The 56,287-nt window shown below is 38.1% G+C and overlaps 1 protein-coding gene and 1 pseudogene across 2 annotated transcripts; both read left to right on the top strand.

Moving 5' to 3' along the window:
• The first annotated feature begins 360 nt into the window (after positions 1 to 360).
• Positions 361 to 50,968, top strand: GDPD1 (glycerophosphodiester phosphodiesterase domain containing 1). Of its 2 annotated transcripts, XM_045985149.1 has the most exons (10): positions 376 to 902; positions 10,858 to 10,900; positions 25,858 to 25,993; positions 29,089 to 29,134; positions 35,161 to 35,279; positions 35,817 to 35,906; positions 42,357 to 42,490; positions 47,691 to 47,750; positions 49,127 to 49,178; positions 49,581 to 50,968. In XM_045985149.1, the coding sequence occupies exons 1-10, from the start codon at positions 503 to 505 to the stop codon at positions 49,701 to 49,703; spliced, it is 1,203 nt and encodes a 400-aa protein (XP_045841105.1). In that variant the 5' UTR covers positions 376 to 502; the 3' UTR covers positions 49,704 to 50,968. The 2 variants fall into 2 exon arrangements, with proteins under 2 accessions (XP_045841106.1, XP_045841105.1); XM_045985150.1 differs by lacking the exon at positions 47,691 to 47,750 and having other exon boundaries at positions 361 to 902.
• Positions 45,382 to 46,183, top strand: LOC123929467 (annotated as a pseudogene).
• Positions 50,969 to 56,287: the final 5,319 nt, after the last annotated feature.

Genomic DNA, 56,287 nt, shown 5'->3' with positions numbered 1-56,287 from the left:
AGTTTCCCATCTAAGACCTCTAGACTTGTCAACGTTTTCTTAATGTAAGTAGACTTGCAAGTCAACAAATATTTCTTGACTTCCTATCCGAGGCTGGGGTTGGGGTGGGGTGGGGTGGGGTGGTGGATTACATTTTCACAGTGAAACGAGGGAGGAGTCTGCCCCTCGAATATTTGATTGATAAGCAAACTAGTACGTCTTATGTATAATAGGGGAAATTCTTAGCTAGACAAACGGATGGGTTCATTATTTGTTTTAGCAAGCCTTAACTCCTCCATTGGTAACAGTTCTTTGCACTTCCTAGAGTAGGGGTTAAGATGTGCCCTGGAATCTTTTTTTGATGCGGATTTTCTAATTATGTCAGGCCTTCCTGAATTCAGGCTATCTTTGAAAAGCCCTTTCTGCCTGAGGGATGGCGAAGGCACTGGCAGGATTCCAAGCTTTCGCCTCCTTTGGAGCTTTTCTAAAGCGTTGCGGGTTCTACCACAGAGCTGAGTGACAAATGCTCACTATCCGACCTCTGCAGGTTCCTACCCAGCAGCCAGAGCGCGCCTGCGCACCGCAGCCCCTTTGTTGCTCAGACGCCTGGGGTCTGGCTGCGCCTGCGTGGACGGCTGGCGCCGACAAGTGCGCTGCACCGCGGGCACCGGCTGGGGGCGAGCAGATCTCGAGCAGCTGCCTCCGCCGCCGCAGCCGTTGCGACCGCCGCAGCGGAGTTCAGAGGGCCCGGGGGTGGGAGACTTCCCACAAGGAGGCTGAGATGTCGTCCACCGCGGCTTTTTACCTTCTCTCCACCCTGGGAGGGTACTTGGTGACCTCATTCTTGTTGCTCAAATACCCGACCTTGCTGCACCCGAGAAAGAAGCAGCGATTCCTCAGTAAACACATCTCTCACCGCGGAGGTGAGAGGGGGTCCCCAGATCGATGGCGGAGGTGGGGGAGGCTTTTCCCCCCACTAGAGCTGAGGGTCCTTCAGAGCTCTGCAAAAGGCTGGCGGGTGGAAATGCGTGAGAGTTTGAGGAAGAATGGGTGTGCGAAAGAGGACTCCCTGGAGGTGAAGGCGATGTGAAGGGGAGCTCTCCTGAAGGAAGATAAGGGATCTTGAGACAGAGCCATGGTGGGGCTCTGTCGAGTGCAGCGGTGTCAGGTGTTCTCTGAAGGAGGACGGACGAGGGTGAGAATTAAGAGTGGACCGAGCGTTTCTCAGCAGATGGAAGGATGATCGCAAGGTCCCTTTCTAGCAGCGAGGCTGAAGACAGTGGGGGGAGCGCGTAGCAGAACCCGGGTACTCCGCGGGGGAACCGGAACCGACTGCTCTGAGCGGAGCCAGTGGCTGAGCTTGTAGGGAGATCCGGGGCGACGAGCTTCGAGGGTTGAGGAACTGCGTGAACCTGGACCGTGCTGTATCTTGGTTGTCTGCAGTCCCTGGGGACTGGATCCTACCCCCCCCCCCCGCTCCCCATCCCCGTCCCCCTCTCTGAATACTGATAATTAAGAAGAGAGGGAAACCTAGTCACTGACCTGGGGACACGTCCCAAGGTCACAGAGCTTGGACTGGACTGGGACAGAAATTGGAGCGTCCTGGTTCCCAAGGCAGCAAACCTTTCACCTGCCCCCCCTTTATTTAAAATTTATTTATTTATTTATTTATTTTAAGCCCTACGCTGCACCTCAGGAATAACACCTGGGTTTTCTAAAGACAAAAAGACGATGTAATTTATGACAGGACTGTATCGCTTAACGAAAACAAAGAAGTTGTTTCTTGGAAAAGTATCTTGCTAAAAGGAACCTAGATAGTTCACCCTGTAATTTCCCAAACAGCAGGCCAAATTTTTGCCTCTTCATTATCTCAGAATGAGTCTTTATTTCATTTCAAGCATGATGTATAAAATGCTGTGAAATTGGATGAAGTCAATCAATTCTAACTGTTCTTTACAGATGAACGTTTAACTAGGTTAAAACTGCTTGGAATTCACAGTCTAATACTTGAAATGGCAAATTCTAGGAGTTTACAGTCTAAAACTTAATTTAGTACCGTAACACCTTTTCTAACAAGAATTGGCCATGAATACAGTTTTAAATATGACAGAAATACATTAGTATTCTTCTGTAAAATCTAAACAGTTCTATGTTAAACATAGTTCTAAAGAGTGACTTCAATAGTTGTGCTCGTCTCCTTACTTATGAAAAGCATCAAAGGACTTAAGGGCTCACCAGCTAAATGCCATGTAAATGCTTATTTGGTTTAATTAAATATAGTCACTTTTTTTTTAAAGTTTATTTACTTAAGTAATTGAGACACCCAACATGGGGCCTGAACTCATCACCCTGAGATCAAGAGTTGCACACTCTTCTGACTGAGCCAGCTAGGTGCCCTCTGTTTACTGATTAAAAAAAAAGAAGAAAGAAAAATGTACTTGCTAAAAACCCAAACCAAAACTAAGATCCTCTAAAAAGCTATCAAAACTCATTGTGGGTGACCTAAATTTTATTTTTAGAAGAAATAAGTGTTAATTTTTGAATTTTTGTGACGCTCTGCAGGTGAGAAAAACAGTACTCTGTTGAGGTTAAAAAATCTGTGCTAGATCAACGTAGCCAGTATCAAAACCAGGATAAGCTGGATCTCCTATTCTCACTTACTGTCAGAAATACTTTAAAAATATTTCCCCCTAGATATAAAGTCATTTTCAATTGTTTCAGTTTCACCCCTTATATAAAAATTTCCATTCATTATTTGCAAACATGGGATCAGTATTTGTGTATTCAAAGATATATACCTGAAACTGTCATAAGAATCTCATTAAGTATCTGCAGACTTGAATCTATTTACTTGTATTGATGGTCCTAATGCACTGTAGTTAGTTCCTATGTTGTTAGTGCTTAATATGCTTTTGTTGAGTACGTGCACCAAATAATATAATTAAATCCAGAATGATAGGGAGATATTTATTAAAAAATACTTTGTAAATCAAGATACTAAGTTCTTGGGGCGCCTGGGTGGCTCAGTGGGTTAAAGCCTCTGCCTTCAGCTCAGGTCATGATATCGGGGTCCTGTGATCGAGCCCCGCATCGGGTTCTCTGCTCAGCAGGGAGCCTGCTTCCCCCTTTCTCTCTCTGCCTGCCTGTCTGCCCACTTGTGATCTCTGTCTGTCAAATAAATAAATAAAATCTTTAAGAAAAAAAATGAAAGAAATGAAGAAGGAACTTACTCTGTTGCTTGATTTACTGAAAAATTTCGTTTTGAGATCGGATCATATCTCAAACATTAGGATATGTTTTATTTGAACTAAGCTTTCTTATCCAATATCAGAAAATTCTTAATTTTGAAAGTTTCTTTGTGTGCATGTGGCTAATGCTTGGTCATATTTGTCACTGGTTTTCTAAACATCACACACACATTGATTGTGTAGACAAAGATGTTAATAATGGTGGTTAGAGCATATCTATAAAACAACTCTACAGTGTTTATTGGTATATAAAGCATTTGGGAGACAAAAAGAAAACTAAACAGACATTTCTTTCCTTCACAGCATCTAAATCTAATTAAAGATCCAAAAGAGAATGTTTCCTTTACTTTTCCTGTCCTATCAGAAATTAACTGATCACAGAGCATATGGGTGGCAGAGTTGATTATGTGTCTGACTCTTGGTTTTGGGTCAGGTCGTGATCTCAGGATCATGAGACTGAGCCCCTTTTCAGGCTCTGCACTCAGCACAGAGTCTGCTTGAAATTCTTTCTCCCTCTGCCCCTCCCCGGCTCTCTCTGAAGGAAGAAACTGATTACAAAGTAATTATGAAACACTATATAAGAGAGAAAAAGTTAATATAGAATGAAAACTTGGGAAGTATATAGTGAAGCTGTAAATAAAGAGAAATGGGACTTTTCAGAGAAGATTTTTCTCAAAGAAGTGAAAAATGTGAACTGGAAGAGGGAGGCAGTATGATGTAAGCAGAGGAATTATAAACATATTAAGACAGCATGTAAAATCTGTGACACTCATTCTCTTTCCCATTTCATAATTTAATAACTAATTAAAAATTAAATGTTTGTTTATATGTCAGATGGTGATTTGCAAAACCAGGCATTGTTTAAACTGATTATTGAAGGAAAAGGAAAATTAGTGGCAAGTGTGCTTCTATAAATGATATAACTAGTAACAAAAGGAATTCAAATAATTTCATGAGACAAGAGCTACCACCAAATAATTCCTTGGAGAGGAATGGCATACTCTTTAATTAGTCCCTTGGTTACTCTCCAGGCTTTCACCATATGAATCTAACAGGTAATTTGTAGGTGTTATTATTGTGGAATTTATCTCCAAGCTTTATAAACAAGTAGGATATGGGAATAAGGACCAATATGAATCATGTATATAGTTTATACTTGAATTGTAGTTCCCCTCGTTGGCTATGTGACTACCCAACTTTTTTCTGGTTGTGTGGGTTTTAATGAAATAATATATAAGGTGCTAAGTACAGTGTATAGCTTTTGTTTAATACTGGGTATTAATTTCATAAACTTACAAAATCAAAGATCTTAATGTTTTCATGCTTAAGCTGTTAGGTTTAAATGAATAACAAAATTAATATGGAAAGCAGACATAAAAGACAAACATGCAGACTCTGCATGTAAATATTAGTAAAAATTATATTATCTGTGGGAAAATTTATTTCAGAGTACTGAACCTCTATCCTATTTTTTCTAACTTGTTTTTCCCAAACCAAAACATCATTTCAATTCAGATATATGCAAAAGTATTAAGACTCCATAAACTTATCACCCAGATACAAATAATAACTATCATGTACTCACAGTTTTTTTTTAAAAAGGCAGTTTCAGGATGCCTGGGTGGATCAGTTGTTAAGTGTGTGCCTTCGGCTGAGGTCATGATCCCAGGGTCCTGGGATCGAGTCCCACACTGGGCTCCTTGCTCATCAAGGAGCCTGCTTCTCCCTCTGTCTGCTGCTCCCCCTGCTTGTACTCACTCACTCTCTCTCTCTCTAACAAATAAATAATAAAATATTTTAAAAAATTTAAAAAGGCAGTTTCACTTAAGGATATATTTGATGTATTAATAAAAATTATTTTATTAAATTTCAGCCCTATATATGTAACTTCTAAAAAAAATTTTTATTTATTTATTTGACAGAGAGAGATACAGAGAGAAAGGGAACACAAGCAAGGGGAGTGGGAGAGGGAGAAGCAGGCTTCCTGCAGAGCAGGAAGCCCAATGTGGGGCTCCATCCCAGGAACCTGGGATCATGACCTGAGCCGAAGGCAGACACTTAACTGACGGAGCCACCAGATACCCCACACAAAACTTCTCATATTTTGAGTGACAAAATTGGAAGTACATACAGAATACTTTTGTCACGTATCAAGTATGATGGTGATTGTTTTGAGGAAAAGCACTTATGCAATCATTTGAATTGTGAGCTGAATGAGCCCTTATTTTCTTCCCACAGAACACCATTTTTACTTTAAAAAACTGAAACCAGTTATTCAGACTTGAGTATTCAGCAGATGTGGTCCTGAAAATTATAAAATAAGTCTGCCATTAGAAGAAAAATAAGCTATATTTTAAGGCAGTGCCAATGATTACATTTGAGGTTTCAAGCAAAAATTAGAAATTTGGAAAACTTGTATACTCCACTGTGAGCTTGATAGCTTTCTTACGGATTTTCCTGATGAGATGAGGAATTAACAAATGTGACTTTAAAAAATATTGTATAATGAAATGTCAATATTTAGAAAATCAGCATGATTCGGTGAATTAGTATTTTCCAAAGACCAATGCATGATATAAAACCATGCATGGGTGAAAGATTTATTCAAAGTTCAAGATGGACTTATGGGTGCCAATTCTTTTTTTTTTTTTTTAAGATTTTTTATTTATTTATTTGACAGACAGAGATCACAAGTAGACAGAGAGGCAGACAGAGAGAGAAGGGGAAACAGGCTCCCCGCTAAGCAGAGAGCCTGATGTGGGGCTCGATCCCAGGACCCCTGGATCATGACCTGAGTCAAAGGCAGCGGCTTAACCGACTGAGCCACCCAGGCGCCCCAGCGGGTGTCAATTCTTGATCTCAGCTCGGGTTTTGATCTCAGGGTTGTGAGTTTAAGCCCTGCGGGGCTTGGAGCCTACTTAAAAAAACAAAGTTCAAAATGAAGCAGTAGATTTTCATATAATAGAGCATGAAAAAATCATTCATATGGTTCAGATTTCACATTGCAAGTAACTTTTGAGAAACTACCACTTTTGGGTGCCTGGGTGGCTCAGTGGGTTAGGCCGCCCTGGGTGGCTCAGTGGGTCAGGCCGCTGCCTTCTGCCAGGGTCATGATCTCAGGGTCCTGGGATCGAGGCCCGAATGGGGCTCTCTGCTCAGTGGGGAGCCTTCTTCCCACTCTCTCTTTGCCTGCCTCTTTGCCTACTTGTGATCTCTGCCTGTCAAATAAATAAATAAAATCTTCAAAAAACAAAAAACAAAAAGAAACTACCACTTGTTAAATTTTGGTGCAGTATCAAAAAAGAGTCTTTTCCAACTGGCTATCTGTGTGAAGCAGATATGAGAATGCAGCTGCCTTCTATAAAGCATTAAAGAGATTTGCAAAAATGTAAAATAATGCCACTCTTCATTAAATATGGAAGATAGTTAATTTTCATAAAATGTTAACAAAAAAAGTAGCACTCTTTGTCTTTTTTGGTCATATTATAGAGTGTTTTGTTCTTGAATATTGATTACTTGAATATAACATATTTCCATAATTTTTGACTAAAACAAATACCAACTAGATTTTTTTTTTTTTTTTTAAGAGAGAGAGAGAGAAAGAGAGGAGGGGCAGAGTGAGGGAGAGAGAATCCTAAGAAGACTCCACGCCAGTGCAGAGCCCAACATGGAGCTTGATCTCAACCACCCTGAGCTTGATCTCATGATTTCATGACCTGAGCTGAAATCAAGAGTCAGAGGCTTAACTGACTGAGTGACCCAAGTACCCCAACACCAACTAGATTTTTAGAAGTCACTTAACCGGACACTTCGGTGGCTCAGTTAGTTAAACATCACATTTGGCTCAGGTTGTGATCCCGGGATCCTGGGATCAAGCCCCAAGCTGGGCTCCCCACTCTGCAGGGAGCCTGCTTCTCCCTCTCTTTCTGCCTGTTGCCTTCCCCCACCCCCGCCCCGTTTGCACTCTCTCTCTCTCTGTCAAGTAAATAAATAAAGTTAAGAAAATCTTTAAGAAGAAGTGGAGCACTTGGGTGGCTGAGTGGATTAAGCCTCTGCCTTCAGTTCAGGTCATACTCTCAGGGTCCTGGGATCCAGCCCTACATCGAGCCCCGCTTCGGGCTCTCTGCTCAGCAGGGAGCCTGCTTCCCCCTCTCTCTCTGCCTGCCTCTCTGCCTACTTGTGATTTCTCTCTGTCAAATAAATAAAATCTTAAAAAAAAAAAAAAGAAACAGAAAACCTCATTTAACCTTGAAAGAGCACTTACTTTTTTTTTAAAGAGCACTAATTTTTACAAAAGCTATAATCTTCAGATTTACTTCATCTGTTTTCTATTGTGCATCAACTGTAGTGACTAAAGTAAACTTAAAATCAAAGTAGCTTTTTTTACATGGGTATTCCTTTCTCTCTACTGAACTATGGAACTCTAGAACATTGAGCTAATATATTCATTTCTTCATACTTTGTGTTTCTATTGATTATTAATTAGGTTGCCATAGAAGCACAATCTAACAATATAAGAGAAGAAAATTTTAGGGCACCCGGGTGGCTCAGTGGGTTAAAGCCTCTGCCTTCAGCTCAGGTCATGATCCCAAGATTCTGGGATCAAGTCCCACAAAGGCCTCTCTGCTCAGCAGGGAGCCTGCTTCCTCCTCTCTCTCTGCCTGCCTCTCTGCCTACTTGTGATCTCTGTCTGTCAAATAAATAAAATCTTTAAAAAAAAAAAAAAGAAAATTTTAATACTCTCACAAATATATCCAGGTGGTATTGTATGTGAAACATTTTAATGCTAATACTTTAACAGTACCATAAACTTGAAGTGTTTCTTTTTGCTAAAAAGAAATTGGCTGTTTTTCTTAAGTATTTGGAAAAGTATTTCCCAAGTGTTTTTCCTGTACATTCCATTAATTATTTAATAATACTGAAATCTTTTAGTTTTAAAATATTTTAAATCTTATGGCTAGCGTGTTATGTTAATTGATTCTACCTAGTGTATATATAATATTCGATAATTAGATACTTTGTATCTGTGTCCTTTTTGTCATTGCAATATTTGTCACTCATCAGTCAGTGGACATCCACCAAGTACCAGTTACTATAACAGTGGTAATAGCAATAATAATAGCAGTAATCCTTTACTTTCACTGAATATTAACTATTTCATTAACTTTAATGCTATTAATTACAAAATGCACCTTTTCTTTTCTTTTTGAGGTAGGAGGGGGGTAGAGGGAGAGAGAGAGAGAAAGAATCTTTTTTTTTTTTAGATTTTTTAAAAATGTATTTATTTGACAAACAGAGATCCCAAGTAGGCAGAGAGACAGGCAGAGAGGAGGGGGAAACAGGCTCTCCACTGAGCAGAGAGCCGGATGCAGGGCTTGATTCCAGGACCCTGAGATCATGACCTGAGCTGAAGGCAGAGGCTTAACCCACTGAGCCATCCAGGTGCCTCAAGAGAGAGAAAGAATCTTTTTTTTTTTTAATATTTTATTTATTTATTTGACAGAGATCACAAGTAGGCAGAGAGGCAGGCAGAGAGAGAGGGAGAAACGGACTCCCCACTGAGCAGAGAGCCCAATGCGGGGCTCGATCCCAGGACCCTGAGATCATGACCTGAGCCGAAGGCAGAGGCTTAAACCACTGAGCCACCCAGGCGCCCCGAGAGAGAAAGAATCTTAAGAAGACCCCAACCCCAGCGCAGAGCCCATGGCTCTGCGCAGAGACATGGCTCAGTCTTGGACTCATGAGCAAGAGCTGGACACTTAACTGACTGAGCCACCCAGGCACCCCTAAAATGCACACATTTAACATACTGCTAAGAGAGAGAAAATCTTGCCAAGTAAACTACTGCACACCCATCTGGGGCACCTGGGTGGCTCAGCTGTTAAGCGTCTGCCTTTGGCTCAGGTCATAATCCCAGGGTCCTGGGATTGAGCCCCGCATCTGGGTCCCTGCTCAGTGGGAGGTCTGCTTCTCCCTCTCCTAATATCCCTGCTTGTGTTCCCTCTCTCACTGTGTCTATCTCTGTCAAATAAATAAATAAAAATCTTAAAAAAAAAAAAAGACCCTCTTTTTTTTTTTTTTTAAAGATTTTATTTATTTATTTGACAGAGAGAGAGATCACAAGTAGGCAGAGAGGCAGGCAGAGAGAGAGGAGGAAGCGGACTCCCCGCGGAGCAGAGAGCCCGATGCGGGGCTCGATCCCAGGACCCTGAGATCATGACCTGAGCCGAAGGCAGCGGCTTAATCCACTGAGCCACCCAGGCGCCCAAAAAAGACCCTCTTTTTTTTTTTTTTTAAAGATTTTATTTACTTATTTGACAGAGAGAGATCACAAGTAGGCAGAGAGGCAGGCAGAGAGAGAGAGGGAAGCAGGCTCCCTGCTGAGCAGAGAGCCCGATGCGGGACTCGATCCCAGGACCCTGAGATCATGACCTGAGCCGAAGGCAGCGGCTTAACCCACTGAGCCACCCAGGCGCCCCTTAATTCTAATTTTTTAAAGGTAATCTCTACCCCCAGTGTGGGGCTCAAACACACAACCCTGAGATCAAGAATCTTAACACTCCACTAAGATAGCTAGTCATCCCTCATTCTTACAGATAAGTAAGCTCAGCCGTAGGGAGGTTTTGTAACTTTCCCAAGGTCATGCAAATATCAAGTAGATTTGTGAGCAAAGATACTAACTCCACCTTCACTGCACTACATTGTCTTCAGCCAAGGCAATTAAAACAGGAACTTATTTTCAGTAATTCATAGGAAAAGGAGGAGTCAGTTTAATAATTTATCCTATAATGTGATAAATTCTTTTTTTTTTAAGATTTTATTTATTTATTTGACAGAGAGAGATCACAAGTAGGCAGAGAGGCAGGCAGAGAGAGAGAGGGAAGCAGGCTCCCTGCTGAGCAGAGAGCCGGATGCCGGGCTTGATCCTAGGACCCTGAGATCATGACCTGAGCCGAAGGCAGAGGCTTTAACCCACTGAGCCACCCAGGCGCCCCTATAATGTGATGAATTCTTACTAGAGAGATGCATAAGAGAGTTTGGGGATGCAGAGGAGACAGATTAACTGTTTCTGAGGAGGTGTATATATATATATATATATATATATATATATATATATATATACCAGGTCCTCTTCTGTCTTTCCTATGACGAGCAGATATTGTAGCTTAAAAAACATGTTTAGGTTCTAACCTTTCTGTGTTGCTGTGGCTTTGTTTTAATCTTTGATTCTTCCTGGTGCAGCCAAAAAGAATTCAAAATACCATTACATTCTTTTAAAAACTTGTAATGTCTACACAGTCTGTAAACATCGAGATTCACTAGATGTAGCTTATTAAAATTAATTTCTGGAAAAATTTAAAAGTTCAAATTAGGGGAGCCTGGGTGGTTCAGTTGGTTAAGCATCTGCCTTCATTTAGATCATGGTCCCAGGGTCCTGGGATTGGGCCCTGAGCCCTGCTCAGAGGGGAGTCTGCTTCTTCCTCTCCCTCTGCCTTCCCTTTCTCCCTCCTACTCCTGTGCATGTGTGTGCTCTCTCAAATAAATTATTAAAACCTTTTAAAAATTAAAAAAAAAAATTTTTAAGTTGAAATTAGCTAGTAAATGAAATTTAAATTTAATGTTTTCACAGGTGCTGGAGAAAATTTGGAGAATACAATGGCAGCCTTTCAGCAGTAAGTATATAAAAAAGTATTCTTTTTAAATGTGTTCTTTTATAGTTTATCTTTTATAGTTTATCTTTGAAGTGATGATGAGTCACAAAGTGAAGACAGTATACATGTCACATATATAGAAACATAGTTGTTTCTATCTTATTAAAATCATTTTTTTTTTTTTTTTAAGTTTAGCTAGTCTGAAGTGTTACAAAGAGTGTTTGGCTTTTGCATAACTGAAAAACTAGATCAGAGTTGTGGGTAATCAAAAGATACTATAGTTCTAACACTGAAAGAAGGCATTTGTAACAAGGAACACACTGTGTGTAATGCTAATTAGTTTTGGAGAGAAAAGAAGAAAATGAAACAACTGTTAACACTGGTTGCTGTTTATGAATAGGATTATGTGTCTGCCCTGTAATTCTTCTACAGACCTGAAGCTGTGATCTGGTCTTGTTTGAAGCCTTATGAGTGTTGGTCTTATTTTTTTGAAAAAGGTAAATTAGATTTTCCCCAATGTTTCAGGTCTCTTTTAGAGCACCACACAGAGAAGGAGCAGGAGAGACAGGAATGAAAGCTGATTGATACCTTGTTCTCTGTCTCAGAGTAAATGATCATCATTGGTCTGTAGTAACGGTGAAAACGTTTTCATTTCCCTGAAAAATAAGGCAGAGGATATAAAAAGTTAAACTCCATGGAAGACATTACCTTTCCATATTTAGTAAGAGACGTATTTTCTTATATATTTTTATGCATACATTGGGACGGAGAAATTGGACTTTGGCTTTTTAAAAAAAATTACTATCTTTTTTTTTGTTTAAAGATTTTATTTATTTATTTGACGGACAGAGATCACAAGTAGGCAGAGAGAGGTAGAAGCAGGCTCCCTGCTGAACAGAGAGCCTGGTGCGGGGCTCGATTCCAGGACTTTGGTATCACGACCTGAACCAAAGGCCAAGGCTTTAACCCACTGAGCCACCCAGGTGCCCCTGGCTTAAGTTTTTATTTTGTTTCTCATCATTTAAAGGTACCTTAGAATTTAAGGGTGCGATGGGGCGCCTGGATGGCTCAGTGGGGTAAAGCCTCTGCCTTCAGCTCAGGTCATGATCCCAGCGTCCTGGGATCGAGCCCTGCATCGGGCACTCTGCTCAGCAGGGAGCCTGCTTCCCTTCCTCTCTCTCTGCCTGACTCTGCCTACTTGTGATCTCTCTGTCAAATAAATAAATAAAATCTTTAAAAAAAATATTAAAAAAAAAAAAGGAATTTAGAGGCTCCTGGATGGCTGTTGGTAGAGCATGTGATCCTTAATCTTGGGGTTGTAAGATCAAGCCCCACATTGGGCATAGAGATTACTTAAAAATAAATAAAATAAGGGGCGCCTGGGTGGCTCAGTGGGTTAAAGCCTCTGCCTTCGGCTCAGGTCATGATCCCAGGGTCCTGGGATAGAGCCCCGCATCAGGCTCTCTGCTCAGCGGGGAGCCTGCTTCCTCCTCTCTGCCTGCCTCTGCCTACTTGTGATCCCTGTCTGTCAAATAAATAAATCAAATCTTTTAAAAAAATAAATAAATAAAATAAAAATAACAAAGACACCTGAGAGTTTATTTTTCCTGTTATCAGGTACAGATGTACTGCTTCTCCATGTTCTAGTTTCATCTAAATCCTATCCTCCTGTGTTTGTCATTGCTTATTCTTCCTGTTCTCCAGTACAATGCCTTTGGCTATAATCACCAAATGGTCTAAAACCCTAAAAATGCAAAAACTTTCCTCCTGTCTGTGGAAAAAACTTTCCAGATTCTGAAACAAAATAATTTAACTTACTTTAAGTCAAAATAAAACACAATAAAATAAAGTAAGTTACTTTATGTTATCTTCTCTACTGAGATCATATATGTAGGTATCTTTAGATATCTATATAATGTATACATCTAGATATAATTAGATATATATAACATACATAATGCATATATATATAATTGTATTTGTGCAGTTTACACTGAGACACATACACACATACATATACCTTCCCCCCCATATACTATGATTTAACAAATATTTGTTTCCTGGCATGTAGTGATATATATTACCTGGGGAAAAAATATTTATAACTTTGAGTGATTTTAGCATTTTTTTATATTTAAGGTATATTATTTTGTAAGTTTCCCCCATATTTTTTGCTAAATTTTTACCAACCACCCTTATTTATGAAATTGAAATACTTGATTATATAATAAACTGTTTCTAAGAGTGGTACATTTGTATAATAAATTATTTTTAAGGATGAGGTATAAATATTTTTATCTTTGAAGATTTTAATGAACTGAAAACCTTTTTGATATTTAAAGAATGTCTTCCTTGGATGGTTTTTACTTGCTAGATACAACATTACATTTCCCATCTTCAGATTTTATTTATTTATTTAACAGAGAAGAGAGGGAACACAAGCACAGGGAGTGGGAAAGGGATAAGCAGGCTTCCCACTGAGTGTGGAGCCAGATGCCGGCTCCATCCCAGGATCCTGGGATCATGACCTGAGCCAAAGGCAGATGCTGGACCCACTGAGCCACCCAGATGCCCTAAGAAACTATTTTTAAAATGTGAAATGTTTGGGGCACCTGGCTGTCTCAGTCCAGAGGACATGCAACCCTTGATCTTGGGGTTGTGAGTTCAAGCCCCACATTGATTACACATTGAGTAGAGATTACTCAAAAAAAAAAAAAAAAAAAAAAAAAAAAAAAGGAAGGGGAAGAAATGTTAAATGTTTGAGAGTAAGATGTGAGGGTATGTAGACAAGACGTATTTAGGAAACTGAAAGGACTTTAAGAATGTATGGAAAATTAATTCATTATAGTGGGTCTAAAGAAGTAATTAGGATTGGGGTACCTGGGTGGCTCAGTCAGTTATGCCTCTGCCTTCAGCTCAGAGCATGATCTTGGTGTCCTGGGATTGAGCCTCACATAGGGCTTCCTGCTCAGTGGGGAGTCTGCTTCTACCTGTTCCACTCCCTCTCTCCCTTCCCCTTCCTGCTCATACTCTCTCTCTCAAATTAATATCTTAAATACTTATCTTAATAAGTATCTTAAAAAAACACAAAAAATTAGGAAAAAAGGTATAATTAGGACTGAAGAGAAATTATTATATCTCACAATTCCTTCCTTCCTTCCCCCTTCCTTCCTTTCTCTCTCCCTCCCTCCCCCTTTCCCTTCCATCCTTCCTTCCTCTCCTTTCCTTTCCTTCTCTTTTCCTTTTCTTTTTTGTATGTCACAATTTATAAAAAGTCCTGTAATATGGTTTATTAAATGCTTTCACAAACACCTTAGGTTATGAATATGACTCTTCTGTAATTCCTTTGAGAGCAAGAATCTTTCCATATTAATCTCTCAACCTCTAACACCTAATTATGATGCTAATAGATTCTCACTAATGGCTTACTGAACGAGATGTGGAATGGGGCACTCAAGATCAAAGAACATTAACAGAAGACAAATGAAGGAGACAGAAACCATCCATAATAAGCGGAAAACCAGAAACTAAGGAATGGTACTACACACACATATTCGGAGTCACTAAGCCCTTGAGTATGTAAAATCTGGCTCTTAAGAGCTAATAAAACTAGGTTATTAAACCAGGCCGCCTTTGTAAATACCCATAGGACAATTTGATCCCCATGGTATTAACATGAATGGTAAAAGAAAGAAACAAATTGTTTTAGCAGTAGCTGGAAGGGTAAGTTGGCAGACAGTCAAAGTAATTAATCAGTGACCTAGTTTTCATGATACATTTTTCAGAATATCTAATTAATACAATACTAATTTCTCATCTATGAAATGGGAATAATAACAAACCTCAGGAGTGCGAGGAATAAATGAGATTCAAATAAATACCTTAATACAGGGTCTGTTACTTATTTGTTTGTTTTTGGGTTTACTATTTTTAATTTTTTCCAAATTTTTATTTAAATTCTTTTTTTTTTTTTTAAGATTTTATTTATTTATTTGACAGAGAGAGATCACAAGTAGGCAGAGAGGCAGGCAGAGAGAGAGAGAGGAGGAAGCAGGCTCTCTGCCGAGCAGAGAGCTCGATGTGGGACTCGATCCCAGGACCCTGAGATCATGACCTGAGCCGAAGGCAGAGGCTTAACCCACTGAGTCACCCAGGCGCCCCTATTTAAATTCTAAATAGAGTTTAACATATAGTGTATAGGGTCTGTTTTAAATTGTTCATGTATTGTTCCTGTGGAGTTTCAAGTAATTTCACATCTTTTAGAGCTAGAGTTTTTATTTCTTTTTCTGGTAATGTTGAAGCCTTGACTTCCCTTTTTCCGTCTGTAATCAGCTTGTCAGAAAATCAGCTATTTGGGGGCATGTGGGTGGTTCAGTTGGTTAAGAGTGGGACTCTTGATTTTTGATCAGGTCATGATCTCAGGGTCATGAGATGAAGGCCCAAGTGGGGCTCCATGCTCAGCAGGGAGTCTGCTTGAAATGCTCTCCCTCTTTCTCCTTCTGCCCCTCCCCTGCTTGCTCACATTCTCTTTCTCTCTCCAAGATAAATAAGTATTTTTTAAAAATTCAGCTATAAAATATCTAGTGCTTCAATTGAAGTAGATGCATTTTATCATATTTGGGAAATTTTGAAGGCCAAAGTGATAAAAAAAAATTTCCTTTTTCTAGCTATGTTCTAGCTATTTGTATATCAAATTTAGGATAATTTTATTAGGATAATTTACAAATTGTCCTGGATGTACTCATTTACTATTGCTTTAAATTTTTACTAGCTTATTGATAAGAGATTAGCATAGAGTAAATAGAACTACATTTTTTAAGATTTTATTTATTTATTTGACAGACAGAGATCACGAGTAGGCAGAGAAGCAGGCAGAGAGGGGGTGGGGGGAAGCAGGCTCCCCGCTGAGCAGGGAGCCCGATGCGGGGCTCGATCCCAGGACACTGGGATCATGACCTGAGCTGAGGGCAGAGCCTTTAGCCCACTGAGCCACCCAGGCGCCCCTAGAAAATACTTTTTATATAATTCCTAAACATTTCTAAAAACAGCCAACATTTCAGTTGAATGGAAACTTTAAACTTAGATTTCTCAGGTAAAATGTATAAATATTTTTTATTTTAATTTTTAATTTTTTAAATTAACTTCTAAAATTTTATTTATTGTGCTCATGTTAGCAGCACATGTACTAAAATTAATTAATCAATCAATCAATTATTTTAAGTAGGCTCCACACTGGGAGTGGAGCCCAATGCAGAATTTCTTTATTTTATTTTTTATTTAAAAAAAAAAACTTTATTTATTTGAGAAGGAGTGAAAGAGAGAAAGGGAGAAGCAGGCTCCCTTCTCATGACCTGAACTGAAGGCAGACACTTAACTGACTTAGCCACCCAGGTGCCCTGCAGAATTTTTTAAATACAGGAAAATATAGATAACCGCTGCTCTTACTACCCTTCACACACACATACAAAAAATAAATAAATAAACAAATGAAAGATATGCACATGACCAAAAATCAGTAGTAACAATTTTTTTTAAAGCAATTTTTTTTTTAAAGCTATATGAAGGATTTCAGGATTTTATTTCTTTTTTTTTTTTTTTTAAAGATTTTATTTATTTATTTGACAGAGAGAGATCACAAGTAGGCAGAGAAGCAAGCAGAGAGAGTGAGAGGGAAGCAGGCTCCCTGCCGAGCAGAGAGCCCGATGCGGGACTCGATCCCAGGACCCTGAGATCATGACCTGAGCCGAAGGCAGTGGCCTAAACCACTGAGCCACCCAGGCGCCCCCAGGATTTTATTTCAAAACTGTTTGCTGGCTACATATATTGTTTACAGTTTCTACATTTCTTATTCTTTTTAGAAAAATTGAACAGTATAACAATATTTAAGGAAATTTAAAAATACAGAAAAATAAATCTACCAAAAACTGTTTTTGTTTACTTCTTTTTGCATTTTATTTTTATACATTTGTGGTTCTAGCACACAACTGACCAATAAATATTCTCTTTTAAAGGTGGATATCCGGGGCACCTGGGCAGCTCAGTTGGTTAAGCGACTTCCTTCAGCTCAGGTCATGATCCTGGAGTCCCCGGATCGAGTCCCACATCTGGCTCCCTGCTCAGCAGGGAGTCTGCTTCTCCATCTGACCCTCTCACCTCTCATGCTCTCTCTCTCTCAAGTAAATAAATAAAATTTAAAAAAATAAAATAAAGGTGGATATCCTTCAGAAGAGGACACATAAAGTTAGTTATTTACATCTTAGTAAGAATTACATTAAGGAACCAAGATAGTTTGTTTTAAAAACATTAAGAAACTTTTACTCAATTGCTAAAACTTTATTCCTTAATTGACATATTTATATACAAATTTATATTTGCATTTGTATATCATTTTTATATTCTGTGTTTCAAGCTTAAGTATAAAACAGAAGATACATTCACCCCACTTAGGAGATCATAGGCAAAATAAGAATCATGAGTGCTTATGTATTTAAAAGGATGTTCAGTTTTTCGTAGATTAAATTCCTGCTGTAATTCATTCTGTTGGTGATCAGTAAATTGGTGTCCAAAATGTTGTCTTTTAGATACAATATATTAATAATGGAAGTATCCTTATTTTGCCACTTTAGAAGTTTATATTCTAAAAACAAATAATTCTGGATGTCTGGGTGCCTCAATGAATTAAGTCTCTGCCTTAGGCTCAGGTCATGATCTCAGGGTCCTGGGATGGAGTCCTTGCATTGGTCTCCTTGCTCAACAGGGAGCCTGCTGCTCCTCCTGATTATGTTCTCTCGCTCTCCCTCTGACAAATAAATAAATATAATCTTAAAAAATAAAAAGGGGCTCCTGGGTGACTCAGTCTGTTAGGTGTCTGCCTTCGGCTCAGGTCATGATCCTGGGGTCCTGGGATGTGCCCCATGTCGGACTCCCTGCTTCCTGGACAGTCTGTTTCTCCCTTTCCCTCTGCCCTTCTCCCCTGCTCATGCTGTGCGCGCTCTCTCTCTCTCTCTCTCTCATGCTGTCTCCCTCTCTCAAAGAAAGAAATAAAATCTTTAAAACAACAACAACAAAAATTCAAGCAATCTATGTGATGTAAAAAATTGGCCTGTTCAAATCTCTAGTTCCAGTCCCAGAAATACAACTTATTAGAGATAAGCCCTGTAACAATTTGGTCTGTATCTTTTCTAGTCTTTTTAATATATAAACTACACTTCAATTAAAAAATTATTTTTCCAGGGTGCCTGGGTGGCTCAGTGGGTTAAAGCCTCTGCCTTCGGCTCAGGTCATGATCCCAGGGTCCTGGGATCGAGCCCCACATCGGGTTCTCTGCTCAGCAGGGAGCCTGCTTCCTCCTCTTTCTCTCTCTGCCTGCCTCTCTGCCTACTTGTGATCTCTGTCTGTCAAATAAATAAATAAAATTTAAAAAAAATTATTTTTCCAAATCAAACAAAATATAAACTTTATTTTACATCACAAAGGATCCTATCTTACTTGCTTTTTTCATTCAGATATACTTCAAAAATGCCATTCCATGTAAATATTTTATTCTTTTAAGAATAGTCTTACTATGGGGCGCCTGGGTGGCTCAGTGGTTTAAGCTGCTGCCTTCGGCTCGGGTCATGATCTCGGGGTCCTGGGATCGAGTCCCGCATTGGGCTCTCTGCTCGGCGGGGAGCCTGCTTCCCTCTCACTCTCTCTGTCTGCCTCTCTGTCTACTTGTGATCTCTCTCTGTCAAATAAATAAATAAAATCTTAAAAAAAAAAAAGAATAGTCTTACTATGGATATGGATTATCACTGATGATCATTTAGATGCTAGTGGGATAATAAATAAAATTTAAAATGTTAATAGATATCTAATAGATAAGTAAAACATGGCTTTAGTCCACTCATTTAGAAATGTGTTGGATACCTGTGATATGCCCAACATCATGAACATTAGAAAGTATGGAGCAGACATAGGCCTTTCCTCTCTAGGAATTCAATCTTATTGTAGAGACCTGACCTCATATAAAGCCACTAGTAAACAATTCAAGTGCATGGGAATCTATTGCACAAACATAATTTATCTACTTTTGTATCTTCTCAGCCTGTTCCACTCACCACAGCTCTTACTCTTTCCATTCTTGAATTTTGAAAAGAAAAATTCTTTCTTTCTAAAACTTTCTCCCTGCTCCACCCATGTTTACTTTTCTTCATCTTGAAATGTCACCCGTGGTGATTAGTGCATAAAGTGTTAGGTGGGCATTTTACATAGAGTTTTTTAAACAAATATTTATGGAATACCAGCTGTGCAAGGTCCTGTGCCTGGGCACTAGGAATATAAGAGTAAACTAGTCATAGCCCACAAACCCTTTACGTAAAGAACTCCTGTCTCACTGGGCAAGGGGAGATAAATGGATATGTTCAAAACAGTGTGGTAAATACTAGGACAGAGTAAACACAGGGTGCTACAGGAAGTCCTGGCAATGTAGCAGTATGTAAACTGGTGACCCAATCTAATCTGGGGGGATTGGGAAAGATATCCCGAAGTGGTTTCTAAGCTTAGACCTGAAGGATGAGTTAAGAGTTAGCAGATAGGGGGCGCCTGGGTGGCTCAGTGGGTTAAAGCTTCTGCCTTCGGCTCAGGTCATGGTCTCAGGGTCCTGGGATCAAGCCCTGCATCGGGCTCTCTGTTCAGCAGGGAGCCTGCTTCCCCCTCTCTCTCTGTCTACTTGTGATCTCTGTCTGCCAATAAATAAATAAAATCTTAAAAAAAAAAGAGCAGATAAAGGGAAGAAAAACTGTTGAAAACCTGTTACTGTGTATATATAATATACATTCCATAAAATGCACAATCTAAGTATATGACCCAGTAAATTTAAACATAATGTATATACCTTTGTAACCCTCACGTAAAGATGTAGAACATTTCTACCACTCTTGAAGGTATCCTTGTGACCTTTCCTAGTCCACATTACTTGCCCCTAGAAGGCCATTATTCTAATTTCTATTATGATGAATTGATTTTGCTTGTTCTCAATAACATAAGTGTAATCATACAGTATTTACACTTTTGTCTCTGGCTTTTCTTTCTTCATTTTGTATCTGTAAGATTTATCCATGATGTGTGAAATGATGTTAGGTTTTTTAAAAGATTTTATTTGAGAGAGAGAAGGTGAGTGAGTGAGAAAGAGAGCATCAGCAGGGGGAGGAGGAGGCAAAGGGAGAGGGAGAAGCAGACTCTCCCCTGCGCAGGGAGCCTGATTCGGGACTTGATCCCAGGATCCTCGGATCATGACCTGAGCTGAAGGCAGATGCTTAACCGAGGGAGCCACCCAGGTGTCCCTGTTATCTTTATTTATTTATTTATTTTTTTAAAAGATTTTATTTATTTGACAGATCACAAGCAGGCAGAGAGGCAGGCAGAGAGAGAGGAGGAAGCAGGCTCCCTGCTGAGCAGAGAGCCCGATGCGGGGCTCGATCCCAGGACCCCGGAATCATGACCTGAGTCGAAGGCAGAGGCTTTAACCCACTGAGCCACCCAGGCGCCCCTGTTATCTTTTTTTTTAATAGCCAAATGCATTCATTCCTCTCAGATATATACTTAGCAGAAGTGGAATTGAAGGATTATAGGGTAGGTCTACATTTATACCTTCCAAAATGATTGTACCAGTTGACCCTCACACCAGCAATATAGAGTTCCAGTCCTCCACTGTCTTTCTACTTTATTGTCAGTCCTTTTAATTTTAGCCACTGTAGTGGCTATGTAGTGCTATCTCATTGTGGTTTTAATTTACATTTCCCTGTTGAATTTTGATGTTGAACATCTATTCATACACTTACTGGCCATTTGGAAATCCTCATCTGTGAAGTGCCTGTTCAGATGTGCATCTGTTATTTTACTGTATAGTGTATTTCTTGCAAAAGACATTCCAGGCAGAAGAGTATAGAAAGTGTGGGGGTGTTTGGGGTGTAAGGTGCAAGGTGGGGAGGAGGTATAGAGAGCTGATATTATCATCACTGTTTTGCAAGTAAAGAAACTGAAGCGTGAAGAAGCTAAATAACTTGCCCAAGTAAGTGGTAGAGCCAGCGTCTGTGCTCTTTATCTCCCAACTTTCTTGAGGTATAACTGACAAATTATATTTCATATAAAATGTGATGATTTGATATGTGTATACATTGTGAAAGGATTCTCACCATCAAGTTAATTAACATGCCCATCACTCACATATTTACCCTTTTTCGTGCAGTGTTTATACTCCTTAACCACTGTGATATTCCCTTTGTAAAAGTCATAGGATCTCGAATGTGAAAGGAAGCTTAGAGATTGTCTGATCTAATCCTTTCAATTTTTTTTCCTTTTTTTAAATTAAAAAAATTTTATTTTATCACGATAAAATATACATAACATACAACTTACCGTTTTAACTGTTTTTAAGTGTACAGTTCAGTGTCCTTAAATACAATCACGTTGTTATGGAACCATCACCACTATTCATCTCCAGAACTTTTTTCCCATACCGAAACTCTGGACCCATTCAGTAATAATTCCCTAACTCCTTCCCCACCAGGTCCTGGTGACCACCATTCTACTTTTATTTCTATCAATCTATTTTAGGTATATTTATATAAGTGTGGAAACATTAAATATTTATATTTTTGCTTTTGGCTTTTTTCACCTAGCATAATGTTTTAAAGATTTGCTCACTCACGTTGTGGCATATATCAAAATTCCCTTCTTTTTTCTTTTTTTTTTTTTTTTCAGATTTTTTTATTTTTAAGTAATCTCTCCACCCAACATGGGCCTCAAACTTACAACTCCGAGATCAAGGGTCACATACTCTACCAACTGAGGCAGCCAGCCAGGCTCCCCAGAATTCCCTTCCTTTTTAAGGCTGAATAATATTTCTTTTTTAGGTATATACCACATTTTGTTTATCTATTCATTAGTTGATAGACAGTTAAGTTGCTTCTACTTTTGGCTGTTATGAACAAGTCTATGAACATGGTCGTATAAATATTTCTTTAACTCCCTTCTTTCAAATCTTTTCTGTGTATACCTAGAAGTGGAATTGCTGGATCATATGGTAAATCAATGTTTAATTTTTTTGAGTAACTGCCATTTTATATTCCCACCAACAATATACAAGGGTTCCAATATCTCCACATCCTGGCCAATACTATTTTTTTTCTCTTTTCTTCCTTCCTTCTCTTTTTAATAATAGCCACTCAAAAAAAACCAAGTTGTGTTTTTTTTTTTTAAATTTGTTTCTTTATTTATTTACTTATTTATTTTAAGTAATCTCTACACCCAATGTGGGGCTCAAACTTAACAACCCTGAGATCAAGAGTTGCACACTCATCCAGCTGAGCCAGCCAGTTGTCCCTCTTATTGTGGTTTTGACAGGATTTCCCTAATGATTAGTGATCTTTCCATGTGCTTATTGGCATGTCTTCTTTGGAGAAACATCTATTCAAGTCCTTTCCCCATTTTTGAATCAGGTTACATTGTTGTTGAGGTTTAGGAGTTCTTTATATACTGTGGATATTAATCCTTTATCACATAGATGATTTGCATGTATTTTCTCCCATTCTATAGGCTACTTTTTTTCAATTTAAAAAAAAATTAAATTCAATTAATGTATGATGTGCTATTAGCTTCAGAGATAGAGTTCAGTGATTCATCAGTTTTGTATAATACCCATTACATGAGTCCATTACATCACATGCCCTCCTTAATGTCCATCTCCCATTTGTCCCATCCCCTCACCTACACCCCTCCAGGAACCCTCAGTTTGTTTCCTATGATTAAGAGTCTCTTATGGTTTGTGTGGACTACCTTTTTACTTTGTTGATAGTGCTCCTTGGTGCACAAAGTTCTTAATTTTGATGAAGTACAATTTGTCTTTTTTTTTCTTTTGTTGCCTGTGCTTTTGATGTCATAGCCAGGAAATCATGCCAAATCCAGTGTAGGGAAGCTTTTCCCATATGTTGTCTTCTAAGAGGTTTTTCATTTTAGGTGTTATGATTAGGTCTTTGATCAATTTTGAGTTTATTTTTTGATATGGTGTTAGGTAAGGATCCAACTTCATTCTTCTACGTGTGGACATCCAGTTTTCTCAGCACCATTTGTTGAAGAGACTGCCGTTTCCCCATTGAATGGTTGAAAATCATTTGACAATATATAAGAGGGCTTATTTCTGGACTCTATTTCATTGATTTATATGTCTGTCTTTTTTTAAAATATTTTATTTATTTATTTGACAGAGATCACAAATAGGCAGAGAGGCAGGCAGAGAGAGAGGAAGGGAAGCAGACTCCCCACTGAGCAGAGAGCCCGACGTGGGGCCTGATCCCAGGACCCTGAGACCATGACCGAGCTGAAGGCAGAGGCTTTAACCCACTGAGCCACCCAGGTGCCCCTATATGTCTGTCTTTATGCCAGCACCATATTGCTTTGATTACAGTAGCTTTGTAGTAGGTACTGAAATCAGGAAGTGTGAGTCTTCCAACTCTGTTTTTAAAAGATTTTATTTATTTATTTGATAGAGCACAAGCAGGGGGAGCAGCAGGCAGAGGGAGAAGCAGGCTCCCTGCTGAGCAAGCAGCCCAATGCAAGACTTGATCCCAGGACTGAGCCAAAGGCATCTGCTCAACCATCTGAGCCACCCAGGCACCCCTCTTCTTTTTCAAGATTGTTTTTACTCTTTGGGTATATGCATTTTACAGTTTTTTCTTTTAGTAACATGGGGCTTAAACTCACAACCCCAATTTCAAAAGTCACATGCTCTTCCGACTGAGCCAGCTAAATTCTAAAGGCATTTTAGAATGGAATTTTCTATTTTTGCAAAAAAACGTTTTTGCAGAATCATTGGGATTTTGATAAGACTTGCATTGAATGTGTAGATCCATGTATCTTAATATTAAGTGTTCTAATCCATGAACATGGGATGTCTTTCCATATATATATATATCTCCTTTAATTTCTTTCAGCAGTGTTTTACACCTTTCATTGTACAAGTCCCTTACTTCCTTGGTTAATTCCCAAGTTTTTGTTGTTGTTGTTGTTTTTGTTTTTTAGGGGCAGAGGGGGAGAGGGAGAGGGAAAGAGAGAATCTTAAGCAGGTTCCATGCCCTACACAGAGTCCAATGTGGGGCTCAATCTCATAACCCTAAGATCATGTCCTGAGCTGAAATCAAGAGTTGGACACTTAACTGACTGAGCCATGCAAGCACCCCAGTCTTTTTATTTTTTTGATGCTATTACAAATGGATTGTTTTATGATTTCCTTTTCACATCATTCGCTGTAACTGATTTTTGTTTGTTGATTTTTTTTTTGAAAGACTGTATTTATTTGATAGAGAGATCACAAGTAGGCAGAGAGGCAGGCAGACAGAGAGAGAGGGGGAAGCAGGCTCCCCGCTGAGCAGAGAGCCAGATGCGGGGCTCAATCCCAGGACGCTGAGATCATGACCTGAGCCGAAGACAGAGGCTTAACCCACTGAGCCACCCAGGCACCCCTGTGTGTTGATTTTTTAAAAAGATTTCATTTATTTATTTGAGAGAGCACAAGTGAGGGTGAGGGGAGTGACAGAGAGAGAGAGAGAAGCAGACTCCCCGCTGAGGAGGGAGCCCAGTGTAGGGCTCAATCCCAGGACCCCAAGATCATGACATGAACCAAAAGGCAGACGCATAACCAACTGAGCCACCCAGGCACCCCATGTGTTGATTTTTGTATTCTGCGACTTTAGTGAGTTTATTAATTCTAGCAGTTTTGTGTGTAGAATCTTTGAGATTTCTATATACAAGATCATATTGATCAGAGATAATTTTACTTCTTCCTTTCCAATTTGGATGCCCAGCCCCCCTTTTTTCTTACTTAATTGCTTTGGCAGGGATTTCTTTTCTTTTTTATTTTTTTAAATTTTATTTTATTTTACTTTTTCTGGCTGGAATTTCTAATCCTATGTTGAATTAAAGTGACAAAGGCTGGCACTAATTTCTTGTTCTTTAATCCTATCATTTTATAAATGTGAAAATGTAGGCCTAGAGAAAGGCGTTTACTTGCCCATAGTTATACAGCAAGTTCATAGCAAAGCAGGAACTGGCATCCAGACATTTTTAACTTCTGATCCACTGTTCTATCCATGATATTCGGTTGGCAGCAATTTTTTTTAATTCAAATACAACTGACAATGTTCTATAGAATGACACAAATTAAAGATCAAATGTTGACATATTTCAGAGACTTGACTTGAAAAACCAAAGATTTCTCTAAGTACATTAGTGAGGATAAACACCACTCAGCAGTGATTGTGAGGAAAGAAAGAACAAAAATGTTCCAAGACAGTCTTCAAAGACATCCCAACTTTGCTGGAGTGCTCTAAGAGCCCACTTAGATTCTGTAGTCTTCTACGGGTGAAGGCGACAATGTGGGGGTTCTGCAGGGCCTGGCATCCTAGCGGGGACTTATTCCAAATCCAGAGTGGAAGGCATCTCCCTGGCTTCATCACTTTTCTTGGTAAATCTCTCTTCTCTGATGGTCATGGTGACTCTGCACCTGGTCGCCCTGAAGGCCGGGTCTCCATAGGGTGGGTTTTTGTCATTGACTGTGGGGGCTTTTCTGAGCCATGGCCTTGCTCTCAGAGGACTCAAGGCATTTGAGTTCATGGCACCCATGTATCTTTCGATCCCCGCTCAGTTCAGTTTGGGACCCCTTCCACACTTCAGCTCATGGTCTTGGGAAGAAGTGCCTCTGTTACAGACTTTGGATAGGAGAGCTGGTTATGGAAAGAGGCAACATGATTCTCTTAATCTGTGTTTACTCTAGAATATGACATCAATAAATCATAATAGATGACAATGTAGAGAAATTTTAGGGTTATGAGATGTTTTGCTATTTGATTTGTAACTCCTTTAATTTTTACACCTAGTGTATATAATGTAAATAAAGTTTACTTAACTTTCTAATGTCATTATTCTTCTCTGCATTTCTTCAGTGCAGTTACAATTGGAACTGATATGCTGGAATTGGATTGCCATATCACAAAAGATGAGCAAGTTGTAGTGTCCCATGATGAGAATTTAAAGAGGTCAACTGGGGTCAATGTAAACATCTCTGATCTCAAGTACTGTGTAAGTAAAAATGCATGATAAACTAATATCTAGTAGATATTAGGACCTGTAGGGTTTTTAAAAACAAAGAATGCCAGATAGTGCTTCAGTAAATAAAGATAGTGATTAAATAATGATAGTGATTATAATGAGGAAATTATAAAAACTATTCTAACTTCCCGGGAGGATTTATGCTCACTACAGAAATCTGTGGATACATCTTTGGAGAGTTATTTTTATAAGTATTTTAACAAGATTACCAAAGTCCTCAAATGTGAAACTACTGGATTTCAACTTGCTTGAAGTATACTACAATTTATTTGGTTCAGATTGAATGTATGAATTAGTTTTAATCTTCAAGAATAGGAAATCTGATTTTAGTAGTTTACTTGCCATTATATTAGAGACTGATAAGTGGATGGAAAATAATGCTTTATTTTACCACCTAAAGAAAACTTATGTTAACAGAATACCATCTGTATGTGTACCCTGTATGTTCTTTGCCTGGTTGCGGTCCTACTGTATATTATAGATACTGTGTTTTTGAACACTTTAACATTATGGCATGATACACATTTTTCCATGCTTTTTTAAAAATTTATTTTTTTAAGTTACTTTTTTTAAGATTTTATTTATTTATTTGACAGAGAGAGAGACAGCAAGAGAGGGAACACAAGCAGGGGGAGGGGGAGAGGGAGAAACAGCCTTCCTGCTCAGCAGTGCTCAATCCCAGGACCCCGGGACCATGACCTGAGGTGAAGGCAGACACTTAACGATTGAGCCACCTAGACACCCCCAGGCTTTTCTTTCTTTCTTTTTTAAAAAGATTTATTTATTTTAGAGGGAGAGTGAGAGAGAGTGAAAGCGGGGGAGGGGTAGAGGGAGAGTGAATCCTCAAGCAGACTCCCTATGGATCCAACGTGGGGCTTGATCCCAGGACCCCGAGATCATGACCTGAGCTGAAACCAAGAATCAGATGCTCAACCACCTGAGCCATCCAGGCTTCCTGCTTTTTCTTTTCTTTTTTTTTTTTTTAAATAGACTTTAGTTTTTAGAGCAGTTATTGGTTCACAGTGGAATTGAGCAGAAAGTACAGAGTTCCCACATAGCTTCTGACCCTGCACAGGTCTAGTCCCCCCACTCTCCCTTCAACATCCTGAACCAGAGTGGTATATTTGGTACAATCTATGAACCTACAGTGACATTCATTATCACCTCAAAATTCATAGTTAACATTAGGCTTTATTCTTAACATAGGATGACATGTCGGTTTTATAGTATAATGGTGTATCAACTATTGTAGTGTCGTACATAATAGTTTTACTGCCCTAAAAATCCTCAGTGTTCTGCCTGTTCATCCTTCCCCACACCTAACCCCTGGCAACCACTGATCTTTTTATTGTCTCCATAGTTTTATCTTTTCCAGAATGTCATGTATTTGGAATTGTGTGGCATTTAGCCCTTTCAGATCCCATGCTTATTTTTCATAAACATTTCAAGTGACTACAGTTATTCCATCGAGTGGATATAGAGGAATTTTTAACCATTCTTTCTCTGTTGTTTGGCAATTAAATTAGTTTTATGTTTTCACCATTAGAGATAACACTGCACTGAACACCTTCATGTGTAAAGATAAAGGTTTCTCTATATTTATATGCTTTATATAGAGTTTTTAAAAGATATATATTTATGAAGACATGTATATAAATACACTTATATTTATTGAAAGTATCTATATAAAAATAAAAGTTATCACTTTTTTTAGTATATGTGGTGCCAAAGCAAGCACAAGTTATCTCTGTTTTTAAAATTATTTCCCTAAATAAAGTCCCAGCAGGGAAATTATTGGGTAAAAGATTAGGAATATTTTAGTTTCTTTATATTGAAAATTGTTGGGGCACCTTGGTGGCTCAGTGGGTAAGCCTCTGCCTTCGGCTCAAGTCATGATCTTGGGATCCTGGGATTGAGCCCCCGCATCAGGCTCTCTGCTCAGTGGGGAGCCTGCTTCCCCACTCTCTCTGCCTGCCTCTCTGCCTACTTCTGATCTCTGTTTGTCAAATAAATAAAATCTTTAAAAAAAGAAAATTGTTATTGCCAGCTTGCTTTCTGAAAGTGTTTAAGAGTTCCAAATCTAGGGCACCTGGCTGGCTCAGTTGGTAGAGCATGCAACTCTTGATCTCAAGGTTGTGAGTTCAAGACCCACACTGGTCTCAGAGGTTACTTAAAGATAAAATAAAGTAAAAATTTCTTAAAAAGTGCTAAAATGTGGTGTTAGAGGAATTCCCATTTTGCTGTACCCTTACCATTATACGGTATTAAACTATAACAAAAATTTCCTAAATTTGGGGCGCCTGGGTGGCTCAGTGGGTTAAAGCCGCTGCCTTTGGCTCAGGTCATGATCCCGGATTCCTGGGATCGAGCCCCGCATCGGGCTCTCTGCTTGATGGGGAGCCTGCTTCTCTTCCTCTCTCTCTCTGCCTGCCTCTGCCTACTTCTGATCTCTGTCTGTCAAATAAATAAATAAAATCTTTAAAAAAAAAATTTCCTAAATTTAAAATTTCAATTAGCATTTATTTGATTATTTGTGAGTTTAAAGATTTTTCTGTATGTTAGTCATTTTAAAAAATTGTCTATTCGTGACACTTGTCCACTGAGATATTGAAATTTATTATTATGATGATTATTATTTTAAAGATTTTATTTATTTGAGAGAGAGGGACACACAGTGAGAGAGGGAACACAGGCAGGAGAGTGGTAGAGGGAGAAGAAGGCTCCCTGCTGAGCAGGGAGCTCAATGCAGGGCTTGATCCTAGGATCCTGGGATCATGACCTGAGCTGGAGGAGATGCTTAACGACTGAGCACCCAGGCACCACTAAATATTTATTATTGAGAAAAGGTCCACATTAAATAGTACAGATTTCTTGTAAGTTGTGAAAGTAAGTAGTTACCTGGTTAATTTGCTGTTCGGGATGTTCAGCTAAAGTGTGCCCTATAGTAAACATAGGTAATTTTTTTTCTTTTATTTTTTGAAGAAGAAAATCTTTGTCTCACTGTAAGACACTAAAATATTTTTAAATTCTTGAGAGCTAACTTTTTTTAATCCTATCTTTTAAAGGAACTCCCACCTTACCTTGGCAAACTGGATGTCACATTTCAAAGAGGTAATATTTCCCATTTGCAGCTTACATATTTACATTAAAGTATATTCATTTACACTGAGAATTAGATATACATGTGTGTTTTCTTCTGATAGTAAGTTTCAGCTAAAAGTACTGCCCTCAATACTTACTCTCTCAGACCTACAAATCTGAAATCTTGACCCTGAGATGAAGGCTAGAGATTTAACTGGCTTGTTCTATTTAAATTTATGTACAGTTAATTTAAGTCTGAATACTAATTACAAGAAACCCAGATATTATTAGGGCTACTTTGCATTTCTGAAGCTTCAAATTCTAGATGATTACTATAATTTGTAGTAATAATCCATCATAAGTTTAAAAAAAATGAAAAGATACTGAAAAAAACCCCTTTCAGATCCTTACTGATTCTATACCATTTGATTTTATGTCATTTCACTGCTCCCTATCTTAAATTATTAGAGAGAATTCTAATACTCAGATAAACCACCCATTCCTGGTCACCTGCACTTTTTAATCATCAGCATAGCAGTTTTCTGTCTTGTGAGGGAATATTTCTCACAAAGGAACATGTTCCTTGGCCCAGTTTGTTGGATTTGTTAGAATGGAACATGTTAGGATGGAAAATACACCAGCTGGAGATGCAGGTTGCTAAGCAGGTAGAGCCCCACACTGTCTCAATTCAGCCTCGTGTTTTGAATGATTCAAATTGTAACTCAGTAAAACTATAAGACGTTACATGTTGGGGACCTTGGTGTGGTATGCTTTGAATATGGTTAAAACCTTGGTTAAATGTCAAGATCTAAAGAACTGTTAACTGCTCTGTGTACTAGGTTTAAAATTGGTCACTATAATTTCTCCTTGACTGGAAAATATAAGAAAGCCAAATAAGAATCAGAAAATTGTTTAAATTAGCTATTTCTAAAGGATGTTTAGATCTAAAAATTGTTTGATGTTACTTTTCAGGTAAGTATCATTAAGCTGTGTTGGTTTGCAGGAACATTTTTTTCATTCTTGTGATTAACAGGATTATATTTGCCAAGCTATTATATATTTATGTCAATTATGGATTTGTGAAATTGTGTAAAATACTTCATAAGTCAAGGTTCTTTTTTATTTGGGGGGGGGTTCGTTTTGTTTTGTTTAATTTTTCCCCTTGCAGAGCAAAGCCAAATCCTTACAAAGATTAAAAGTTCCTTTGAGGAAGAAATTTATTCTAATTTTTTTTTCAGATTTTATACTTCTTTTTTTAAAGTTTTTATTTATATACCTTTTGTCATAAAGTCAAAAAATTTATGAATATGCAATGACCTTTGAGACCATATAATTCTATCTCTTCCTGTTTTAGATAAGGAAACTGAGGCCTAAAGATGTAAATTAACTTGATTAAGGTCATACAACAAATAAATGACAGAGCTAGGACTTGAAATTAGGTCTCCTTCTAACCAGGCCAGTGTTCAGCTGCACCACGCTGCTTCTCCTTCCGAAGAGTCTTTCTCTCTCTCTTTTTTTTTTTTAATTAAGTAGGCTCTTTGCCCAACATGGGGCTTGAACTCATGACCCTGAGATCAAGAGTCACATGCTCTACTGTCGAGTCAGCCAGGCTCCCCAAAGAGTCTCTTTATATGCCTTATTAATAGCACTGCCATGTACTCTCAAGCTTTAGACACCTATAAAAAGAATTAATTTTTTGTTCATATTGCATTCAGTTTATCACAATTAACTTAAGACTCTGTCTCAAATGTGAAGTTTACTGCATTTTAAAATAGGCTAAGATACTGTATTATAAAAACTTGACTCAGGTAGATAGTTGTCCCTCCTCCTTTTTTTTGTTTGTTTAGTCTTATTCCTCTGCTCAGAACTAACTATTGCTTAGTTTTAAGTACTGTAGAGAGAGAGAGAGACTACCAACTCTCGGAGGAATACAGATTTTAGGCCTCTAGCTTTCTTTGTGGTTCATAATTTACTGAAGAAGTAATTTTTTTAAGGTGCTTTGATGTGCCAGAGGCTACATTAAAAAATAAATATATTTATTTATAATATAAATATAAAGAATATAAAATGTGTTAACCAAAGGGTTTGTTATTACCTATCCTGCTTACTTAAAAATAGCCTTTTTTTCATGAAAAATACATAATTTGGGTAATCTAGAGTTGGTCAGAATGGTCGGTTTTCAAGTGCCAGAGGCTACATTAAAAATATATATTTATTTATAATATAAATATAAAGAATATAAAAATGTGTTAACCAAAGGGTTTGTTATTACCTATCCTGCTTACTTAAAAATAGCCTTTTTTTCATGAAAAATACATAATTGGGGTAATCTAGAGTTGGTCAGGATGGTCGGTTTTCAAGTTCCAGCATGTTTTTAGAGGCTATTTCACTCATTCCATCACCCAGCACATCTTACGGCAAACTGCTTGCCTATCACTCTTGTTTTCCTCTCTCTCTTTCTGTAGTATTTCCTAGGTGGTTCTCTTCTGCCCAGAACTATACTGGAGACAAACTTCTTTCCCCAGCTCATTTTCTACACTCTTGCTGGCTGAGGCATCTATTGTAAATATCTTAACATAACTTTTAGAATGGGCTTTTTTCCCCCTTAGTTATTAACATAACTTTAATTTCCTTGTTTCTCCCACTATTAGATGCAACATTCTTCTTCTTGTATAATGTTCCAAAGTTAGTTTTATCTGTTTGACTTTTTTCTAAGTTGATCCTTGCAAACATCTTAACCTGAGTGTGAATAGCTATGGCCCATGGCAATTCTTTCAACTGACAAATTAATTTTTCCACACTTAACAAGCTAACAGAATTTTTACTTAACTAAAATAGCATTGTTTAAATGGAGTGTGGTGGTAGAAATGTTCTGTATTTGCACCGTCAGTTACAGTAGCCAATAACCACATGTGACTGTTGAGCACTTAAAATGTGGCTAGTCCACCTCAGGGACTGAATTTTTAGTTTTATTAATTTTAATCTAAATAGCCCTATGTGGCTAATAGCTACCATCTGAAACAGTGCGGGACTAGAATATAATGTTCAGACGTTTTAGATTGTAACAGAAATGAGTTTACACCAGCTTAAGGGAAAAAAAGAAACAACAGAGATTTATTTTATCATTAACTGTCTGTAATAGTGGTAGATCTGATGTTAAACATTATTGAATCCAAGGGCACAAAGTGGACCCTTCGAGTCATTCTATGGTTTTGCTTCTCTTGGGTCTTATCTTCTTCCAGTGTAGATGGATTTTGTCCTTGTGGCAGGGAACATAATCATTGACAAATTCATATCCTGCCCACACATTGACCCAACGGTAAAAAAGCAATCCTCCCTTTGAGCTTCAGGGGAAAGTTCTAGAGAAAGACACTGATTGGCCTGGCATGGCTCATGTGTCTATCCTTGAGATAGTCACTGTGGACAAAGAAATAGGCTATTATGATAGACCAGACCTAGGTCATACTCTTGCCCATGAGAATAAAGGGGGAGTGGGTCCTGTTTTTGAGAAACCAATCAGAACAAAGTGGAATAAAGGAGATGCAGTTTTCCAAGGGAAGAAGGGGTGCTGGGTAGGTAAATACAAGCTAAATTTTTATATGTTAACAGAATTTTTACCATTCAATTCATAGTCTATAATAAGTCTAAACTTGGTTATTATAAGTGCTAGAAATCCACATCAAGATAGTTCAAAAGAAATTTTTAAAAGAACGTGGTTCTAAAAAAAAAGAATTTGGTTCTCCTAACTAAAAAGCTTAGAGGTTCTATGCCTTCAGACATGGAACGCATGCCTTTAGTTGCTTAAGCAATAATTAGTCTGTATCTCGGTTTCTTGGTCTGGTTTCATTTATGTTAGCTTTGTTCTCAGGCACACCTTCTACACATAAAGATGGACTCTGCCAACATCAAAAGTACATGATGCATTCAGCTGAGGATTTCAGAAGACCTCTTCTCACGTTCACAGTGTTATGCTTAAGGTCCATGTGTTCTCTTTGGGGCCGAGGTGACAGAGCCAAATCATGGAGTGTCTGGTCAAAGTAATCCAGAGCCCATCTGAATTACAAAGAGTAGTAAAAAAGCAATAGGAATGGAATATAGAACAGTAATAACATTACAAAACAGTAATACATTTTTCCTTTTTTTTTCTCATTTACATGCTGCCTTTTCATATGAGCCTTTATTAAATACAATTTTTGACATGGATTTAATTTACTTCGTTGATACACTTTGTACAATGAAGATGAAATAAAGGATCTGTTCCCGTTTTGTTATTCATATAGAAGTGCGATCGAAGTTTTGGATGGAAGGGCAAATTTTATGATACTTACATAGCATGCATATATATTATGTAAATGATTCAAGGCAAAAGAGATTAGGGAAAGAATAAAGAAAATAACTGTCAGGAAAGGTAAAAAAAGTGTTTAAAAATCCTCTTCTAATCTTTATTGACTCAGTTTTCTTTGAATAGCTACATGGATACAATTCTTTAACACATTCCTGAATTAGCATGTATTTCCCTTGCCCGAACATAAATATTCTCAATCTCTGAAAATTTTCAATGGTGATCTTATAGTAGAACTTCCCAAACAACCTCAGTATCCACTAGTAGAATAGTAGAATCTTCTACCCTCTAGGTTCTCAGGAAGGATTTGTAACAAAAGAGATTAACAAGACAAAAACAAACAAATTTATTAATATACTTATATGGCAGAAACTCAGGGATGAGTAACTCAAAGGCTGGCTAGAACTTGAGTTTGTATAGCATCTTTTTTTTTTCCTTAAAGATTTTATTTATTTACCTGACAGAGAGATTGAGAGAGGAGAGCGCGCAAGCAGGGGGAGTGGGGTGCTTAGCAGGGAGCCTGATGCGGGGTTCTATCCCAGGACACTGGGATCATGACCTGAGCCAAAGGCAAACACTTAACCACTTAACTGGCTGAGCCACCCAGGTGCTCCTAACATCTTAACAAAAAGAGCCAATACATTTTCAGAGAATTGACAAGACAAATAAGGATTTTGAGTTTTTAGGGTAGCAAATCATGGGAAGCTAAGTATATGGGTGAATAATGGAAGATAAAGTCTAGTCAATAGTTTGTTAGGCAGAGTTCTGTGGTACTGATAATGGCCTAAAGTTGGTGATTTATGTTCTGCACAAATTTAAGTCGTGTTTCTAGGCAACCGAGAAGGGGCAGAGTGCTTCTTTTGTATCGGCTTCATCTCAGTTGCCTTTAGTTAAAGATAATCCTTGGGGCGCCTGGGTGGCTCAGTGGATTAAGCCACTGCCTTCGGCTCAGGTCATGATCTCAGGGTCCTGGGATCCAGCCCCGCATTGGGCTCTCTGCTCTGCAGGGAGCCTGCTTCCTCCTCTCTCTCTGCCTGCCTCTCTGCCTACTTGTGATCTCTCTCTCTGTCAAATAAATCAATAAAATCTTTAAAAAAAAATAATCCTTATGCCAAAGTGGCATATTTTGGAATGGCAAACTCTGTTACCTTTCTGGGGGAATAGTTAAATTAAAATAATTAAATTGTTGCATAATGGAGCATTTTAAAACCATTTAAAATAATTATAGAATAAGACTGGTGGATTATAATAATATCAATGTCATGGTTATGATATTGTACTATAGTTTTACAAGAGGTTATCGGGGAGTCTGGGTAAAAGGTGCATAAATCTCTGTATTTTTCTTGTAACTCCAAATGAATCTCAAAAATTTAATGAAAAAAACTTTAAATCAATTCTAAATTCTAAGTGTATTAACATGCACTATTTATTTTTTACTTTTGTAAAAAGATCAGGTTAAGATCTATAGGTACACTATAACTGTATTAAATTATGCATTGGAAAAAAACACTAGAGAGTATACTAAATGATCACAATGGTTATATCTAAGTTGTTGGATTTTAGATGATTTTCCTCTTCTTACTTTTCATCATTTTGTACATGTCCTATATAAATACATCCTATTGTGAAAACATACTTTATCTTTTTTTCTCCCAATCCTCAAAAAAGTGAATGTTATCTTTTAAAAATACTTTTACAAATCTTGCTTTCTCAGCATGCCAATGTGAAGGAAAAGATAACCGAATTCCATTACTGAAGGAAGTTTTTGAAGCCTTTCCTAACACTCCCATTAACATCGATATCAAGGTCAACAACAATGTGCTGATAAAAAAGGTACGGGAGCCAGTCCCTCTTCTGGCTGTGTTCTATCGGATTTCACAAACTAAGTAAGGCTACAGTAAGTGACTTCATAGACTGATAATGTTCAAGGAAATGTGATACTCCAGGGATCAGTATTGTTTTAAATAATGCCCTGGTAGAAAATGTCACTTTACTGTTGGAAGGCCTATTTTCAGAGCAAGCTGTCCTGTCCCAGTCATGGATAAAACTGAGCTCCTGTGAACCAGTTGTTCTGGCATGGATATAATTAACTTTTTCAAATTTACTTGCTTCCTTTGCCGTTAGTTTATATCAAGTGACTAAATAGTTGCATTCTATTAGATAAATCACAGAATGGTAAAATGTATGTAATTGCTTATATTTTATAAAATAATCTGAATTAAAAAAAAATCTGAATTCACATATTGGTTCTTCCCAAAGTTTATATTATTCACTGGCAGATAGTCAGTTGTAATCCATTTTTTAAGTGAAGTAATGTAAGTGGATTTGCCGGTAGGCACATGCATAAACTTTTGCATTTTTCACATGCAGGTTTCAGAGTTGGTGAAGCAATATAGACGAGAACACATAACAGTGTGGGGTAATGCCAGTTATGAAATTGTAGAAAAGTGCTACAGAGAGGTAAGCTTCCAAAATGATACAGGAATGATCTTTCTTGCTGTTGTTGTATATCTATAAATGTCACCAAAGTAATAATTTTTAAAAGTATCTTATTTCAAAGCCTTTATATAAAGACAGATGGCACTGGGTGGAAGCACCTAACCAGAAGTTTAGTAATAGAGGTAATGGATTTAATAGAAATCATGTACTTGAGGGCACCTGGGTGGCTCAGTTGGTTAAGCAACTGCCTTCAGCTCAGGTCATGATCCCAGGATCCTGGGTTTGAGTCCCACATTGGGCTTCCCCTGCTCTGTGGGGAGCCTGCTTTTCTTTCTCCCCCTGGCTGCCACTCCCCCTGCTTGTTATATCTCTGTCAAATAAAATCTCTAAAAAAAAAAAAGAAAAGAAAAAGAAATCATGTACTTGAAGCTGGCTCACAGAATTCTTATTTTCACATGCTAATATTAGTTGTTTGCCAACATTTTATTATGTACATTATGAAACAAAATATGATTCCTATTTTTTAATGTCTGTTTTTTGTTAGGTTATAGAAATTTTTGTGTAATTTTAAATTGAGGAAATGATTTTAGTCCTTTGACTCTAGAGTTCAAGCGTCTCTGTTCCCTACCTCCCAATCAGAATGAATCAGATTAAGCCAGGATCATAGTTATCAGGTGGTATATAAAAGTACGGCCATCTACCTACTGAAATTTTTCTGTTTGAAGAAAATATATCTATAAAAAGTTGATTTGATATACTTAAAAAAATTTTTTTTAGATATTTTATTTATTCATCTGAGAGAGAGAGAGCACACAAGCAGGGCTCCCCCTGAGGGGAGAGGGAGAAGCAGACTCCGCTGAGCAGGGAGCCCGATGTGGGACTCGACCCTAGGACCCTGGGACCATGACCTGAGCCGAAGGCAGACACTTAACCATCTGAGCCACCTAGGCGTCCGATATATATTTTTTTATTTTTATTTTATTTTATTTATTTGACAGAGAGAAATCACAAGCAGGCATAGAGGCAGGCAGAGAGAGAGGAGGAAGCAGGCTCCCTGCGGAGCAGAGAGCCTGATATGGGGCTCGATCCCAGAACCCTGAGATCATGACCCGAGCTGAAGGCAGAGGCTTTAACCCACTGAGCCACCCAGGTGCCCCCCGATATATTTTTTTAAATGAATTTTTATTCTAGTTTCTGATAATTTTCTATTCATTTTTCTTTTCTTTTCTTTTTTTTTTTTTACCATTTTATCCATTCACTTGACAAAGAGAGAGAGATCACAAGTAGGCAGAGAGGCAGGCAGAGAGGGGGAGGCAGTCTCCCCGCTGAGCATAGAGCCCGATGCGGGGCTTGATCCCAGGACCCCGAGATCATGACCTGAGCCAAAGGCAGAGGCTTAAACCACTGAGCCACCCAGGTGCCCCAATTTGATATATTTTGGTATGGTATGCTAAGCCTCTCTAAGCAAGTTTAGCTATATACTATACGTATTATAAGTACGGCTTATATACTGTAGCAAGTATAGCTAGGAGAATATGAAATTCAAAAATGTTAAAAAACCTTAAGCATGAAAGACTCTTTCAGAATACAAGTGATAGTGGTGATAGGGCAGAAGAAATACTGTGACACAAATAGCAATTCAAAATACAAAGATTTTTTGGGGAAGGCCTTCCTTCCTAGCAAAGAAGGCAAAAATATAGATCCAGAATTGGCACCATTATAATTAAAAGTACAGTTAAAGCCCTCATTAAAGCAAGTAATTTTTATGTATGTGCCACAGGCTCTCTGAGATTCCAAGGTTGCTTGTGTACAAAAGAAGAAAACAGCGATCATTGGGATGAATGGCTTCAGATTGCTAAGAATTTAGTGCTAAGACTTCTCCCTAATTGTTGTCTAATGGTATTTTCACGTGTCATTAAAAGTGACTGTACTGGAGGTCTTGTCACCTGCTGGTTGTTTTACATAACTCGAATGTTTTTTGTTTTTTTTTTTTTTTTTTTTTAAAGATTTTTTTTTTTTATTTTTTATTTATTTGACAGAGAGAAATCACAAGAGAGGCAGGCAGAGAGAGAGGAAGGGAAGCAGGCTCTCCGCTGAGCAGAGAGCCGGACGTGGGACTCGATCCCAGGACCCTGAGATCATGACCTGAGCTGAAGGCAGCAGCTTAACCCACTGGGCCACCCAGGCGCCCCTTGAATGTTTTTAAAAAATAAAAAATAGTGATAACAGCAAATGCTGGAGAAGATGAGGAGAAGCTAGATCTCTCCAGCTTGCCGGTGAGAATGTAAATTAGTACAGCCACTCTCTTCATTCATTGGGTGGTTTCTTACCAGACTAAACATACACTTCCCATATCAATCAGCAGTCTCACTCTTGGGCATTTACCTCAGAAAAATGAAAACGTATGCACATAAAAACCTGTATATGAATGTTAACAGCAGCTTTGTTTATTAGAGCAAAATACTGGAAACCAACCAAAATGCCCTTCAGCAGGTAGATGACTGAACAAACTGACATATCCACATGATACAATACTATTCAGTCACGAAAAGAAATGAACTATTGATAGCTGTAACAACTTGGGCTGTCCTAATACTCAAAAGACATTTTGCTTGGTGAAAAAAATTAACCTCAAAAGATTATATACTGGAATCTCTATATGATGATGATGATGATGATGATGATGATGATGATGATGATTTAAAGATTTTATTTATTTAGTTTACAGAGACATAGCGAGAGAAGTAACACAAGCAAGGGGAGTGGGAGAGGGAGAAGCAGGCTTCCCACTGAACAGGGCGCCTAATGCAGGACTCCATCCCAGGACCCTGGGTTCATGACCTGAGCAGAAGGCAGACACTTAAAGACTGAGCCACCCAGGCACCCTGGAATCTCTATATTATACACCTGAAACTAATATAACACTGTATGTTAGCTAACTGAAATTTTTTAGAAAAAAGAAAAAAAAAAACCTTAAGACAAAGAAAAAAACCAAAAAGGTTACATACTATATGATTCCATTTATGTAACATTCTCAAAACTATACACATTGAAGAGCAGATAAGTGGCTGCCAGGGGATAGAGACTGGGGGTCGGGTAGTGCGTGAGGGCGAATACCAAAAGGTAGTAGGAGGGAGTTCTTGTGAGTGATGGAACTGTTCTGTATCTTTCTTGTGGTGGTGGTTAAAGAAATTGATACACTGTTAAAACTGCACTAAACCAGGGTATCTGGGTGGCTCAGTTGGTTAAGCATTTGCCATTGGCTCAGGTCATGATCTTGGGTTCCGGGGATTGAGACCTGCATCAGGCTCCCCACTCAGTGGGGAGTCTGCTTCTCCCTGTCCCTGTCCCTCGTGATCCCTCTCTCACTCTCTTTCAAATAAATAAAATATTAAAAAAAAAAAAAAACTGCATTAACCCAAACACATGCACAAATGAATGCAGATTTTAAAAGTGAAACTGAGTAAGGTCTATAGTCTAATTAACAGTGATATGCTGGGCCAGGAGGGAGTTAAAGAAAATTAAAAAAGAAAGGGGAAAACAGGGGCGCCTGGGTGGCTCAGTGGATTAAGCCGCTGCCTTCGGCTCAGGTCATGATCTCAGGGTCCTGGGATCGAGCCCCGCGTCGGGCTCTCTGCTCCGCAGGGAGCCTGCTTCCTCCTCTCTCTCTCTGCCTGCCTCTCTGCCTACTTGTGATCTCTCTCTCTGTCAAATAAATAAAATAAAATCTTTAAAAAAAAAAAAAAAGAAAGGGGAAAACAGCAACAAAAAACCCCAGTGATAAACCAGTGTCAAGTCCTGGTTTTGATGTTGTATGACAGTTACAACAAATGTTACCATTTGGAGAACCTTAGGTTAAGGGTTCATAGGACTCTGTTTTTATAACTTTTTGTGACTCTAGTGTTTCAAAATAAAAAGTCCACTTTTGGGGCGCCTGGGTGGCTCAGTGGGTTAAAGCCTCTGCCTTCAGCTCAGGTCATGATCTCAGGGTCCTGGGATCGAGTCCCGTATTGGGTTATTTGGTCAGCAGGGAGCCTGCTTCCTTCTCTCTCTCTGCCTGCCTCTCTGCCTACTTGTGACCTCTGTATGTCAAATAAATAAATAAAATCTTTAAGAAAAAAAAGTCCACTTTTGACCCAGAATCAGAAACTTTTCCTTTGATTGACATATTTTTCTTGAAGACTCTGGCTTTTGTCATTTTAGAATTTAAAAACTCCCCAAAGTTCCAGCAGTAATTTTTGAACATCACAGTAAAAATGTCTCAATCATATTTGTTATTCATATAATGAACATGTCGTATAATTAAGTCATGTATCTTTTATAATTCTAAAAGTACGATTTATAAGAATTCTACATTAGCCCTTTAATTCCCAAGTGCTAGAAACTAAAAATACAAAGATAACTTGGCTAATTGAATTTAAATTTAAAAAATATATATATATAAAGAAAAATGGGGCACACAGTGGGGAGGGGAAAACATGTGGCCCTTAGTCCCATGTAATGACTTTTAATTCACTCTTACTCAGTGGAGTAGTTCTTACCCTTGACTGTGTGTTGGAATCACCTGAAAAGTCTCAAAAAAATACAAATGCCTGGGTGCCCTTTCATAAATTCTATTTATTCAAGTATAATTGAAACACGGTATGATACTAGTGATTCCACGAATCTATATTTATGCTGTCCTCACAAGTGTAGCTACCACCAGTCATCATACAACAGTATTACAATACCATTGACTGTATTCCCTATGCTGTCCCTTTATACCCCCATGACCTATTCATTGCATACCTGGAAGCCTGTGTCTCTTACTCCCCTTCACCCACTCCCCCTGTCCCCTCCCCTCTGGCAACCATCAGTTTGTTTTCTGTATTTATGGGTCAGTTTCTGCTTTTTGTTTACTTGTTTTGCTTTTTAGATTCCATAGATAAGGGAAATCATTATGGCATTTGTCTTTCTCTGTCTGCCTTATTTCATTAGTATAATACCCTCTCAGTCCACCCAAACTGTAAACGGCAAGATTCCCAGATGTTCTACTTTAGAAGATATGGAGTGGCCCCGGCTGTTATATCAGTGGTGGATCAGCATACCAAACCCCACCCTCTCCCACCCCGGGCAGTCTGACATGGCTTTCCAGAAGTACTGGTTACTGTTTTTAGTTCTCTGGGTCCAAAGCTGTTTAAGTTTTGAGGGTCGGCCCCAACCCTGTTTTTCCCATAAGCTCTGTTACTCTTAGTGCATGAATTTGCAGAAGTCAAGTTTTTCAGGGACTTTTACATTGTGTTACAGCTGCAACACCTGTATATAAATTAGCCTGAAATGTTACAAAGCAGCATGTGAACATAGATACAGAAGAAATCCTCCAACTTACTTACTCTGTTTTTTTTTCAAATAAAGAAGTGGGTAATTTAGAGGTAATATTTAAAATAAATTACTTTTCTGCATGACTTTTTCAATGTATTACTTTTGTATAGAAAAAAAATCAACTGTAGGGCTCATGGGTGGCTCAGGCTGTTGAGTGTCTGCTTTTAGCTCAGGTCATGCTCTCAGGGTCCTGGAATGGAGTGCCACGGAGAGCTCCCTGCTCAGCGGGGAGTCTGCTTCTCCCTCTGCCCCTCCCTCCTCTCTTTCTCTCATGCTCTTTCTCAAATAAATAAATAAAATATTTTTAAAAAAAGAATCAGCTTTACCATAATTTCTGTTTGTTTTAAAGACAAATATAGGAGGGGCTAGGGAGATGGGGATATGAGGGGCTATTTACTGAGCACAGAATTTCAGTTTTACAAGATGAAAAGAGTTCATGTATATATACATATATATGTATATATATATATATATAAAGCTTGCATTCTAAGGGTTTTGGGACCTTGAACACATTTTGCAATAGAAATCTAAAATGATGGCTAGATTCTTGGACTAGCTTACAAAATCCTGTTTATATCTGATGCATAATATAGTTGAAAGATGACATATTTGAAACATTGTTTATATTTTATTTATAGATGTATCAATATCATATCCTGCTTAACTAATATATAACTATATCTATAGATAGGAACACTTATATATCTCTATATGGATATATATGAATATATATCGATCTTTAGTTAATATTTTTTTAAATGGGAGTAAGGTTACTGAATATTTCATTTATTCATTTCTTTATCTTATTCCATTTGGTTCTCTAGTGATAAGCACTATCACCAACAGACAGAAGTGGTGTAGCAAGCAGAGAATAGGGAATACAGAAACTCAACTATCACCAATTAACAGTATAGGGCTCCACGACAGATCCTGACCCATTTGGCAGGGACTAGCCATTTTTAAGTGTGGTGTGTTTGGAGATGGATATTGATAATTCAGGGAGTACTTTTAACAAATGTCCAGATACAGTCTTGGAAATTTTGAGGATGTGAAATAATCCTCTTTATTTGAGCAGTTATAAAGTAACATAATATTGCTTGTGTCTTTTAGAATTCAGATATTCCTATCCTCTTCAGTCTACAACGTGTTCTGCTCATTCTTGGCCTTTTCTTCACTGGCCTCTTGCCCTTTGTGCCCATTCGAGAACAGTTTTTTGAAATCCCAATGCCTTCTATCATACTGAAGTAAGTGGTTACTCTGTTTTCATCAGTTATCATTATAGGGGGACTAAGATCAAGGCTCACTAATATCAGTGTAAATGATAAAGAATAGGTGGCTATAGGGACGCCTGGCTGGCTCAGTCAGTAGAGCATGTGACTCTCAGTCTCGGGGTTATAAGTTTGAGCCCCACATGGGGGTTTAAAAATAAAATCTTAAAAAAAAAAAAGAATAGATTGCTGTAGTTATTTACATGTTGGGTTAACTGACCTGTACTAATAATGCTTTTTGATATAATTAAGATGCATTTTTCTAAAATGAATAATATAGTATTGTAAGTATTTCATGTGGACCCATTTCAGGTAACAACGACTTTCTGTGCCTGTGTATTCAGAAGTCAGGTACAAAGAATTGACTTTAACTGTTGAAGCTTAATACTTCTTTTATTCTAACACATAATAGCAGTTGCCCTCCAACTGCCCTAACTTATTTATACCTCAGTCACAATATGCAGCTGAAATTCCACTAAACTCCAAATTTGTGGGGCACCTGGCTGGCTAAGAGCATGGAACTCTTAATCTCAGGGTTGTGAGTTCAAGCCCCACGTTGGGCCTAGAGATTACTTTAAAAAAAAAACAAAAAACATTAAATGTGATCTCACCTGCATGGAAACTTTTTTCATCCCCAAACAGAACTTTAAAAGATCAAGCTGAACATTAGTGCAGCAGTCATTAGGAAATATTGGTAAGAAAAACAATTTGGTCGGTACCCTTGTATTCAGCATTTATGTTTCATGCTTGTTTTCCAATTTGAGTTTCTTCGTGATGAGCATGTTTATTTTATCTGTTCCCAATTATATTTATGGGCAGCCTTTGTAGCTATTTCTCAGACAAAACAGAAATCACTTCTTGCCTACAAAGAAACCATTTTCATTTGCTGGATTAAAATGATTCCTGACCATTTACTCCTAAAATACTTAAGCTTCTTGTGGCTTGGCATGAACCACTGTCCTCTCTAGATTATCTCCATGTGTTCCTTTTAGGAGCAGATATTACTGAAATACAGACAAATGAACAAACTTCATAGATTAATCTTTTCTCTAAAAAGTAATCATGGATTAAGACATGGTAGAATGTCGTGTGTGTTTTAACTTTTTTTTTTTTTAATAGATGAAGGTGGGTACTATCTAAGACAACATAATAATTTCTTTAATGAGGTGGTGTTTGATACACTAAATCCCTGAGATTCCAGAAGTTGCAACCAATATTTTCAATCTGGGCTACAGTTAGGAAAAAGAGGATTTTATTTAGAGAGCTTCTAATAAAAACTGAATTCAGAGAGAAAGGGGGAAAAAAGGAATTTAAGTGTGGAGACTCAGAATTATTCCAAGAGTACAGACAGGAGGCATTAGAAAGGAAACGAGAAGTGAAGATCCAGGGGGAATGGAAATCGCTGTATGCTGTTAAACTTAGAAGTTTTCAGAGTAGAGAGAGGCTAACCAGAGATTTGCTCTGGGTACAATCCAACATTAATGACACGGGTAGTTCTGCTGCTCCAGGAATCTGAGGAAACTGAAGAAACTCAGCATAAGCCCAAAGGTCAAGTATAGAAAAGATAATTAAAAGGAACAGGTCCTAGGTTCAATATTTGCAAATCAAACAATCATGCTACATCACATTAATAAAAGAAAGGATAAGAACCATATGATCATTTCAATAGATGCAAAAACAGCATAGAGAAAAGACAAAGTACAACATCCACACATAATAAAAACCCTCAACATTAAAATAAAGGCCATATATGAAAAACTCACAGCTAATATCATCCTAAATGCGGAAAAACTAAGAGCTTTTCCTCTGTAGTCAGGAACAAGACAGGGATATCTACTCTTACTAGTTTTATTCAACATGGTACTGGAAGTCCTAGCCACAGCAATCAGACAACAAAAGGAAATAAAAGTCATTCAAAGAGGCAAGGAAGAAGTAAAACGTCAACTATTTGCATATGATACTACATATAGAAAACCAAAAAGACTCCACCAAAAACCTGCTAGAACTGATAAATTCAGCAAAGTCGGAGGACACGAAATCAACCTATAGAAATCTGTTGCATTTCTATAAACCAATAATGAAGCAGAAAGAGAAATTAAGGAATCATTCCCATTTACAATTGTACCAAAAACAGTCAGATACTTGGAATAAATCTAACCAAAGAGGTGAAAGAATTGTACTCTGAAAACCATAAAACACTGGTGAAAGAAATTAAAAATGATACAAAGAAATGGAAAGAGATTCCATGGTCATGGATTGGAAGAACAAATACCATGAAAATGTCTATAGTGCCCAAAGCAATCTACACAATCTCTATCAAAATACCAACAGCATATTTCACAGAGCTGAACAAACAGTCCTAAAATTTGTATGGAACCACAAAAGACCCAAAATAGACAAAGCAACCTTGAAAAACAACCTTGAAAAAGAAAAACACAGATGGAGGCATCACAATTCTGCACTTCAAGTTATATTACAAAGCTATAGTAATCATAACAGTATAATACCAGCACAAAGATAGACACACAGATTAATAGAATGGAATAGAAAATCCGGAAGTGAACCCACAATTATATGGTCAAATAATCTTTGACAAAGCAGGAAAGAATATCCAATGGGGAAAAAGAATATCTCTTCAACAAATGGTGTTGGGAAAACTGGACAGCAACATGGAAAAGAATGAAACTAGACCACTTTCTTACACCATACAGAAAGAATAAATTAAAAATGGATTAAAGACCTAAATGTGAGACCTGAAACCATAAAAATCCTAGAAGAGAACACAAGCAGTATTTTTGTCTAGATACATCTCCTGAAACAAGGGAAACAAAATCAACAATAAAATATTGAGACTACAGGCAGCCGCCATGGTGCCCGTGAAAAAGCTTTGGTGAAGGGGGGCAAAAAAAAGAAGCAAGTTCTGAAGTTTACCCTTGATTGCACCCACCCTGTAGAAGATGGAATCATGGATGCCGCCAATTTTGAGCAGTTTCTTCAGGAGAAAATCAAAGTGAATGGAAAAGCTGGAAATCTCGGTGGAGGGGTGGTAACAATTGAAAGGAGCAAAAGCAAGATCCCTGTAACTTCCGAGGTGCCTTTTTCCAAAAGGTATCTGAAGTATCTGACCAAGAAGTACTTGAAGAAAAATAACCTCTGCGACTGGCTGAGCGTGGTGGCCAACAGCAAGGAGAGCTACGAGCTGCGTTACTTCCAGATCAACCAGGATAAGGGGGAGGAGGAGGAGGACGAGGATTAGAACGCCTGTGTCTGGGACATTTTGTATCATCTTTAAATAAAATCTAGGAATCACCAAGAAAAAAAAAATATTGAGACTACATCAAAATAAAAAACTTCTGCACAGCAAAGGAAATAATCTAACGAAACTAAAAGGAACCCACAGAATGAGAGAAGGTATTTGGCAAAGGACAGATCTGTTAAAGGATTAGTATTGAAAATATATAAGTTCTTATAAAAAGTACCCCCAAAATGAATAATCTAATTTAAAATGGGCAGAAGACACAATGGCTAAAATAAAACTCAAGAGGGTGCCTTGGCGGCTCAGTTGATTAAGCGGCTGCCTTTAGCTCCGGTCATGATTCCAGGGTCCTGAGATCAAGCCCCACATCGAGCTCCCTGCTCTGTTGGGAGTCTGCTTCTCCTTCTCCCTCTGCCTACTGCTCTGCCTGCTTGTATTCTCTGTCTATTAAGTTAATAAAATCTTTAAAAAAAAAAAAACTCAAGAAACAACACGCGTTGGCAAGGATGTGGAGAAATGGGTGAATCCTCATGCACTGTTGGAGGGCATGAGAACTGGTGCAGCCACTGCAGAAAGCGGTAATGAGGTTCCTCAAAAAGGTAAAAAAGAACCATCCTACAACCCAGCAATCATACTACTAGATATTTACCCAAAGAATATAAAAATACTAATTCAAAGGGATATAGGCACCTCAATGTTTATAGCAGATTATAATAGTCAAGTTATTGAAGACAGCCCAAGTGCTCATCAACAGATGAATGGATAAAGAAGATATGGTATATATATACATATACTATGGACTATTACTAAGCCACAAAAACAAATGAAACTTTGGTATTTGCAATGACATGGATGGAGCTAGAGAGTATTATGCTAAGCAAAGTTAAGTCAAAGAAAGACAAATAATATATGATTTCACTTGTATGTGGAATTCAAGAAACAAAAAAATGAGCAAAAGAAAAAGAGAGGCAAACCAAGAAGCAGACTCTTAACTAGAGTCAAGGTAACCATCAAACGGTAACCATCAAACATGATGGTTACCAGAAGGGAGGTGGGTGGTGGGGATGGGTTAAACAGGTGATAGGGATTAAGGAATGCACCTATTGTGATGATCACTGAGTGATGTATGGAGTTGTTGAATCACTATATTGTACACCTGAAACTAATACTGCATGTTAACTAACTGGAATTTAAAAAAAAACAAAACTGGGGCACCTGGGTGGCTCAGTGGATTAAGCCACTGCCTTCGGCTCAGGTCATGATCCCAGGGTCCTGGGAGCGAGCCCCGCATCAGGCTCTCTGCTCCGCAGGGAGCCTGCTTCCTCCTCTCTCTCTCTGCCTGCCTCTTGCTTACTTGTGATCTCTCTCTCTGTCAAATAAATAAATAAAATCTTAAAAAAAAAAAAAACTGGAACAGAAAAAAAGAAAGAACATGGCTCATGGCTTCAATTATTGAAAGAAGAAAAAACATGCTTCTAAGGTTTTTTAGTCACATTTTTGCCCCATATATCCTTTAATTTGTAGTAAAGTTTGGTTGTATGTTTAAGGTTACTAAATACCAGTGCTCACTTCAGCAGCAAGTGTACTAAATCTACTATTACTAAGTTATACCAGACAATGTGAGAGAAAGAAGCTTCACCAAAAAAAAGAAGAGACATGAGCCCCAGGCACCCAGGGTCTAGAAAGAGAACTTCCATTATTTTTTTAACCTTTTGGTAGTGGTAGCAAAAAGTTATCTCAAAATCAATAGAAACAGAGAACCCAAGTGGGTTTTATTTTAATTTACTTTTTTTTTTTACAAATATTTTTTGAGCACATACTAAATGCAAGGCAACTGTTTGTTTTTGGACTCATTTTATTTTATCACACTGATATCTTTCTGTGTTTCTAATTTATGATTCAAATTTTATTTTGCCTCAGGCTAAAAGAACCACACACAATGTCCAGAAGTCAAAAGTTTCTCATCTGGCTTTCTGATATGTAAGAATTTTAGTTTCTTGATATACGAGTTATTGTTTTAGCTGTATCTGTTAAATACCGTGTTTGTCATTTAGAGCAAGCTTTCTACATGGGGTTTGTAACAAGGACACGATGAGCATGTGCTCCATGGGTGGATATATATGAATCATTTGGAACTATTCTAATTACTAGTCACAAAACCTTAAGAGGAATCTTGAGAGTTAATCTCCTCCAGCTTCAGGGACAACCAAAGGCAGATGATTAACTTAGGGTTCTCTAGCTAGTTAGTAGAAGAGGTGGCGTGGCATTTGCTCTCTTCCCTAACCCACAGTCAGAGACGTGACAGAAAGAAGTGTGTATAACCGTACAAGTGTGTGTAAAAGTGTATACTGACTAGTGGCATATTCCTACAAAAAATCTGTTGCACGAAGACTTAATAGCAGACAGGAAGCCCCACCTTTAGGGTGGACATCAACTTTAAAGAAAATACTTTCCCTTCTCAGACATGTTGTGTTTAATTTTAGGTAAATAACACAATGTTGCTCTGCTATATTTTGCTTTATTTTATTTTTTTTTATATTTTGCTTTAAAATGGAACCCAGAATGCTTAAATAATAGTCCTAAATCACAACCTTTTAAATTACTTATCTCCTCTTGCAGAGTTGGAAAACTAGTTTTTATTTTTTCTCTGTGCCACAGGGTTTGTTCTTTTTTGCCTTATTCCTGATTCAATTTCTGGTTTCCAGGGTTGCATTTTTAATTGGTATTAAGTGCATATGATTTTTAGTCTCTGTTATTTCATCATTTTAATAGGCATAAACAGAATAGAAACAATATGTTTAACTTGCCAGTATAGTTCGCTCCCATCCTGCTCAAGTGATTTATAGGCTAAGAGTTGACTTTTAAGTCAATTATTTAGCACTTTTAAAAAGTACAGTTTTCCTATTTATAGTGTAATTAATGGACATTAGGTTTCTAAGATAACACATGAAAGACTAACCATTATGTAAATGAACTATATTATAGAACCTGGCCCAAGTTCATGGCCTTACTTTAACTTGGAAAGTTAGAAACAGACTTCTCAGCTCTTTCTCACTTGTTACGGTGTCAACAGGGAAAGTGAGGAAGCCTCTTGTCTACGGAGGGGCTTCGATAAGATTGGGTCTCCTGAGGATCTAGTTATAGAAGGAATAGAAAGGAGGTTCTGGTGGTCCACCACCAAGCAGCCAGCAGTGAAAGGAGATTCAGCAGTTAGAACATAAATATCCACCGCAGTTATGACTTGAGGAGATTGCTTTACTGCCGTTAAAGCACTGGGATAAACTCTAAATGGACTAAATTAGGACTAAGGACTAAGAGGTAAGAGTATCTAAATCTGTTCTGCTTTTCTTTTCTAGCTTACTAATGAGAAAAGCCTTGTTTGACCACCTCACTGCCAGAGGCATTCAGGTAATTTTCTGGAATGACACATTTTGGACACAGTATAGCTCACCAGTTTAACAGTAGTGTAAAGGGCAGGAACTTGATTTGGTTCCAGCTCTGATGCTGCTGCTTTACTGGTTCACCTCTGAAGACCTTAAGCTCTGCCTTACACTTAACAAGAAAGCACTGGCATTTTAGTAACTGGAATCCACTTATGTATAGGTGAGAGTAACTGAAGCCAGAGCGTGGGACAGTGTATATTTAATGAATAAAGTAAAAAAAATTTTAAACGGTTCAATGATTTCTTAAAATTACAGGCTTAAAATGTTGTTTCTAAGTATGCTGAGATTGTAGTGTATAAAGGCTATTAAAAAATAATTTTATACTTTTAACCTTTCATCTCATACTTCTCATGCTTCTAATTTTCAGGTGTATATTTGGGTTTTGAATGAAGAACAAGAATACAAACGAGCTTTTGATTTGGGAGCAACTGGGGTAATGACAGACTATCCAACAAAGCTTAAGGACTTTTTACATAATTTTTCAGCTTAGAAAAGGAGGTACTCAGAAGCACTCAAAGAAAAGATGAAAAGATCTAAGGGAAAACAAAAAAAAAACAAAAAACAAAACAAGTTTGCCATCATTTCCCTAAGCCATTTCCAGAATGGTAAATGTTTAATCATTTAAATTTTAATTACCTCATTTTTAAGCTTGTCTGAGAATGTAGAAACTATATATTGTATATTTATTTTAAAGAATATTGCATATTTTACATGTGTAAATAGTTTGTTTAGAATGATAACTGGCTATGAGATGTAAGTAGAAGATTATTGATCAAGAGTTCTGTATATGATGCAGTATTCTACTATTATAAGTAATTGTAAAATCAAAGACTTTTGAATAGATTTGATACTAGCCTTCACTGGAATAAGATCAACAAATTAGTAAAGCAAAATTATTGAAGGCCACTACAGTTATGCTGAGTTGTCTTGTTATTTCTAGGTACATCTTAGTTTAAAAGGAAAGAAAAAACAGTGGGAGGAGAGCTTAGAAATCAGTGATACAGTTAATCTGACAGGCTCTGTTAACTTTGTTAACAGAAGGCAGTGTCCATAAAAACTGAAACTAATACTTGATCAGAAATAAAAACTGTAGACAATTAGATTTCTTGGTTGCTGCTGTTAATGGGGACATTCTGTTTGGAATCTTCTTCAGGTGTAAAATTGTTACCATGTCCTCTCTTTTTGGTAGACATTAAAATTGGACTTCTTAAATGTAAATTAAGACGAGACCCAAATAGTCATATATTTATGTTTCCTCTAAACATTATGTTTCCTCTAAACAAAATTTTCCAATTTTTGGCACTGACTAATAACTGTTTGGGCCTACATCTAGATTTTAAATAGCGTCTTGAATCCTAATAATCATATGAAACCGACAAAAGTACGTATCATTGTTTCCAATACGTATGGTATAAACCACCTGTTCCTGATCTTTAAGGTTTAATTCTTCTGACTATTAAATGGAAGCAGAATTTCTCAAAGCATTAGGCATCACTTTCTCTCCTTTTCTGATATGACTCCATGTAAATCTTTTTCTAATCTTTTTGACGAATTTTCATGATCTCTTTGGGAGGTAGATATACTCTGGAATAATCAGGGTCTTTTACCTAGATTACATCTCTCATGTGGAGTTTGCCAGCTCACAGCTAAGAAGGATGATCATACTCCCACCTATCCCTTGGTGACATAAATAACATTTGCTTTTTGTTTGTTTGTTTATCTAAACTGAAATAAAGTTTTACAAGAACAAAATAAGGGCTCTTCATTGCTTTTTTGCAGTTGTAATTCCAAATATGCTTTATAGATTTGGGGGTGCAGAATTTAATGAGGTGATAAATTGATAATGTGAGTAAGTACACCTGAGATTTCTCTCTAGAGTAAGGAAAGCAAAAGAAAATATGGAAACACTCTTATGTCATGGAAGTGGCTTCTTGGCATTTGAACAAATAACTTGGGCAGGTGATCCATTAAATCAGCCATTTTTACTTTCATGTACTATAATTTATGGTTATAGTTCCTGGGAGTTATTTTGATCACTTTAATATGATTCTTTTTTGTTATTTATTCTTTTTGAATTTTGCTTTGTTATGATTCAGAGCAGCTCATATCATAGGGCCAGCATATATATTGTGTCAACAGTAGGAGATAAAGTACCCAATATGGTAAAGATGTTTAGAAAGTCATATTTTAAAAGCCTGCTAATGCTGGGATGCCTGGCTGGCTCAGTTGGTACAGCATATAATTCTTGATCTCAGGTTTGTGAATTTGAGCCCCATGTTGGGAGTAGTTTACTTAAAAAAAAAAAAAAGTTTGCTGATTTTATAGTCGAGGTGACTTTAATTCACTTAACATAAGTATTTACTATCTGTAACAAGAGAGTTGATATTCATGATCAGATAACATCTCAATACTGCTTTTCTGATTGGAGCATCACATTTTATCTATTTACTTATTTACAGTAATCTCTATGCCCAATGTGGGGCTCAGACTCCAAGACCCCAAGATCAAGAGTCACATACTCTGCTCCAACTGAGCCAACCAGGATCCCCTGGAACATCACTTTTTTTTAAAAGGTTTAGTTTATTTATTAGAGAGAGAGAGCACACGCGTGCACAGGAGTGGGGGTGGGGTGAGGGGCATAGGGAGAGGGAGAGAGAAACAGACTCCCTGCTGAGCAGGGAGCCTGATGTGGGGCTCCAACCCAGGACCCCAGGATCATGACTTGAGCTAAAGGCAGACGCTTAACAACTGAGCCATCCAGGCACCCCATGGAGCATCACATTTTCAAAGAGCTTAACTACTTTTTCATTTTGAGATAGCTATTGCTAGGCATAGTGGGAAAGAGAACTGGTCACAGATTCTGTTGAGAACTGGTCACAAGATATGATTAGACCTTTCTACTGGGATAAAGTTGGCAGTAAATATGACAGGCCCAGTTATAGGTCTAGTCTAGCATGGCAACAGTAGCCCAAGAATGTGGCAATAGGCAACAGTTGGCCAAGCATTTTAGCAAGCAATTGGCAGGAGGGAGTTTTAATATGAAGTAGTGAGAGCTTCCCTATAGGACTAAAGTCCTAGGCATGTTACCAAGGCAAAACAGAACACAAGGTACTAGACAGGGTGCCTGGGTGGCTCAGTTGTTAAGTGTCTGCCTTCGGCATCATGATCTCAAGGTCCTGGGATCAAGTTCTGCATCAAGCTCCCTGCTCTGCAGGAAGCCTGCTTCTCTCTCTCCCACTCCCCCTGCTTGTGTTCCCTCTCTTGCTGTGTCTCTCTCTCTGTCAAATAAATAAAGTCTTAAAAAAAAAAAAGCTTACAAGGTATTAGGACTAGGACCCAGGTCTTGGAAAGAAGCTCATTTAATAGAACTGAAGAACAGAGTGATAACATTGGACTAATTATAGGAGTAAAATGCTACTGAGTCCCAGAATTATTAAACCTCATGTTTCTGGCCAGGACTGGTTCTAGAAATAGGAGTGGGGCCCTAGCAACAGTGGGCATCTAGGAGCCACAACTGTGGAGAAAGAATGGTTGCAATAGGTTGGGAAAAGAGAACATAAAACAAATTGTAGGATGTTGTAGTATGGGAAATCATTAACAATGGTTCATACATGAATGATTCTGCTTAGAGCTGTGCAACATGGTGGTGGTGGAAAGGTGCATTTAAACAGTATACAGGGAGGGGCACCTGGGTGGCTCAGCTGGTTAAGCATCTGCCTTTGGCTCAGGCCATGGTCTTGGGGTCCTAGAATTGAGCCCCACATCAGGCTCCCTGCTCAGTGGGGAGTCTGCTTGTCACTCTTCCTTTGTTCCTTCTCCCCACTCATGCTCTCTCTCTCTCAAACAAATAAAATCTTAGGAAAAAAAAAAGTTACAGTTGAAGGAAAGTCTTGAGTGCCAGGTTGAAGAGTTTGTTCTGAAGAGAACCTCTTTCAAGCCGGTGGCTAAACTCAAGACATTCAAAACAAGAACCAGAGTCACCTGGGTGGCTCAGTGAGTTGGGCCTCTGCCTTCGGCTCAGGTCATGATCTCAGGGTCCTGGGATCGAGCCTCACATCGGGCTTTCTGCTCAGCAGGGAGCCTGCTTCTCTGCCTGCCTCTCTGCCTACTTGTGAGCTCTCTGCCACATAAATAAATAAAATCTTTAAATAATAATAACAAAAACAAGAACCAAAGCTGCTAGGCAGTAATATGACATAATCATTTTAGTACCAAAAGGAAAATGTAATTCACTCTCAGACCAGGCACCAAAATAAGATCAGAACTAAAGCAGTCAGATCCAGGAATCAAAGAGATCAGAATGCTAAGAGCATTCCCAAAGACAATCCCAAGACAATTCCTAAAGCCACGAGTGATGTCTAGCTTTTCTAACTCTTAACATAGCAGACACACTGGAAAGTGGGAATATTCTATAGTATGAAGGAAAGATACAAGCCTAGACCAGAGAACAGTCCAGAAATCAGGTCAGAAGGCTAACCAGATCTAGCTGATCTTAAATTGCACACAAACTAATTTGGCAATAGTGTACAGACTGGGAGACTCGTGCAGCAATCCAGGCCTGAGGTAATAAGGGTGCAAATGAAAGTAGTGGCAATGTAAGTAGGGAAACAATGAATTTACGTTTCTCTGAAAGGAGAATTAATAACAGTTGATGACTAGAGCTTAAAAGGAGAAGGGAAAGTCAGTACTCATTCCAAAGCTGTGAGAAAATGGGGAACTTGAAGAAGGGAACCAATATGATGGTAAAAATGATGACTGTTGTGCTCTTTAAAATGACAGAAAGTTTGAAAGGACAGAAAGACATTTGAGTGGCTGTGCTTTAAGTATATTAGCCCTTGGAGGAAAGGCTAATTGGAGAAATAGATTTAGGAGTTTTGCAAGCTTTCTAGGTATGATTTTGCAAAGGTAGTACTTTAGAGGTGATGTTAGTTCCTTCTCAGGATTCTGCTTGCAATTTGAATAGGTTGCTACACCATACATTGGTCTTGTTTGTCCAGTGGTTTTAAAATTTAGAGGGAAGGTTTCATCATAAGATAACAAGACCGGGCCCAGACAGCTTCTACTGGGGGGATGGGGATGACTATGCTAAGAGGAGGCTGAGCAGGTATAGCTTTGTGTTACCCATTCCCAGTTTGACCAGAACTGCTTCACTTTTTTCTGTTTCACATGTGAGTTCCACATAAGGTTTGATTTGAAACAGGAGTTTTCCAAAAAATTTTTTTGGCTTTTATAATCTTTGATCTAAGGACTTTTTCCTTTCCAGGCTTTTCCTTCTTCCTTCCCTTCCTTACTTCCTAACTCACTCTAAGCCTTTTTCTTTTCAAAGATTTTATTTATTTGAGAGAGAACCGTGCAAGCGCAAGGGTGAGGGGTAGGAGAAGCGGGGCAGGGGGAGATAATCATCAAGCAGACTCCACACTGAGCTGAAATCTTTTTTTAAAGATGTTATTTATTTATTTATTTGAGAGAGAGGGAGCACGAGCTGGGGCAGAGGGAGAAGGAGAAGCACATTCCCTGCTGAGCAAGGGAGCCAGATGCGGGACTCGATTCCTGGACCCTGGGATCATGACCTGAACGGAAGGCACGTGCTTAACCTACTGAGCCATCCAGGCATCCCTGACACTATCTTTAAATACATCCTTTCATTCAGAAATTCCAGTGCTATAAATAACATCCTAAGAAAACAGGACAAATGCCCCAACAGTAACTATGCAGCGTGAAAAGCTGGAAACAATTTAACTATGCAACAGGAAGGAACTAGTTAAATAAATTACAGATACATTGTATGATCTCATATTACTGTTCTATATCTACTATTAAGTGAAAAGACTAAGTCATAAAGCTGTATACTGTGTAAACAAAAATATACATACTCATTTATTTTATTTTTTAAAAACATTTTATTTATTCATTGGACAGAGAGAGACACAGTGAAAGAGGGAACACAGCAGGGGTAGTGGGAGAGGAAGAAGCATGCTTCCTGTAGAGAAGGAAGCCTGATCTGGGGCTCAATTCTAGGACCCTGGGATCATGATCTGAGCCAAAGAAAGAGGCTTACCAACTGAGCTAGCTATCCACGTGCCCCTACATACTCATTTTTAAAACTGAAATGATATCAAAGTTTCAGTTGTGGTTTTTATGATATTGGTATTATAAGTGACTTATTTTTACTTATCTAGTTTTCTAGCTTTATCTACAATGAATAGACATCAATTTTAATAATCAAAATTAATGAAAAATCACTCTAAAAAAAAAAGGCTGTCCAACTACTATAGAGTTTTGTGTCCAGGACCTTAGCAAGGGACTCTTCTCCAAATCTGCTGTTCTTTAAGAAAAGAAACCTTTGGCCAGACAGCCTCTCTACTGTCCTACCTGCCACTCCCTTACATTGTATTCAATAAACTTCTATTTCCTTTGGAAAAAAAAAAAAAGGGAAAGAAACCTTTAACTGCCAACTTGGAGTTAACCAAAGAATCCAGGTTTCCTGCTCAGTCCACAAATCAGGAAGGAGGGATTATGGCTTTGCTTTGGATATGATCCAGAGATTAGAAATGCATAATTTTTGGAAATTCATAATTCCACAACTCAAAGACAGTTATTTGTTATTAATTTTTTCTCTATTCCATTATTTTTCACAGTACATAATTTTAGAGGTTTTTACATGATTATGACATATTGTATAAATACTTTCACATCCTGTGTTTTTTTTTCCTACTTCATATAACATGAACAGTTTCCCATGTTACAAATTCTTTATAAAAATATGGAATGCTGGGGGCCCCTGGGTGGCTTAGCCAGTTGGGCATCTGACTCTTGATTTAGGCTCAGGTTGTGATCTCATGGGTCGTGGGACTGAGGCTAGTCGGGTTCTGTGCTCAGTGGGGAGTCTGCTCGAAGATTCTCTCCCTCTGCCCGTCCCCCTCCCCCACACATGAACATGTGTGCTTTCTCTCTCTCTGTAAAATGAATAAGTCTTAAAAAAATATATGGAATACTGTTTAATCAAGTAGATATGCTATGATTTACTTAAATATTACCTTGTCATTAGAAATTTAAGTTGTTTCTAATTATTTA

The sequence above is a fragment of the Meles meles genome, chromosome 18 (genome assembly GCF_922984935.1).
Source record: "Meles meles chromosome 18, mMelMel3.1 paternal haplotype, whole genome shotgun sequence".
Lineage (NCBI taxonomy): Eukaryota > Metazoa > Chordata > Mammalia > Carnivora > Mustelidae > Meles > Meles meles.
Note: the sequence above shows the minus strand (reverse complement) of the source record. Positions and strands in the feature narration are given on the sequence as shown.

Coding starts and splice junctions, on each gene's coding strand:
- GDPD1 (XM_045985149.1), top strand. CDS start 503: ATGCTCACTATCCGACCTCTGCAGGTTCCTACCCAGCAGCCAGAGCGC. Junction 25,994..29,088: donor TCTCTGATCTCAAGTACTGT/GTAAGTAAAAAT, acceptor TATCTTTTAAAG/GAACTCCCACCTTACCTTGG. Junction 47,751..49,126: donor CTCATCTGGCTTTCTGATAT/GTAAGAATTTTA, acceptor TTTCTTTTCTAG/CTTACTAATGAGAAAAGCCT.